At 44.0% G+C, this 72,089-nt stretch overlaps 2 protein-coding genes and 2 long non-coding RNA genes across 4 annotated transcripts; all 4 read left to right on the top strand.

The window, feature by feature from the left end:
* The first annotated feature begins 33,915 nt into the window (after positions 1-33,915).
* Positions 33,916-34,647, top strand: LOC127307333 (uncharacterized). The gene is made up of 2 exons (XR_007855422.1): positions 33,916-34,192; positions 34,273-34,647. It is a non-coding gene; the product is annotated as an uncharacterized lncRNA (long non-coding RNA).
* A 4,297-nt stretch (positions 34,648-38,944) lies between these two features.
* On the top strand, positions 38,945-39,731 carry LOC127307334 (uncharacterized). Its single transcript, XR_007855423.2, has 2 exons — positions 38,945-39,276; positions 39,357-39,731. It is a non-coding gene; the product is annotated as an uncharacterized lncRNA (long non-coding RNA).
* A 5,024-nt stretch (positions 39,732-44,755) lies between these two features.
* Positions 44,756-45,244, top strand: LOC139832520 (protein ALP1-like). Its single transcript, XM_071822295.1, has 2 exons — positions 44,756-44,827; positions 44,909-45,244. Exons 1-2 carry the CDS (start codon positions 44,756-44,758, stop codon positions 45,242-45,244), a joined length of 408 nt encoding a protein of 135 aa, XP_071678396.1.
* Positions 45,245-49,208: 3,964 nt separating this feature from the next.
* On the top strand, positions 49,209-50,849 carry LOC139832065 (uncharacterized). Its single transcript, XM_071821494.1, has 4 exons — positions 49,209-49,610; positions 50,257-50,340; positions 50,432-50,690; positions 50,780-50,849. Exons 1-4 carry the CDS (start codon positions 49,215-49,217, stop codon positions 50,830-50,832), a joined length of 792 nt encoding a protein of 263 aa, XP_071677595.1. The 5' UTR covers positions 49,209-49,214; the 3' UTR covers positions 50,833-50,849.
* The last annotated feature ends 21,240 nt before the right edge of the window (positions 50,850-72,089 follow it).

Here is a 72,089-nt window from a genome sequence, read left to right as displayed (position 1 = left end):
CTCTAGGGGCTACTGTTGTGGGTATACTTCATGGGTGTACCATCGACAATGGGTAGATCTCGCAAGCCCGGGTGGCCCATAGGTGATGGTGGCATATGGCCCATCGGTCGGCCCAGTTTCTGATGATCAAGATGGAGGAAGTCCAACCTAGGAACAAGGAGCCGGATATACCGACCTACTCTGCAAGTCGGATCCGGCCTGGCCAAGCATGGGTAGCCAGATCCAGTACAACGTATAAGGAAGGTGGATCCTTGATGTGCACGGAAATGTAATATTCCGTAGTTAGGTAACTTGTATTCCGGCTAGGACTCTCCATGTAAACCCTAGATCCTGGCACCTTTATAAGCCGGATCCCGGGAGTCCTAGTGAGACAACCACAACTCATTGTAATAACGCAAAAATGCCCAGATAATTCCACACAAGCAGCAATAGGCCCTGTCATTGTGCAGGTGTTCCAAAGCTGGGTGAATCGCGTACCATCGTCCCGAGGACTCTCCACCCGATGGCCCCTACATCTTCTTCCCTCCATGAGGATCCCCCCTCAGGTGTACCATCGGATAGGTAACGACATGCGGGGTCACGGAGAAGGCAGTGATTGGCTTGTTTCTTATACTCGGCCTCACACCAAGGAAGTGTGTACGGGAAAGTACGCCCGGTTGGCAACAAGGATAAGTTCTCTTATGGGAAAACTAACGCACCTCTGCAGAGTGTAGCAAATTGTGGCTTGTCACTCCCAGTCCGTGAAGGGAACTACAAACGTGGTAGGAAAGGAACTCCATGAAGTTCTGGTCAACCTGTGAAGACTGGCGGACATAGTTTTCAAAATAAAATAAACCTTTTGAAGAAATGTTTGCAAAACATGCATTGACATGAGATTTTATGATCAACGGTCGTAGCTAGTGCATCAAACACCTTTTCCCTTTTGAACTTGCTGAGTGCCTCTGTACTCACTTTCTTTCGAAACCCTTGCTAGACTGTGATAATGAAGAGGAGGCCTGCACCAGAGCATACGAATGCGACTACGAGGTGGTCCATGAAGAGCCAAACCTTTCAGGAGGAGTTGAAGGCGTGGACTATAGGATAGTCTACGGAGTTGGTGACGCAGAGGCGGAGGATTAGAGTCTTACCCTAGACATCTCGGAGCCGAGCAGCGTAGTGACTTACCTAAATAAGTTGTTGAGCTCGTCATGTCTATTTAGTCTGAGTTGTAATGGTCCTTAAGTAATATCGTAGGGTGTTCTCATCGGACCTGTGAGAATACCAACTTGTTAAGACCCATGCTTGTAATATAATCTGGAGTGTTATGACCTGCAATGTTTCTGTTGTACCATTCTGAGGGATGTGATATTTGTGAAGGAGTCCCTTCATGAATGTCATATCAACGACTTGTATACTACAACATGCACTGGTATGCTGGGTCACCGCAGCTGGTATCAGAGCAAATGTTGCGACCTTAGGTTGGAAAAACCTAGTAAAGGGAAAAACATGTAGGAGTCAAGTAGGAATAGTAAAGATTTCTGTAGAAATATGATGTTTATTCACTTGAGGATAACATAATCATATCTTTTAGTGCGATAATTCTTCATTATAACTATTATGATGCATCATCACTACTAATATTTTACTCATGTATACAACTGGAATGTGATACGTCTCCAACGTATCTATAATTTCTGATGTTCCATGCTTGTTATATGACAATACCAACATGTTTTGTTCACACTTTATATCATTTTTATGCGTTTTCCGGAACTAACCTATTGACGAGATGCCGAAAGGCCGATTCTTTTTCTGCTGTTTTTGGTTTCAGAAATCCTAGTAAGGAAATATTTTCGGAATCGGACGAAATCAACTACGGAGATCTTATAATTTCAGGAAGCTTCCGGAACACCGAAGGAGAGTCGGAGGCGGGCAGCAGGGGGCCCACACCATAAGGCGGCGCGGGTGGCCCCCTGGCCGCGCCAGCCTATGGTGTGGGGGCCCCAGCCGCCTCCTTGCGCCGCCTCTCCGCCTATATATTCGTCCCTGACCTAAAGACATCGGGGAGTTCGACGGAAACATAGAAAACCATCCAGAGCCGCCGCCATCGTGAAAGTCCAATTCGGGGGACAGAAGTCACTGTTCCGGCACCCTGCCGGGACGGGGAATTGCCCCCGGAGCCATCTCCACCGCCGTCTTCACCGCCATCTTCACCGCCATCGCTGCCTCCATGATGAGGAGGGAGTAATCCACCCCTGAGGCTGAGGGCTCCGCTGTAGCTAGGTGGTTCATCTCTCTCCCATGTACCTCAATACAATAATCTCATGAGCTGCTTTACATGATTGAGATTCATATGAGTTTTGTATCACTATTCATCTATGTGCTACTCTAGTGATGTTATTAAAGTAGTTTTATTCCTCCTGCACGGTGTAATGGTGACAGTGTGTGCATCCGTGTTAGTACTTGGCGTAAGCTATGATTATGATCTCTTGTAGATTATGAAGTTAACTATTGCTATGATAGTATTGATATGATCTATGCCTCCTTTCTTAGCATGAAGGTGACAGTGTGCATGCTATGTTAGTACTTGGTTTAGTCGTATTGATCTTTCATGCACTCTAAGGTTATTTAAATGTGAACATTGAATTGTGGAGCTTGTTAACTCCGGCATTGAGGGTTCGTGTAATCCTACGCAATGTGTTCATCATCCAACAAGAGAGTGTAGAGTATGCATTTATCTATTCTGTTATGTGATCAATGTTGAGAGTGTCCACTAGTGAAAGTCTGATCCCTAGGCCTTGTTCCTAAATACTGCTATCGCTGCTTGTTTACTGTTTTACTGCGTTACTACTGCTGCGTTACTACTGCTTGTTTACTGTCCTGGGCAAAGCACTTTTCGGGTGCCGTTGCTACTACTTATTCATATCACCTGTATTTCACTATCTCTTCGCCGAACTAGTGCACCTATTAGGTGTATTGGGGACACAAGAGACTTCTTGCTTTGTGGTTGCAGGGTTGCATGAGAGGGATATCTTTGACCTCTTCCTCCCTGAGTTCGATAAACCTTGGGTGATCCACTTAAGGGAAAACTTGCTGCTGTTCTACAAACCTCTGCTCTTGGAGGCCCAACACTGTCTACAGGAAAAGGAGGGGGCGTAGACATCAAGCTATTTTCTGGCGCCGTTGCCGGGGAGGAAAGGTAAAAGGTACTCACACTCCGGATCTCGTCTACTAAGCTATCTTCCGGCGCATTGTAAGTACTCGAAGCTATTTCCTTTAGATCCTGCAATTGCATCTTTTTGTTTCTTGTTTTACACTAGTTAGGCATAATGGACAACAATAAGCTTCTTAGTTTATTTCCTAAGCTAAGACATGAATTGTGTGATGCGAAAATTAAAGAACCTATGGAACCTCAATTGCATGCTAGTAACAATGTTATTGGTATGAACACAATCACTGCTAATACTATGGATAAGTCTAAGCTTGGGGAAGCTAGTTTATATAAAAATAATATTTTTTGCTCCTCAGCTTTGGAAGAAATATTTTGCTCTGATAATGCTTTATCTCCCATATGCGATAACTCTAATGATGCTTCTGATATTTTGAATCCACCTGCTGAAAGTATTCCGTATAAAATACCTATGAAAATTATTGAACGTGTTATGGACAACCACTATAAAGGGGATGGAACTGTCCATCCTAGAGATCATTTACTGTTTTTGCACGAATTATGCGGGTTATTCAAGTGTGCAGGTATCTCTATGGATGAAGTGAGGAAGAAGCTATTCTATGTTTCGCTGTCTGGTAAAGCGGCGCATTGGTATAAATTGTTGGAGAATAGACATTCTCTTGGTTGGGAGGAAATTGCATCTCTCTTTTATTCTAAATTTTATCCTCCTCATGAAGTGCATATTGATAGGAATTATATTTATAACTTTTATCCTCGTGATGGAGAGAGTATTTCTCAAGCGTGGGGGAGACTGAAGTCACTAATGCTCAAATGTCCCATTCATGAGCTCCCCCGTAATGTTATTGTTAATAATTTTTATGCGAGGCTTTCAGGACAACACAAGGACTATCTGGATGCCTGTTCGGAGGGATCTTTCACAAGCAAGGAGGTTGAAGCTAGGTGGGATCTTCTCGATCGGATTGAGGAGAACGCTGAAGGATGGGAGAACGACAAAGGTAAAGAGTCAGGTATAAATTATGATTATGAATGCATTGAAGCTTTTATGGATACCGATAAATTTCGAAATATGAGTGCTACTTATGGTCTTGACTCTCAAGTTGCTGCAAATCTTTATAAAGCCTTTGCTTCTCATTTTGAATTGCCTAAAAAGAATTTTGATAAGTATCATGAACCTTTTAAAGAGGCTTGCATGAAGAATGAAATTGTTGTTAATTATTGCAATAAGCATGCTCAAACTCCTAAGAATGCTATTTCCTATAAGCGTGTTAATTTTTGTGGAATACATAGACCTTGTGGAATTAATCAAATCAAAGATGAATATTGTATCCATCATGCTAATGAAAAAACTAGAAAGTGGCTTAGGGCTCTAGATGATCTTGGTAAAAAAGTTTGTGCCCTCTATCCTTTTATTTGTGAAGTTTGCCATGAAGTGGGTCATTTTAATTTTCAATGCTCCCCCAATGATAATTTGAACCCAATGAGTGCTGCAAATTTGTATTGTGATGGTGAAATTACTCCTAATCAGCATGATGAACTTACTTTATTTTTGGGGTGTGAAGAACTGTCGAGAAAAATCTCCTTGTTACATATGAGTGATCTTGATATTGATGATGTCCTGCATGGGTGTTTTTCTTATTGCATTGATAATAGCCATACAAATACTTACATACAAAATATTTTAGAAGATGACACCTTGCCAAAATATGATAGGACCGCTGTGTGTTTTCAACTAATTAATGAAAAGGAGGGATCCTCCCAAGTTTCTTCTATTGTTTCTGAAAGTAAATCAGGTTATGCGGACAAGCCACCCTTCAAGCCTCTTCCTCCTAAAGAAGGGAACGAGGAGAAGGAAGAGGAGAAGAAGAAGAAGGGAACGAAGAAGAAGAAGAAGAAGGAGAATAAAAAGAAAGAGGTAACGGCGTATCCCCGCGTGAATGAGGTAACGCTAGGTAACCGTAAGTATGTTGCTCCTAATGATTATTGTGATAATGAATCTGAATACGATGATCTTCCTATGCCCTTTACATACATTAGCAATCATGATTTGAATGAGCATGCTACTTTTGATATTGCAAATCTCTGGGAAACTAATTCTGAAAATGATGATGACAATAATTGCCATAGTGTCAGTGCTATCCATGCTTCCTCCCATAATGATATAGAAAGCTCTAAGCTTGGGGAAGAGGTGTTTGAAAATCCTTTTGCTACTGGTCATTATGTTCTTGATACATCTCCTTCTAATAACAATGATGGTATGGACACAGATAAACCGACTGTGAAAGATAACTATTATATTTCTTATGATGACACTGTGCCTCCGATCTTTGATGATTATTATAAAGAATGCTATGATATAGGTTATAACTATCCTTATGAAACTTGTCATAGTCATGATTGGATTACCAAAAACAATTCCCTCAATATGCAACTTGTTTACCATGTTCAAATTCTTGATAATAATCTTGCTCCAATTACTATTAATGAGAATAACTTTTCTTATGCCAAATTTAATGATACTTCTATGCATATGAACCATGATAAGAATGTTTTAAGTGATGGGTATATTGTGGATTTCATCAATGATGCTACTGAAAGTTATTATGAGAGAGGGAAATATGGTTATATGCATGTTAATAATATTAAGTTTCCCCTCTTTATGTCGAGAATCTTGAAGTTACTCGTGTTTTATCCTGTTATGCTTGTCACTTTGTTCTTCATGAATTCATTTGTGTACAAGATTCCTCTTCATAGGAAGCATGTTAGACTTAAATTTGTTTTGAATTTGCCTCTTGAAGCTCTCTTTTGCTTCGAATACTATTTCCTGCGAGTGGATCATTAAAACTGCTGAGCCCATCTTAATGGCTATAAAGAAAGAACTTCTTGGGAGATAACCCATGTGTTTATTTTGCTACAGTACTTTGTTTTATATTTGTGTCTTGGAAGTTGTTTACTACTGTAGCAACCTCTCCTTATCTTAGTTTAGTGTTTTGTTGTGCCAAGTAAAGTCGTTGATAGTAAAGTTCATACTAGATTTGGATTACTGCGCAGAAACAGATTTCTTTGCTGTCACGAATCTGGGCTGTTTTCTCTGTAGGTAACTCAGAAAATTATGCCAATTTACGTGAGTGATCCTCAGATATGTACGCAACTTTCATTCAATTTGAGAATTTTCATTTGAGCAAGTCTGGTGCCTCGATAAAATTCGTCAATACGAACTGTTCTGTTTTGACAGATTCTGCCTTTTATTTCGCATTGCTTCTTTTGCTATGTGGGATGGATTTCTTTGTTCCATTGACTTCCAGTAGCTTTAGGCAATGTCCAGAAGTGTTAAGAATGATTGTGTCACCTCTGAACATGTGAGTTTTTGATTATGCACTAACCCTCTAATGAGTTTGTTTCGAGTTTGGTGTGGAGGAAGTTTTCAAGGGTCAAGAGAGGAGGATGATATACTATGATCAAGAAGAGTGAAAAGTCTAAGCTTGGGGATGCCCCGGTGGTTCACCCCTGCATATTTCAAGAAGACTCAAGCATCTAAGCTTGGGGATGCCCAAGGCATCCCCTTCTTCATCGACAAATTATCAGGTTCCTTCTCTTGAAACTATATTTTTATTCGGTCACATCTTATGTACTTTACTTGGAGCGTCTGTATGTTTCTTTTTTTTGTTCTTGTTTGAATAAATGCTTGTGTGGGGGAGAGACACGCTCCGCTGGTTCATAGGAACACATGTGTTCTTAGCCTTTAATTTTCATGGCGAAGGTTGAAACTGCTTCGTTAACTGTTATATGGTTGGAAACGGAAAATGCTACATGTAGTAATTGGTATGATGTCTTGAATAACTTGATATTTGGCAATTGTTGTGCTCTTGTTTAAGCTCTTGCATCATATACTTTGCACCTATTAGTGATGAAATACATAGAGCTTGTTAAAATTTGGTTTGCATGAGTGGTTTCTCTAGAGTCTAGATATTTTCTAGTAAGGTGTTTGAACAACAAGGAAGACGATGTATAGTCTTATAATGCTTGTAATATGTCTTTTATGTAAGTTTTGATGTACTAGCTTATGCTTGTGTTTGCTTCAAACAACCTTGCTAGCCTAAAACCTTGTATCGAGAGGGAATACTTCTCATGCATCCAAATCCTTGAGCCAAACAACACTATGCCATTCGAGTCCACCATACCTACCTACTGCATGGTATTTCTCCGCCATTCCAAAGTAAATTGTTTGAAGTGCTACCTTTAAATTTCTATCCTCTACCTTTGCAATATATAGCTCATGGGACAAATAGCTTAAAAACTATTGTGGTATTGAATATGTACTTATGCATTTTATTTCTTATAAGTTGCTTGTTGTGCGATAACCATGTTCCTGGGGACGCCATCAACTACCCTTTGTTGAATATCATGTGAGTTGCTATGCATGTTCGTCTTGTCTGAAGTAAGGGCGATTTACCACCTTATGGTTAGAGCGTGCATATTGTTAGAGAAGAACATTGGGCCGCTAACTAAAGCCATGATCCATGGTGAAAGTTTCAGTTTTGGACATATATCCTCAATCTCATATGAGAAAATTAATTGTTGCTACATGCTTGTGCATAAAAGAGGAGTCCATTATCTGTTGTCTATGTTGTCCCGGTATGGATGTCTAAGTTGAGAATAATCAATAGCGAGAAATCCAATGCGAGCTTTCTCCTTAGACCTTTGTACAGGCGGCATAGAGGTACCCCTTTGTGACACTTGGTTAAAACATGTGCATTGCGATAATCCCGGTAATCCAAGCTAATTAGGACAAGGTGCAGGCACTATTAGTATACTATGCATGAGACTTGCAACTTGTAGGATATAATTTACATGATACATATGCTTTATTACTACCGTTGACAAAATTGTTTCTTGCTTTCAAAACCAAAGCTCTAGCACAAATATAGCAATCAATGCTTCCCTCTGCGAAGGGCCTTTTCTTTTACTTTTATGTTGAGTCAGTTTACCCATTTCTCTCTATCTTAGAAGCAAACACTTGTGTTAACTGTGCATTGATTCTTACATACTTGCTTATTGCACTTGTTATATTGCTTTGCATTGACAACTATCCATAAGATATACATGTTACAAGTTGAAAGCAACCGCTGAAACTTAATCTTCCATTGTGTTGCTTCAATACCTTTTACTAAGAATTTATTGCTTTATGAGTAACTCTTATGCAAGACTTATTGATGCTTGTCTTGAAAGTACTATTCATGAAAAGTCTTTGCTATATGATTCAATTGTTTACTCATTGCATTTACATTGTTTCGAATCGCTGCATTCATCTCATAAGCTTTACAATGGTATGATTAAGATTATGTTGGTAGCATGTCACCTCAGAAATTATCTTTTATCGTTTACCTACTCGAGGACGAGTAGGAACTAAGCTTGGGGATGCTGATACGTCTCCAACGTATCTATAATTTCTGATGTTCCATGCTTGTTTTATGACAATACCAACATGTTTTGTTCACACTTTATATCATTTTTATGCGTTTTCCGGAACTAACCTATTGACGAGATGCCGAAAGGCCAGTTGCTGTTTTCTGCTGTTTTTGGTTTCAGAAATCCTAGTAAGGAAATATTTTCGGAATCGGACGAAATCAACTCCGGAGATCTTATAATTTCAGGAAGCTTCCGGAACACCGAAGGAGAGTCGGAGGCGGGCAGCAGGGGGCCCACACCATAAGGCGGCGCGGGTGGCCCCCTGGCCGCGCCAGCCTATGGTGTGGGGGCCCCAGCCGCCTCCTTGCGCCGCCTCTCCGCCTATATATTCGTCCCTGACCTAAAAACATCGGGGAGTTCGACGGAAACAGAGAAAACCATCCAGAGCCGCCGCCATCGCGAAAGTCCAATTCGGGGGACAGAAGTCGCTGTTCCGGCACCCTGCCGGGACGGGGAATTGCCCCCGGAGCCATCTCCACCGCCGTCTTCACCGCCATCTTCACCGCCATCGCTGCCTCCATGATGAGGAGGGAGTAATCCACCCCTGAGGCTGAGGGCTCCGCTGTAGCTATGTGGTTCATCTCTCTCCCATGTACCTCAATACAATAATCTCATGAGGTGCTTTACATGATTGAGATTCATATGAGTTTTGTATCACTATTCATCTATGTGCTACTCTAGTGATGTTATTAAAGTAGTTTTATTCCTCCTGCACGGTGTAATGGTGACAGTGTGTGCATCCGTGTTAGTACTTGGCGTAAGCTATGATTATGATCTCTTGTAGATTATGAAGTTAACTATTGCTATGATAGTATTGATATGATCTATGCCTCCTTTCTTAGCATGAAGGTGACAGTGTGCATGCTATGTTAGTACTTGGTTTAGTCGTATTGATCTTTCATGCACTCTAAGGTTATTTAAATATGAACATTGAATTGTGGAGCTTGTTAACTCCGGCATTGAGGGTTCGTGTAATCCTACGCAATGTGTTCATCATCCAACAAGAGAGTGTAGAGTATGCATTTATCTATTCTGTTATGTGATCAATGTTGAGAGTGTCCACTAGTGAAAGTCTGATCCCTAGGCCTTGTTCCTAAATACTGCTATCGCTGCTTGTTTACTGTTTTACTGCGTTACTACTGCTTGTTTACTGTCCTGGGCAAAGCACTTTTCTGGTGCTGTTGCTACTACTTATTCATACCACCTGTATTTCACTATCTCTTCGCCGAACTAGTGCACCTATTAGGTGTGTTGGGGACACAAGAGACTTCTTGCTTTGTGGTTGCAGGGTTGCATGAGAGGGATATCTTTGACCTCTTCCTCCCTGAGTTCGATAAACCTTGGGTGATCCACTTAAGGGAAAACTTGCTGCTGTTCTACAAACCTCTGCTCTTGGAGGCCCAACACTGTCTACAGGAAAAGGAGGGGGCGTAGACATCAGAATGCCGAACACTTTTCCAAATAGGACGTTAAGGAAGGTTAACAGCTGGCTTGGTGATTATGAAGGAAGTCTTACAGATCTCTTGCGAGGGATGTTCCATGATCTTGGTTGTGAAACCAAGATTCCTATCATAAAATACATCTACTATGATGGATATGTAGTAGACAAGTGTGGAGTTGCAGTACAACTACCCAGAACTGATTGATGCGGCAATCACTTTCGAAGATGATTACGGGTAGGTACAGGAGGAGAGGAAGAAGAAGGCTCATATCAAGCCAAGGAAGTATCCAGCTGCTAAACCAACACCAGATACAAGTTTCAAGCCAAGGTACAGACCAGTAGGAAACAATTCTAACCGAGGAAACAACAAAAATCCTCGCAAAGACATCATCTGCCACAACTATGGTATGCGTGGGCATTATATGTCGCCCAAGATCATCTGTTATGGATGTGGAAAGGAGGGTCAAATCAAGCCAGAATGTCCAACAAGGCCGCTTGGAGTGGCTAGAACTCTGGAGGAGGATGCCCAGGTGGAGGAAACAACAACAACAACAACAACAACAACAACAACAACAACAGCAACAACCGTAACAACACCAACAATCGTAACAACAACAACAAGAAGGGCAGGCCATATGGAAAGCAAAACTGCACAACTTTGGAGCAAGCCGAAGAATCTGATCAAGCAGTCCTAGGTATGCTCAGTATCCTTACTCATCCTGGCAAAGTATTATTTGATACAGGAGAAACTACTTCATTCCTTGCATGGGAGTATGTTGAAAAATACGGGATTAGATGTTTAAAACTAGAATATCCCATAAATGTCCTATCCGCGAGGGGAACAATTTTAGTAACCCACGTGAAAGAGGCACAAGTCATAACCATATGTGACCGTGTGTATTTCATGAATCTTTTCATCATTCCCATGAAGGACATATCAGTCATCCCATGGATGGACTGGTTAACGGAGACTGGAGCAGTGATAAACTGTGGACACAAAACATTATCACTCTGCAATTCCATTGGAGGTCAGATAGTATTTCAGAGAGATCAATAGACCTATACTTGGAGATAGTATTGGAGTTGAACAGTCTGAAGGAGGTTAAGATTGAGGAGATTCCGGTGGTGAATGAGTTTCAGGATATATTTCCCAAGGAATTACCGAATATGCCACCCTGATAGGGAGATTGAATTCACAATAGATTTGATTCCAGGCAAAGCACCAATAGCTCAACCACCCTATAAGATGGGACCGAAGGAGTTAGTGGAGTTGAAAGCACATATTGATGAACTGGAACAGAAAGGATTCATTCAAGAAAGTGTATCACCATGGGGAACTCCAGTTATGTTCGTAGATAAGAGAGATGGAGGCAAGAGGATGTGTGGAGATTATAGGAATTTCAACAATGTAACCATCAAGAATAAGTATCCCTTACCCATAATTCAAGTGTTGTTTGATCAAGTTCAAGGAGCACGAGTCTTCTCTAAGATAGATTTGAGGTCACGATACCATCAGATCAAGATCTAGAAGGAAGATGTCCCGAAAACAGCTTTTGTTTCGAGGTATGGACACCATGAATACTTGGTTGTACCATTTGGATTAACAAATGCACCAGCTATTTTCATGAATTTAATGAACAAGATATTCATGAAGTACTTGGACAAGTTTGTGATAGTGTTCATTGATGATATTTTGATATATTCCAAACACAAAGAAGAACATGCCAAGCATTTGAAGATAGTTTTGCAGATCTTAAGAGAACATCAGCTGTATGCTAAGTTTAGCAAGTGCAAATTTTTCTTGAACGGTGTAGAATTTCTCGGACATGTCATAACCAAAGAGGGTATAGTGGTGAATCAAAATAAAGTTCTACCAGTTTTGGAGTGGAATTCACCCAAGAATGCTAAGGAGATAAGAGGATTCCTTGTAATGGCATGTTATTATCGAATATTCATTGAGGGATTTTCAAAGATTGTCGGACCAATGACCAAGTTATTGAAGAAAAACACCCCATTTGTTTGGACTGATGAGTGTGAAGCAAGTTTTAAGAAGCTCAAAGAGAAGCTAACTACAACACCAGTGTTAGGAGTTCCGGAACCAAGAAAGGATTACACAGTATATTGTGACGCTTCCAAGAATGGACTTGGATGTGTTCTAATGCAAGACCGTAAAGTGATAGCTTATGGATCAAGACGACTGAAGCGACATGAACACAACTACCCAGTACATGACTTGGAGTTGGCAGCAGTCATCTATGCTTTGAAGAGGTGGAGGCAATTTCTTAAGGGATCCAAGTATGAGCTGTATATAGATCATAAAACCTTTGAAGAGTTGGAGGCAATTTATTTACTCAAAAGGAACTGAACATGAGACAGAAGAGATGGTTAGAGTTGATCAAGGATTATGAACTAGCAATCAACTATACACTAGGCAAAACCAATGTAGTAGCAGATGCTTTGAGTAGAAAAAGTACATAGAATCAACCTATGGAATGGGAAACTCCGAAGAAACTCTGGAAATAATTATAAGAAGCTCAAATTTTGCTCATTCAAGGTGATGCAGTAGGAAGTGTTGCAACCTTGAGAATCATGGATGAGATGTATTCTGATTTGAAGTATGAGATCATCGAAAATAAGTAGATGATCCATTTATCCAAGAAGAACTTAAGAGGACAAAGGAAGGAAAACCATCTGAATTCCAAGTAGGAGACTTCGACTCATTGTATTTCCAGAAGAGGATGTGTGCACCTGATGATCCAGAAGTTAAGACAATCATACTCAAGGAAGCTCATGAGACACCTTACTCGATACATCCGGGAAGTACCAAGATGTATATGGATTTGAAAGAAATGTTCTGGTGCAACAACATGAAAAGAGAGATAGCCAAGTATGTTTCGGAATGCCACACATCTCAAAGAGTGAAGGCAGAACATCAGAGTTATGCTGGACTACTTAAACCCTAGGATATTCCAGAATGGAAATGGGATGAGATTGGGATGGATTTTGTTACCGGTTTACCAATTACCAGTAAAAGAAAGGATATGATATGGGAGATCATTGATAGACTCACCAAGAGTGCACATTTCTTTGAAGTGAATCAGAAGGATACTCCAGAAAAGCTTGTGGATATCTATATTCAGGAGATAGTGAGCAAACATGGAGTACCAAAGAAGATCATCCCAGATAGAAGTTCAATCTTTACATCAGCATTTTGGAAACAACTCCAAGAAGCACTAGGGTCCAAGTTGGGTTTTAGTATGGCATATCATTCATAAACCGGAGGACAGACGGAAAGAACGAATAAAATACTTGAAGATATGCTTAGAGCTTGTGCTCTAGACTTTGGAGGTTCATGGGAAGACCATTTACCACTTGCAGAGTTTTCATACAATAACAGTTATCAAAGTAGTATTCAAATGGCACCATATGAAGCACTCTATGGAAGAAAATGCAGATCCCAAATTTGTTGGTTTGAAACAGGAGACAACAAAGAGTTTGCACCGGATTATATCAAGGAAAGACAAGGAGTCGTTGAGATTATCAGGGATAGACTGGAAATAGCTCAGAGTTGACAGAAGAGTTATGACGACCAGAAAATAAGGTTGTGGGAACCTAAGGTTGGAGACATGGTTTACTTGAATGTTAGTCCGATGAAAGGACTAAAGAGGTTCGGAGTTAAAGGAAAGTTAAGTCCCCGGTATATAGTACCATTCAAGATACTCAGTCAGAACAGAGAGACAACTTTTGAGTTAGAGTTACCAGAGAAGTTGAGCTTGATTCAAATTGTATTCCATGTACATCAACTCAGGAAGTGTTTAAAAGCACCAGATGGCCCAGTTTCACATGAAGGTTTAGAGCTGCAGTCGGATTTTACTTATGTTGAAAGACCAGCTAAGATACTAGAGCAAAATTGGAAGAAGCTAAGGAATAGGGCAATCAAATATTGTAAAGTGCAATGGAAGCATCACCCCGAGCAAGGGAAAAGGAAGATGATCTCAGAAAATCCTACCCGAGGTGTTCAGGTTCCTCAACCACAACTTCGAGAGGAAGTTTCTGTTAAGGAGGAGAGGCTGTAATATCCCAGAACATAGGGCAAACGGGGGAAATTTCCGCACATAACTACATAAAACCTAAGAGTGATCGAGGTTTCTCTCGTTGCTATTAGGGTTAGAGTAATGTGAGTGATATAAACTTCGACATGACCTCTTTTGAAAGTTAGGGTTTTGGAGGAGAATTTGAATTGGCATTTCTTTGAATTTCAAACATAGAAGTATATAAGTAATCAATATACAAATGAATTATAATTCAAAATTCAAATCCATACAACACTTACAAAAAATATTTCATAAATGGATTACAAATAATAAACAAGAAGCTCTTAAGGAAAACCTTGAGCTTAATTTATTGATCATATTCAACACACATACATTGTCTTTACAATATCATTTATATGCAAGAATTGGCAATATAATAAAGTGATTTCTATTTTCGTGCCCCGGGTCCTTAGTTCTGCTCAGTTTTCCCCAACCGCTTAGTTTTTCCTCAGTTTTACCCAAGCCCTTGTCTGAAACCCTCACAAGGAGCTCGGACAGGGTGGAATCCCGTTTAATTGACCGTTGGTTGGTGCTGGAAAGTGGGGCCGATGTTGGTGCCCCGCAGTGGACACATCTCCACTTATCCAGATCACCGTGGGACCCACAACTTGTCCACGATAGTGCGCCGGACCCACAACTTGCCCAGGTGACCGTTGCAAAATGGGAGCCCGAGCCAGCCTCGCGCCCGTGCCCGTTCCATTGCTTCCCCTTTCTTTCCCCGCGCCCCATTGTTCTTCTTCTCTGCCAGCGGCAACCCTTCTCTGGCAGGCGGGTGATTTCTACTTTTTCTTCGACCTCCCGTTCTTCATGGCCGCAGTATGGACCCGTGCCTTTGACAAGATGCCCTGACTGCCCACACCAGGAGCCTCTGAAGCGGTCGATCTGTAAGACAGACGACAACGGCAACCGTGGACGTGAGTTCCTTGCATGCAAGAACATGCCATATAGATAGGGGATAAGGTTAGATCTCGCTCCAATTGCTCTGTTTTCTCTCGATTTTCTTGTTATTCCCTCGAATTTGGGATTTAGTGTTCACGATGCTGTTTTCAAATCCGGAAGAAATGCAGGTATTTCGAGTGAATCGATGTGCACATTCAAAGGCTTCAATTGCAGGAATCAATTAGCGCTATTGGGGAGCGCAATTTGGGAGGGGGGTTTGCTGTAGAGAATGCGGCGGAGATAGAAGTCGTTCCGATTATGCCTAATGCTCCCAATGCAGAACTGGTGGAAGTGAAGGGAGAACTGAAAAAAATGAACAAGCAGTTAAGGCAGCTGATCGAGTTGAAGAAGTAAGCTAATCTGATGGCTGTTTTTGTTGTTGTATAGTTGCGATCAGATTCTTATCATTGCTCACCAGGCGCTAGAAGTTGTTACAAGGGATCCCTTGTTACGAATCCATTATTCAGTTACATGTACTTGTAGTTGTTTTCAAAGTTAGTGTGTGCATTCACCGAAATTACAAGAAAAAATAATAATAAGTGTTGGGGAATATAGGAATGCTAAAGGTAGTTGATAATTGTTAGAGGGGTGACAAATAATGCATTCACTGAAATCCCACAAATATGTATGTCTCATGTTCATACAAATTATACCACTTTTGGGACGTTTCAAATAACCAAAACTATATCCCAAACTATTTCCCTACAAGAAAAGGAATGCTAAAGAAAGTTGATAATTGTTAGAGGGGTGATAAATAATCCATTGACCAAAATCCCCCAAATATGCCAAATATGTATGTCTCATGTTTCTACCAAAATTATACCACTTTTGGGTCGTTTCAAATTACCAAAACTATATTCCCTAAAAGAAAAGGAATGCTAAAGATAGTTGATAATTGTTAGAGGGGTGACAAATAATGCATTCACCGAAATCCCACAAATATGTATGCCTCATGTTTATACCAAAATTATACCACTTTTGGGATATTTCAAATAACCAAAACTATATCCCAAACTATATTCCCTAAAAGAAAAGGAATGCTAAAGAAAGTTGATAATTGTTAGAGGGGTGATAAATAATCCATTCACCGAAATCCCCCAAATATGCCAAATATGTATGTCTCATGTTTCTACCAAAATTATACCACTTTTGGGCCATTTCAAATTACCAAAACTATATTCCCTAAAAGAAAAGGAATGCTAAAGATAGTTGATAATTGTTAGAGGGGTGACAAATAATCCATTCACCGAAATCCCTCAAATATGTATGCCTCATGTTTATACCAAAATTATACCACTTTTGGACCATTTCAAATTACCAAAACTATATCTTAAACTATATCCCCTAAAAGAAAAGGAATGCTAAAGAGAGTTGATAATTGTTAGAGGGGTGATAAATAATCCATTCACCGAAATCCCCCAAATATGCCAAATATGTATGTCTCATGTTTCTACCAAGATTATACCACTTTTGGGCCGTTTCAAATTACCAAAACTATATTCCCTAAAAGAAAATAAATGCTAAAGATAGTTGATAATTGTTAGAGGGGTGATAAATAATCAATTCACCGAAAAGTAATGGCTACAAGAAGTCGGTGATGGTTTATCATTTTTTGCGTGAAAAGTAATGCCTTAAAGAGTTTATAATTTTTAGCGCATGAAAAATAATACAGAAAACCAAACTTGTGGGTATTTAGCATACATAGTGGATGGAAGCTAACCACGGACACAGAGAGAGAGAGATGGTGGTGGCCCCAATCAGAGAGAGAGAGAGAGGGGTTATCCTTCCCGTTAGATCATACGATCAACGATCGGCAGGCACGATCCGCGTGACAAGGGCTAGACCAATAAGGGCAAGGTTGGGCGTATGTGAGAATTTGTGAAGGGAGAGGGAAAAAAACTGAGTAGTATCAAGAAACCATGGGCACGTGAGTAGTAAACAGACTAAGGGATTCAAATATGGGATTTAAAAAAATGGAAAATCATGTTTTGTACAATGAAACCCATCTTGGCCTACCTCAAACTATTTGCAATACAAATATACATGAGTGTGAAAATCGTGGCCTCATTCAGACAAAGTATGTTTTGGGGAAAGCTGTTTTGGGAAGGGCTTATTGTGGAAAGCCATGCACCTTCATAGCTACTAGGTGATTTGAGAAGTGGCAATTTGTGGTAAAACTTGATTTATCTATGATTATTATGGTTCCCAACGTGGCAGGTCACGTAAGAAGACTCCATGAGTAAGTGCCACTATGGTTTTATCTTTTTGGAATTTTTTGCACATTAAATGACTCATTTAACTAGCTTAATCCCATTTGTTGACTCTCTAGTGACCAACCACTTGAGGCTAAAACTGAGTATATTGCACTAGCCAGTATTAGCACTCAGGGGGAAAACTGATCACACAAAAAATGCTAGTATAAGACTCGAGGGTATACCTGGGTATATCTAAACTCCAGGGTTAGACTCGAGGACGCGTGTTGCGGTGCAGAAGTGGAAGACGTGCAATTGTTGACGCGTAGGACGCAGGTCGCGGTGCAGAAGTTGAAGACGTGCAATCGTGGACGCGTGTCGCGGTGCAGAAGTCGAAGACGTGCAGACGTGCAATCGTGGACGCGGGTCGCATTTAGGACCCCTCGCCTTTATAGATGCCTCTCCGTGTTCGCCTCCTCGCACTATCACTCTCACTCCCTCACGCAACACCGCCTCTCACGTCCCATCATCTTCTCCAAAGCAAAAAATCCCTCTCCCTCTCCTCTGTCGGCGATGGACAAGGAGAATGCGAATCCGTCCTCCGTCCTCGATGCCGTCCCCTGTAAGCGCGACGCCTCCGTCCTCGATGATGTCCCCTCTACGGCCGTCGCCACCGTCGGTGCATTGGCGGCTCCCGCCGGTGCATCAGAGGCTGCCGTCGGTGGCGGTCAGATCCCGCGGGAATGGGACCCCTACGAGAAGGCGCCGTACATCTGTCCGTCTAACTCCTACGACACCTGCATGGACGACCCTTGGAACAAGGTAACTACGGTTTGCTCCCTTGTTGTTCCCCTTTCCTTTTTGAACCCTATTTTTGTTGGTTCCCTAGTAACTATTAGTGCCAATCTGTAGGTAGGATGAGTATTGGGTTAATATTTGCGCCAATTTTATTCCATTTTGATTTGATCCCTTCTTGATTTATGCAAGTAATCATGGGATCTCAATCAGTTAAGATTTGGGGTTCGGCCGTTTGGTTAATTTATTCAGATCTGGGATTTGTTTCTTTGCCTATGATGAATCATTGGGCACAAATTTGTACAGGGCGGGTTCAGCGAACCATTGCTGTGTACAAATGTGTTGTGCATGAGCTTTGGTTCGCTAACCCCATCCCTATAAATATATAATCATGTTCAATCTAACTGAGGCTGCCTCTGTTTTTCCTAACTTTGTTATCATGCACGTTACGTCATCGTTGCAACTCATTCACTCATAGTTTTCGTTTGATATGGATCAGGTGTCTGGCAGCGACGAGGAGGATGAGCACACCAAGGCTCGGCAGGTGCTACGGAGGCTGCAGGTCGGCCAGTTCGCCTCCTACTTCGCCAAAGGTGTCTACAAGTGCCCCTTCTGCACTAGGAGACTCGGCGACACCGACTTCAACTGCCTCCTCACGCATGCCGAGGACATCGGAAGGACCTTCCCCAACGTTGGCGCGATAGTGAACGTCCACGCCTTCTGCGCCAAGCACAAGGCGCTCGACATTCACCTCCGCAATTTCCAGCGGGTGGAGATCGCCGGCAGGCGCATGCCTCCGATCAAGCCCAAGGTGCTCAAGATCAATGGACAGGGGAGCAAGAACTGGCGGAGGAGCCAGATGGGAATGGAGTAGGCGGAGTCCAGGACGTGTGCTGCTGCTGCAAAGCAGCTTTTTATTTTGTTGTTGTTACTATGTTGGTGTTGTGAAGAACCTTGTTAAGAACCTGTTATTATGTTGGCTGTTGTATGCAGCTTATTATCCATCCCTATTCTACTATACTTTGTTGGCCCTACTTTTTTTCTCGATTTATTATGACGGTGTGAATTTATGGTACATTAGCACCGAGATTTGCTTCTAGATTTAACTAGATACTCCCTCCGTTTAGAAATATAATTTTGTTTAGATGTTTTTAGAGTGGACTGCATTCAAACTAAAAGGAGTGAATATACACACTAAAACTAGACTAGATACAAACTACAGTAGATGAATCAAAGAAAAAACCAAAACGTCTTATATATATGCACGGAGGGAGTACATATGAACCAAGATAGGTGAGATCATTAATATGGACTAGAGGGAGTACTAGATTTGCTGCCATATTGGGGCAAAAACAAGGGCAAAAAGGCACAAATATTGAAGAAAGATAGAAATGGAAGCTTCTCTAGATTTGATAATAATTTGGTGAAAAAAGATAGAGAGAGAAAGAGTGAAAAATGTGCTCTTAAAAATGCCAATTTGGGCCGAGAGAGACATAACCCAGCTCCTGCTCACGTACAACCAAACGCAGTCTCGTCCTGTCCCATGCGGTCCCTTTCTACCAGCCCCACACGACGCGGCCCCACATGATGCATGCGGCCCCACACATCAGCACGGAACGGTCAACTAAACGGGAATCCTCCTGTCCGAGCTCCTTCTACGAGTTTCAAACAAGGGCTTGGGGAAAACTGAGGAAAAACTAAGGAGCTGGGGAAAACTGAGTACAACTAAGGACCCGAGGGCACGAAAATAGAAATCCCTATAATAAAAGAAGTAAAAGAAGATTCTAATTTTGATCTATAACTAAAAACCTAAACTACAAGTCTTAGATCTTCTTGTCCCTGGAACATTTGAAGCCTTGAACCTGCATACATCAAAGAAACAAACCAGAAATTGGATAAAAAAAGTGGCAATGACACTTGACAGTTTCCAAATCCATGCCAAAGGGAGATAAGCATCAACCAGACCATGGTGAAGCCAATGATGGGCTCAAGTTTCAACCCAAGCACACACATAACTCACAAGGAGCTCTGCATGCTCAACAGCCAGACACCCTGGCTTAGTCGCCAAAATGGCATAGGCTTGTGTGTCAAGCATTGGCAGCAGCACAAGCTGCTACAAATAGGCAGAGCCAGCTGGAGAGGCCACACAAATCGACCAGACCACATTCAGCAAGAAGCAAAGGAGTAACGGTAGCTGTTCATAGTTGTTCTTCATCAAGAACACAACCAAATCACTGAAACCATCCACTTTATCCAACCAAACCAACCAGTGACCATGGTAACATATGTAATAATCTCCACGAGCTAGGAGGAGAAGGGCAAGGCAATCAAATCCATCAACCAAAGCTCAACAAAAACCAAAAATGACCAACTAGGAGCTGGAGCAAGGTATAACTTGTACCTGGAGTGGATCCAGAGGATCCAATCCATCTTTAAGCATGCTCACACAACATATTCATGAGAAGATGCTCATGACAGGGTTAACATCAGTTGGTTTTGACCAAGAGGTGCGGGAAGTAAGAGAGCAACTAGAACAATATACTATCCAAAGGCTATTCTTATGCAAATAGAAGATTATAGATGCACACATAGCAAACCAATAGATTAGTACATAGTCACTAGGAGCTACAGAGACCACCTAGCTATCCTAGCCAATTAAACCATCAGTAAGTATGGATTTTCTTCACAAAACAAGTCACAGTGACATTCATATATATATATGATACCCTACTGTGCATGATATATTGAGATTAGCCAACAAATCTTGATCCAACAGTGAGAGCAACCTAAGCAGTAGCAAGTGCTACTGTGGTCACATAAACCACAAGCCATCCAGCATCAATAAATCATAAGTCATCATTACCCAGGAGGGGTTCAGACTATTTGTATCTCCCAATTGATCTTGGAGATATCATACAACACAAATCAATGCATATAATCAATACTGCATAAGCAGTTCATATACATAAAAGTAACCAGTGCATGAATTCAAGTTAATTCATTGCTCAATAAGCAACAGAAACACAGTAAAGCAATTAGTAGGATACCCAAGGGCACCCTAGCCATTGATTCATGATCAATGTGCTATGAGAGGCAACAAAAGCTCACCAGTACATGGTAAAGCAGCTATATCAAGCTAAGATAATTGCAGTAGCTTAGGACAAGCAACAAGATCATCTAAGCAAGGATCCAGTAATCCAGCCACTAGCATAGAGTGATCCAAATGGTGTGTATGGAGCAGATACAAACCATAGGAGAGCACCACAGTCACCACTAGCATCAGACAGTTAGCCATTGCTAACAGAAATGCAACAAATAAGCATTTGATCAAGCACAGGAGTATCACCAAGTAGAACAAGGCTAGCACATCAATCCAGTGAGCTTAAATAAGCAATGAGCATAGCAACAGTAGGCTTAGGAGGAGCATCAGCACAGCATAACATGCACAATAGGAAGCAACAGTTTAAGCCATAGATGGACTAGTAGCCAGAGCTCAGGATATATGGAGTAGAGAGGAGAGAAGAGAGGGATAGCGGTGAGTACCTGGTGGATTTCATGGTGGGTCCATGGTGGCATGGTGGCACAAGCCAGCCACGGTGGTGCCAAACTGCGGCCAGGCCGGTTCCAGCAACGCACCACCACTAGAGAGGGCGGCGAGAAGCACCACTACGTCCGGGGAGTCCAGATCAACGGAGATCGACGCTGAACCCGCAAACCCTGGGAACTGTCGGGCTTGCACGTGAGCAGGAGAGGCGAGGAGCTTCAAATCAACGTGAACATATCGACAAACCATCGAGTTCCGCTTTGAACGCGACCTACAGCGAGCTCCAGGACCGCCGTAGTTAGCCGGAGCGTGGCGGCGACCGTGGCGGAGAGGCCATCGCCACGGGAATTGCCAGAGAGTTATGGTTAGGGTTCAGAGCGGGTGAGAGAGAGGAAGTGAGGCCGGTGGGCCGACCGACATGGGCCGGTCTGGTTCAACCCGTGGGTTGACGTGGCAGGTGGGCCTAGGGGCAATTGTGTCTTTCCACAAATTCAAATAACCCTTCCACTTTAAAAATTCCAAATAAATTAGGAACAACTCCAAAAATTCAAGAAAATTGGAATAATACATTAAAAAAATTCTCAACCAGAATAAAATAAGAAATGAAATAAACAATCCAATTTTAAATTTTGGAAATTTTGAAATGAATTCCAAACTTGGAATTTAAGATGTGAAATTTTCCTTAGATATAAAAATCAAGGAAAATTCCAAATGATTTTAAATATTTGTTAATCAAATATTTTCAAAATAAAATTATATTGTTCCAAATCTTTTCCTTTAAAACAAATATTTTTCCAAAAGGAAATATTCGAATATTCCAAATCCTTTCGTTTGAGGTAAATATTTCCAAAAAAAGAGAATTCTATTATTTAAAATCCTTTTATTTGAAATAAATATTTTCCAAAGGAAAATTCTATTATTCCTCAATCTTTTCCTTTTTAAGGAAAACCATATTAAAATAATATTTAGAGATTATAAATTACTGCCTAAGGCATAAATATTCAAATAAAGATGAATGGATCGTAGCGAACAAGAGGGGGGGTGAATGGCGCTACGACAAGTTTTAGTCTTTTTCAATTTTTATGCAACAGAAGGTAAAGGTGTGAACTTTAGCAATAGGGGTGATCCTACAATGAATATCGGACAAGTGCAACAAGTAAAGGAATCAACAAGATAACAAGAGTAAGGAGCGAGACAACCGGGGGGGCGCGAGGCGAGTCGAGGTTTGTTTCCCGCAGTTCCTTCCACTAAAGGAAGTACGTCTGCGTTGAGGAGGTGCTAGTCTCACACAAGAGACTAGGCGGCCACACCACGAAGGAAGGCCTCACCTTCTTCCTCGTGAGAGCTCCACGGAGGTGCTCTCCCTCTTCCACTAAGGCACCGGTCGAGGCGGTGATTCCTTCACAAGGTTGGGGCGAGCTCCACACACAAGGATGCTCCCAACACCCTATGGATCTAGTACATCACCAAGCTAGACTCCATAGCTGCACATCTCCAATGCTCCACCATAGGAACCCATCACCAATGCTCCACCAAAGGAACTCTCCAATGCTCCACCAAAGGAACTCTTCCAATGCTCCACAAAAGGAACTCTTCTCCAAGATCCACTAAAGGAACCCTACCACCAAGATCCACTAAGGAATAGCTAGTATTGGTGAAATATCTCTTGGTAGAACTATAGATCAGGGTCTCCTCCACCTATCCTCAAAGTTTGGGCAAGATTGGTTGGATGGGGAAGGAGATCCTCAAGGATTAAGCTCAGCAACAATGGAGGAGAGAGAGGGGGAAGAGATAAAATCGTGTTGGGGAAGAAGGGGCCCTTAAATAGGCTCCTCCAAATCCAACCGTTATGTCCAGATTTAGCCTAAGCGGTACTACCACTTCATGGAAGCGGTACTACCGCTCTGAGTTCGAAATCTTTCCAGATCTGGTCAAAGGACGCAGAGCGGTACTACCGCACGAGGTACCGCTTGAGGTACCGCAATAGGGTCCAGACCATACTGGATCCAAAGCGGTACCGGAGCGGTACCAGGGTGGTACGACCGTAACTCAGTTACGGTACCTAAGCGGTACATTGAGCGGTACTACCGCTCGTGGGCGGTACTACCGCCCCAGGTACTGCAGGGGTACCGCAACGTGTTTCTGGGGGACGAAATCAGCGCAGACTCAGAGCGGTACCGAGGGCGGTACCTATAGGTGTAGCGGTACTACCGCTACAGGTACCGGTAGTACCGGCCTGGCTAAATCTGGTTTTCTTCCCTTTTTCTCTCCAACCTTGTTACCTCGCTAAACACACACAAAACCAGAAAACCTATCAACTACGCTTCAGTCTTCCGATCTTGACGCGTCCGGCGAGGTCACCGTGCTCTTGCAAATCTAACAATGATACTCAAGGCACACGGTGAGATTACTCTTGTGTTGTCATCAAACACACAAAACTTGGGGTGTGAATTTTGCTCTTACAATCTCCCCCTTTTTGGTGTTTGATGACAACACAAGAGTTGACAATAACATATGATATTATGATGAGATCATTAGATTTGCAAAAACTCGACGGAGCTCCCCCTACACATGTGCATATCATGAATACATATTTGAATACAAATACACATGTTATAGATACATCACTCCCCCTAGTTTTTACAAACCAAGCACATATGCAACATAGATAAATGACAAGTTCAAGAGCATATGCACAATATGGAGGCAACATAAGATCATGCACGGAGATTTGGGTGAAGTTATCATACCATTGCCTTGAGAATACCCAAACTCACAATAAGATGCCTCCATAGGGTTGTTGATGTAGCCATGAGACAAGATAAGCAACTAGAACCAAACGACTACAAACAACAAAAGGTCCCCATCCACCTAGGAACTTCTCCCCCTTTGGCATCGGAACACCAAAAAGGAGGGTAACAAAACTAGAGGGATGGAGAAAAAAGAACATACGACCAAGCTTGCAAAAATCACGAGAAAACAAGCTTGAAGGAGGTTCTCAAAAACAAGAAGAAGAAAGCAAAGAAGAAAGACAAAACAAGGTCACGAAGAACCGAAAAACCCTCAAAGAGGAGGTGTTGGTGGCCGAAGCCACCGTGTAAGAGTATAGTAGTTGTGAGGTCGCGTAGATGTATCTAGGACTCACGGACTACAACTCAACATGAAGCTCATAAGTCACTTAATTGACAAATAGCAAATGTTTTGGATTTCTTTATGCATTATGGGAGGAGTTATAGCTCAATGGATTTAAACCGCACTCCCCCTATGTCCATGCGTGCCTTTCATCGAGATACAACGGTAGGAGTGGTATGTGCGCACGACGGTCAATCAAAGTTCGATGGATCAATGATATTTAGCTCATGCCTCAACTCAATAAAGCGCTTCGCATCCAAGGGCTTCGTGAAGATGTCCGCCAATTGCTCCTTGGTGCCAATATAGGATAGTACAATATCTCCGCGAGCAATGTGGTCCCGGATGAAGTGGTTCCGTATCTCAATGTGCTTCGTCTTGCCATGAAGAACCGGATTGTAGGCGATCTTGATTGCGCTCTCATTGTCACACAAAAGAGGCACCTTGCTATACTCGAGTCCATAATCTCGCAAGGTTTGCCTCATCCATAAGATTTGAGCACAACTACTTGCCGCGGCAATATATTCGGCTTCCGCGGTGGAGACGGAGACACAATTTTGCTTCTTCGAGGACCAACACACCAAAGATCTTCCAAGAAAGTGACATGCTCCGGAGGTAGACTTCCAATCAATCTTGTCGCCCGCCCAATCGGAGTCGGTGAAACCAACCAAAGCAAAGTCCGTGTCCCTTGGGTACCATAATCCGAAGTGTGGGGTATCAACTAAATATCGAAAGATCCTCTTCACCGCCACAAGGTGGCTTTCCTTCGGACTTGCTTGAAACCGTGCACACATACCAACGCTTAACATTATATCTGGACGAGAGGCACAAAGGTAGAGAAGCGAACCTATCATCGAACGGTAGAGCTTGGTATCCACCGCCTTGCCGGCCTCGTCAAGAGTGAGTTGACACTTGAGTTGCATCGGAGTTCCAATCCCCTTGGCATCCTTCATATCAAAGCGCTTGAGCATATCTTGGAGGTACTTTGCTTGATTGATGAAGGTGTCGTGTTGCATTTGTTTGATCTCGAACCCAAGAAAGTACTTGAGTTCACCCATCATTGACATTTCAAACCTATTTGTCATCAACATAGCAAACTCATCATTGAATTTTGTGTTAGTAGAGCCAAATATGATGTCATCTACATAGAGTTGGCATACGAAAAGCTCCCCATTGACCTTCTTAGTAAAACGAGTGGGATCGATTTTCCCCACTTCGAAACCACGGTCTTCAAGCAACTCCTTGAGATGCTCATACCAAGCTCTAGGAGCTTGTTTGAGACCATATAGGGCCTTTTTGAGCTTGAAGACATGGTCCGGGAAATGGGGGTCCTCGAACCCCGGGGGTTGCTTCACATATACTTCATCATGTAGAGGACCATTAAGAAAAGCACTCTTAACATCCATTTGTTGCAACTTAAAGCCATGATGTGAGGCAAAGGCCAAAAGGATACGGATGGACTCAAGCCTTGCAACGGGTGCAAAGGTTTCACCAAAGTCCACGCCTTCGACTTGAGAATAGCCTTGTGCCACCAATCTTGCTTTGTTGCGGATGACCGTGCCACTTTCATCTTGCTTGTTCTTGAAGATCCACTTGGTGCCGATAACATTGCGGCAATGATCGGGTCGCTTCATGAGAGTCCATACATCATTCCTCTTGAATTTGTTGAGTTCCTCTTGCATTGCATTCAACCAATCGGGATCTTTGAGAGCATCATCAACTTTGAGTGGTTCCTCCTTGGAGACAAAGATATAGTGTGCACAAAAGTTTGCAAGTTGCCTCCGAGTGGTAACATTTCTCTTTATATCACCATTGATGTTATGCAAGGAATGAGACTTGAGACGCAAGTGTCTTGTAGTAGGATCTTCACGGAGAGTGTCAGCTTGAGGAGATGGTTCTTGTGAGTCCTCTTGGCCTTCATCACGGTTTAGGTCCTCGCCATGACCTCCATTGTCGTTGAAAGAGGCAACTTTGTCATGAGATCCGGACGGCTCGGGGGTATAGGGAATATTATTGTCCATGAAGATTATCCCCAAACCACTCGGAGAAGAACTTGAAGCTTGACCTTGGTCACTTGATGATGGGTGTTGAGGTAGACGAGCTTGCGGTGTATGTTGTTCTTGAGCTTGTTGAGGTGAACTTGGACTTGATTGTCGTTGTAGATGTCGAGGTTGATCTTGAGGTTGAGGTTGAACTTGAGGTTGTTGTAGAGGTTGACTTGCATTTGTTAGATCAACGGAAGAAGCTTGGCCTTGTGGTGTAGATGGCTCCACTTGGGTGGAACTTGGTACTTCCCCGGTACTCATAGAAGGTAGCTCTTGAGGTAGGCGAATGCCAACACCCATCCTTCCTATGGTATCCGGGGGAATTGCATCTCCTTTCTCACAAGAAGCACTTTGCTCCTCCAAAGATCTATCATCTTCATCGAACGTCACATCACAAGACTCTACAACACGTCCACTTGACTTGTTGAAGACTCTATAGGCGTGAGAATCCGTAGCATATCCAATGAAAATTCCTTCTTGAGCTCTTGAATCAAACTTGGATAGGCGCGTGTCCTTGACAAGTATGTAGCATTTGCATCCGAAGACCTTGAAGTATGACACATTAGGCTTGTTACCGGTGAGGATCTCATATGGTGTCTTCTCAAGACCTTTGCGAAAGTAGAGGCGATTAGTAGCATGGCATGCGGTAGAGATAGCTTCCATCCAAAAATTGTAGTTGGACTTGTATTCCATCATCATGGTTCGAGCGGCTTCGATCAAGGTTCGATTCTTCCTTTCGGCGACCCCATTTTGTTGGGGAGTATATGGCGTGGAGTATTGGTGTTCGATTCCTTCTTCGCCGAGGAAGTCATCCAATGTGTAGTTCTTGAACTCCGTTCCATTGTCGCTCCTTATTGCGAGGATCTTGTTGTCGTACTTGCGTTGAACTTGGTTGGCAAACTCCATCATGGTCCGTTGAGTCTCACTCTTGTACTTGAAGAAGAATACCCAACAATAGCGTGAATAGTCATCAACGATGACGAGGCAATACTTCTTTCCTCCAAGACTTTCATGAGATGGTGGACCAAAGAGATCAACATGTAGGAGCTCCAAGCATCTTGTGGTAGAGATGATAGTCTTGGCCTTATGAGGAGCTCCATGCATTTTTCCTTGTACGCAAGCCCTACAAACACGATCCTTGCAAAAAGAGACATCTTCTTTTAGTCCGAGAATGTGGCCACCCTTGTGGAGACTTTGCAAAGTCCTCATGTTGACATGGTCTAGTCGGCGATGCCATAACCAACCCTTGTCACCTTTGGCGAATAGGCAAAGAGCGGAAGACGTTGTCTTTCCGGAGAAATCGACAACATACAAACCGTTCTCTACATATCCAACAAAAGCTACATTGAGTGTCTTGCTCCACAAGAGGACCACCATATGTTCATCAAAGAATGTGCATAGACCCATACGAGCAATTTGATGAACGGAGAGTAAGTTGTAACCAAGGGTCTCGACAAGGAGGACAGTCACAAGTGAGATGTCGGGTGTTACCACCACCTTGCCAAGACCCAATACCTTAGAGCACGTATTGTCGCCATATGAAACGGTGGAGAGAGAAGGCACGAGGTCGACAACAATATCCTTGCTTCCAGTCATATGACTTGTGGCTCCACTATCAACCACCCATTTAGCGCCACCGGAAGCATAGTCCTACAAGGAATCAAGTCTTGGATTTAGGTACCCATTTTTCAATGGGTCCTAGCATGTTAGTAACAAGGGGTTTGGGAACCCAAATAGTCCAATCAACATTGTCCTTTTGAGGACCAATAAAGCGAGCACGAATATGTCCATAGTAATCAACAAAAAGAACATGAGAAGGGTTGTTAGAGCCGGCAAAACCCGTCGAGGCGGAGTTGGGTACTCCATCTCTTCTTGAGCTAGCATTGCTCCCTTCAAGGTTGGTCTCCATGTTCTCCTTGTCCTTCTTCTTCTTGGTCCTCCTCTTCCTCTTTCTCTTTGGCTTGGTAGCCACTCCTCCTTCATTACACGAGCCCTCTTTGGCTCCATCTTTAGCTGCAATGATTCCTTCCAAGTACTTGGCTTGAACTTGGAGTCTATCAACCTTGGCCTTCAAGCGATTGACTTCATCTTCATTCTCCGGGTGTGGATGGCAAATATCAAACACTTGGACCTCCTTTGCCTTGTTCACCCGGAAGTGTTCCATCAAAGCTTCTTCTTGGAGAGCGTTCATCTTCATGAGCATGCGCTTGTCATTCTCCATCTTGGCAATGTCACTTTCATGAGTGCAACATGCACGGTCCTTGCTCAAAGGAAAGTACTCCTTCAAGGTTTCTTCTTGCATGGAGTTGACCTCCATGAGCTTGGCTTCCCTTCTCTTCAAGGCGGCTATTTCCTCCTCATGATCACAACACGTATCCTTCTTCTTGCTCATGCGGAGACACTCCACCAACGACTCTTCTTGCTTGCTACTCAAACTCAATAGCTTGGCCTTGGTGATCTCAAGAGCGACACTTTCTTCTTCATGGTTGCAACATGAGGTCTTCTCTTTGAACAAGCGGTAATATTCATCCAAGGCTTCTTCTTGAAGAGCATTGACTTCCAAGAGAAGAGCATTGTGCCTCCTCAAGGAAGTAACTTGATCCACAAGCTCATCGTGACAAGGATTGGGGTCTTCATCATCTTTTCCTTTGTTGGCTTCCTCGAGTGAGAGCATCTTCTTTTTGAGGTCACCGACCAACTCAAGGGCATGGTCTCGATCCTTGATGAGTCGTGAAACAATAACCTCGTTCTTGTCTTCAAGGACGATGACACTAGCATCAAGAGACATGCGAAGATTCCTTTCATCATCAAGTTCCTCCTTGAGATTGGCAAGCTCAAAGGCTGCTTCCCTTTCCAACTTCTCCCTCTTCTCAATAAGATCTTGTGCCGCACCAAGTTGGGCTAAGAGAGCCCCAACATGAATCTTGGTGTCCCCCTTCATGTTAGTGAGAAAAGAATCCAAGGAATCCAAACCCATAATCTCACGTTTAACGGTGAGACTAGTGGCATCATCAATATATAAGGCATTAGTCGAAGATGATGGTTTGGAAGGGGATTTTACCTCCGTGGATACCTTTGCCATAAGGCAGCGTGCATTGTTGGTGATGAGGTTCTCATTAGGAGAGTCGAAGAGGGAGATAGAGGGAGTGGAAATGGCGATGGCGGCCACTCCCTCTCCTTCCTTGTTGGAGTGCTTGTCCTCATGCTCTCCATCTTCATCGGAGGAGTACTCTTCTCGAATGATGAAGGATCTAGGCTTCTTGTTGGAGGAGACCTTGTCGTCATCGGACCTTGGGGAGAACTTGGAGAATCCTTTGGAGAGTGGCTTGTACCTATCCTTTGGGATAAGCCTTCCACCATGATCTTCTCTTCTCTCAAACATACAATCCGCGACAAAATGATTCTTGTCACCACAATTGTAGCATGTTCTTCCCTTTGTCCCTTCTCTTGGGCTCTTGGAGAGTCTTCTTGGAGAATCACGTGATCTTCTTGGTCTTGTGTTTCGGGACATGTTTCCATCCCAAAACTTCTTGGCGGCGAGAGCCATGTGCTCATGGTAGTTGACCTTGAGATCATCCGATCCCCACTCAACGGGATCCTCATCGCTTTCACTAGCTTCATGCACCTTCATCTTCAATGCAAGGTTGGGCTTGCGGGAGTTGTGGGCGCGAGCAACAAGATCCTCCGCATTCTTCTTGGAGATGTCCAAAGCAATGACTTCGCTAAGGACTTCATCGGATGTCATAGCACGGAAGGAGGCGTTTTGGCGGATGGCCGTCAACTTCACTTCCTCATAAGGGAGGAGAGCGTTGTAGAACTTGCGCTTGATCCAATGGTCATCCACGAACGTTGCTCCAAGATCTTGCATTTGCACGGCAAGAGCGATGAGGCGCCGATACATTTCTTCGGCGGACTCTCCTTCAATCATGAAGAAATTGTCGGCCATGTTGTTCACTTCATCAAAACGAGAGCTTTGGATGCTTGCATTGCCGAGGAAGAGCTTCTCAAGTTTGTCCCATGCTTCCTTGGCGGTCTTGAGCGAGCGGATATGAGCGCGGTCCTTGGGGGTGATGGCCATATGAATCATGTTGATGGCGGTGGCGTTGAGTTGGTCATCCACCACATCTCTTCTTGTCAAGCTCTTTGGATCTCGTGGTGAATAGCCCTCCTCAATGATACGCCAAAGCTCGGTAGAGGCGCTGCGCACATGAGAACGCATTAAGAATTGCCAATTCTCAAAGTTGTTTGACTCGAGTAACGGTGGTGAACCATGCGACAAGATATGCGGCATCGGTATTGGAACGTTTATGGTGTAATCATTTGGTGGTGGCACCGCATGATAACCCCCTAGACGTTCTGCAACCGGTGTGTCATCATCCTTCCCTTTTGTTGAAGTGCCGGTATCCCCAAGCCCTTCCTTTTGTGGATCTTTTGACGCTTGCGCGACAAAATCAACAAGAGGAAGGGTGTTAGTTTTTTGGTGGCGGATCCTCGGCACTTGCTTTTGGTGGAGGGTTTGGTTTTTTTACAACCAACTCCATCATCATCGCCTTCATTTGGGCAACGATGGATGACTCCAATTTCTTGAGGTCATCCAACGTAGCCGTCGTGGAATCGATGGGCGATGATGGAGCGGGTGGCACAAGGGAAGGTGACCCATTCTTGTCCGCCTCTTGTTCGGCCATTTCTTAGGCGGTAAAGCCCGAGCAAGAAAACCTTGCTCTGATACCACTTGAATGGATCGTAGCGAACAAGAGGGGGGGGGGGTGAATGGCGCTACGACAAGTTTTAGTCTTTTTCAATTTTTATGCAACAGAAGGTAAAGGTGTGAACTTTAGCAATAGGGGTGATCCTACAATGAATATCGGACAAGTGCAACAAGTAAAGGAATCAACAAGATAACGAGAGTAAGGAGCGAGACAACGGGGGGGGGGGGCGCGAGGCGAGTCGAGGTTTGTTTCCCGCAGTTCCTTCCACTAAAGGAAGTACGTCTGCGTTGAGGAGGTGCTAGTCTCACACAAGAGACTAGGCGGCCACACCACGAAGGAAGGCCTCACCTTCTTCCTCGAGAGAGCTCCACGAAGGTGCTCTCCCTCTTCCACTAAGGCACCGGTCGAGGCGGTGATTCCTTCACAAGGTTGGGGCGAGCTCCACACACAAGGATGTTCCCAACACCCTATGGATCTAGTACATCACCAAGCTAGACTCCATAGCTGCACATCTCCAATGCTCCACCATAGGAACCCATCACCAATGCTCCACCAAAGGAACTCTCCAATGCTCCACCAAAGGAACTCTCCAATGCTCCACCAAAGGAACTCTTCCAATGCTCCACAAAAGGAACTCTTCTCCAAGATCCACTAAAGGAACCCTACCACCAAGATCCACTAAGGAATAGCTAGTATTGGTGAAATCTCTCTTGGTAGAACTATAGATCGGGGTCTCCTCCACCTATCCTCAAAGTTTGGGCAAGATTGGTTGGATGGGGAAGGAGATCCTCAAGGATTAAGCTCAGCAACAATGGAGGAGAGAGAGGGGGAAGAGATAAAATCGTGTTGGGGAAGAAGGGGCCCTTAAATAGGCTCCTCCAAATCCAACCGTTATGTCTAGATTTGGCCTAAGCGGTACTACCGCTTCATGGAAGCGGTACTACCGCTATGAGTTCGAAATCCTTCCAGATCTGGTCAAAGGACGCAGAGCGGTACTATCGCACGAGGTACCGCTTGAGGTACCGCAATAGGGTCCAGACCATACTGGATCCAAAGCGGTACCAGAGCGGTACCAGGGCGGTACGACCGTAACTCGGTTACGGTACCTAAGCGGTACCTTGAGCGGTACTACCGCTCGTGAGCGGTACTACCGCCCCAGGTACTGCAGGGGTACCGCAACGTGTTTCTGGGGGACGAAATCAGCGCAGACTCAGAGCGGTACCGAGGGCGGTACCTATAGAGGTAGCGGTACTACCGCTACAGGTACCGGTAGTACCGGTCTGGCTAAATTTGGTTTTCTTCCCTTTTTCTCTCCAACCTTGTTACCTTGCTAAACACACACAAAACCAGAAAACCTATCAACTACGCTTCAGTCTTCCGATCTTGACGTGTCCGGCGAGGTCACCGTGCTCTTGCAAATCTAACAATGATACTCAAGGCACACAGTGAGATTACTCTTGTGTTGTCATCAAACACACAAAACTTGGGGTGTGAATTTTGCTCTTACAAAAGATTTAATCACACGAGTCTTAATAAATACTCCAGGGAAAGGGATTCAACATAAAAATAAACCACTCATGCATGTATCATTTGGATTTTATAACATTGTCCTTATCACACAATTGTAACATCCCAAAATTTTCTAAATTTTGGAATGTAAAAATAAATAAATTCAGTTGATTGAATTGTTTGTCTTTGTTGAAATTTCACAAGGAATTAAATTTTTTTGAGTTTTATTTAAAAGTCCTTTCCCAAAATAAGTTTTCACAAAGATTTGCTTTCAAAGTATTTCCAAACCAAACCTATTTCTGTTTCATGGTTTTGAAATCATATAAGAATTTATTTAAGACAAAAGCCCAAACCATATTTTGGAATCAATGTCCAAATAGCCCTATAGGGCAACGTACGCATAATAACATTTTTGTAAAAAGAAAATTATAAAGTCAATCTAGTCATTCCGACTCTAATACCAAAATTCATGTTGAAATAAAACCTACGAAAGATTTCACTTCCAGGAAGTATTTGAAGTTCTTGATTTCATAAAATCAAAATTAAGTTTCTAGTGTCACCAAATGGATATTAGGCTAAATGCATAAAAATGTATTCCGTTGTTTTGTTTAGACTGTAACAGTGATCCACATTATCCAGATATATTACTATGTATTTTACCCCAAAAAAATACAATCTATGTGAGGCTTATTTGGAGACCTAAATCTATTGCTAGGAATAATAAGGCAGAAAAAAGGAAAAGGAAAAATAGAAAAAACCAAAATGGCCAGGCCAGAACGAACCAGCAAACCAGCTATGCACCCAGGCTCGCGCGCGCGTGAGCAACTTAGTCTAGCGTGGCAAAGCGCGTCCCGGCAGCACCAGCAAACAGCAACCAGTCCGCGTTCCTTTTTTTTTTCTGACCGTGGGTCCCACCCAAAGCATCTTCAACCTCCAGCCAGGAGTCCACCGCGAGCACGGGATCGATCTTGATCCAAATCCCCGGAAAAACTCGCGGAATTTGTTATCCCTAACCACGATTTCTTCCCCTATAAATACACATCTCTCTCCTCCGTTTTTCCCCTTTAAAGCCTTAAAATTTGAGCCGTCAGGGCTGCCAAAATTTTCTTGCCAGAGTTCATCTCGGCCGCCTTCGACACTCGTCGATTCCGACGAAAATCGTAAGCCCCACTGCATCCTTTTGTTACATTCGTCTACACTCGTCCTTACGCATCTTCCCGACCTTTTTATTCGATTTTAGCGCAACCAATCGACGAACTGGTCTTCAACCTCACCTCACCGATGGCTGTGTCGCCTCCGGCCGCCTCCACTCGAAGTTCGAGGAAGCGCCTAAGCACGTTGTTGTTACCATCAGGTTCCCTGCGTCGTGCTGAACCTCGTCGACGTCTTCACATCGCGGCGGCAGAAACCCGAGGATGCCGAGAACCATCGGGTCCATGACGTCCGGCCGCCACCTCGCGACATCTCTGCCACTGTAAGCCAATGTACAGTTTAGAGTAGATTTTGCAGATCCGTCCTAGATCGTTTGATCTAGATCTAAGGGTTCTGCTAGGCCAGCTATCTGTACTATGTGAATCTGTTTTGCTCAGACCAATCGATCGGTTCGTGACTACTAGCTAGCTGATGTTAAACTTTAAAATTTCATATCAAATGATCTATAGTTCGGTTTTAGGTAATATTTTTTGCGTTAAGTTTGTAATTAAATTATCTACCACTTTCATGTAGAAAGTTTTTCCATCCGATAAACTTTTCCGGACAACTTTCCGTACAACATCAAAATTTAACCGCGACATGTTTAATCTTGTAAAATTCATAACTAATGTTTGGAAACTCGGGTTCTAACAAATAATATGTCATTGAACTCACAAAAATGAGGAGAACACAGTGGTGCAATAAAATTTGACTTTTTAACTGTTCTAGAATATTCAAATTTAAATATGTAAGTTTGAGTATTTTCTGCATGGTTCAAATTCTACAAATTTAAATCAAATGATTCCTCTTGCAAATGGAACTTATTGATGTCCCATGTCCATTAACATCAGTGCCTAAAACTTATAAAATAATTTGCAAGTATTCAAGTTTAAATATGAGAACTTGAGTAGTTTCGACATAACTTAAATTCTATAAATCCCTTTAAGTTGATTCCAATTGTAAATGCAAATAAATGGAATTGTCTATCCAGTCGTATGTCTACAAATGAATTATTTAATTATAATATACTGAAAGGTGCTGTTGTGTCAAAAGCCTATTTAAAATCCTAATTGAATGTAGAAAATGTTTATAAAGTTTTTTTTATTTAATTTTCGTTTTCAGAACATGTACACACTATGTTTGCTCTGTTTGTATTGCGCTGATTATTGATTGTGAATTGTTTGCCATCGTTATAGTGTCCAGATTGTTATTCGTGTGATTGCGAAGAGTGCGAGCTACAACAACAAATAAGGCAAGTTGAACTTTTGATCATAACAGATCTATTGTTTTCCTATATGTGCAGTATGATTTTAGTACAAGTACATGTGTAGGATTGTTATTGATGGATTGTGTGCTATTGCTATGAAACCCGCGCAGGATAGCCATATGTTTATTATGATTGGATTCATTGCTCGTCAACCTATGTTTGATTGCTTGGATACGCTTACTTTATAAGTGGGTGGAATATCATGTCATGGGTATGTATTAGTTGAAAGGTTAGTTTTAGTCGACAAAATAACAATTGGATGAATTGGGGCGGATATGAATAGTACTTGAGAAGGTTGTAGGTCGACCGACATGGTAAGGGCTTTGAGCCGGACTTGCGACATGTATAGGTCGAGTGGCATGGTAAGGCGTAAAGCCCGACTTCATCGACATGTACACTAGTTGATGGGAGTGTGGCATGGTAAGGGCGTTGAGCCTGACTTACTGACATGTTCACTGGTGGTGAGTGGCATGGTAAGGGTGTTGAGCCTGACTTACTGACATGTTCACTGGTGGTGAGTGCATGGTAAGGGTGTTGAGCCGGACTTACTGACATGTACACTGGTGATGAGTGACATGGTAAGGGTGTAGAGCCTGACTTACTGACATGTACACTAATGGAGTGAAGATTAGCATGGTAAGGGTATATATTAAACCTGACTTACTGGCATGTGTAATGGAAGAAAGGAGATTAACATGGTAGTGGCCCTGAGCTTGACCTACTCACATGTGCACTAGAGGAGTTCGGAGATTAAAGTTGCTGGGATAAAACTAGGATGATACTATGATTGCTTTGTGCAAAATAAAATAAAAGTTTGAACCCTCACCTTGAAAATGTACTTGATAGATTTGTTATAAGTCTCTAGTGATACTCGCCAATACAATTCCAAATGTATTGACCCTGCGTGGCTGCAACGTTTTATGTTGCAGATATTTTGATGAACGAGTGAGGTTCGATGGTTAGGGTTACGAGTCTATACTCGACATGCTCGCCTGTGGCACATGAAGACGAAGGGCTCCATGCTGATATGTTTTGTTGTAAACTCTGATATTGAGCTAGCCTTGTGCTATGCAGTTTGTAAGTTATTATGTAATTTTGGATCATGCGAAGTAATAAAGACATTTGTTTCTTGGTATTACATCTTAAACTGTGTGTGCTAGCGATTGATCCAGGGACTAGCACTATTAAGCACAGAGATTCAACCCGTACCGGGTCGGATCGCTTCAGATGGTATCAGAGCATTGTGTTGACTGTAGGTTCGTGCCCCTAGGTTTGGATTAGAAATAGGAAGACCCTAGGATGAAAAATTTGTCTAGTCCTATTTCAATCAAAAGATGTTTGGATTTTAAACTTCTGGTATTCTCATCTATTCCATCTTCAAAATTGTTTTCCTCTCACTTTAGATGACCACCTTATCAAAACTATCAACAAGGAGAGATGATAACCTTGTACCTGAAGTGAGGACTGCTGCTTCATGTGACATTCTTCGACTTTGGTAGAAGTGTTGCATGGGAGACAAACGAAGAACTTGCAGAAGACTTCGATGCAGACTGCACAACACCCGAAGATACACCGAAGGACTAGAATAGAAACTTGATGCATCCAATATAGAAATAGAGTAGACCACCATTAGTTATCTTTTAGCGAACAAACGATAAAGTAACAAATATTGATCATACCAAATTGAGGTATGACCATGCTAGTTTGTTTGTGTGAAACATATTGCTTGATGGTTGTTAGATTTTGTTTGTAAGATGATTGCCTTGATCTGATGTGTTTGGGTAGGAATCTTCTGTAGAATCCTTCTACCTATTCTCATCTATACCCAACCCAGAGAATGTTTTCTCGGCAACTCGCCATGAAGACAACAGTAGTGAAAACAACCTTGATATTTCCTATCAAGATGAAGAAGAGTAGAGTAAGAGTTCCGCAAAACCCTAGCTAGGGATCGATAGAGGTGTTTTCAAAACAATCCAATAATGGGGATTGAAACATTGATTCAATTCTCCATAGAAATTTTATCAAACTTGTAAGGTTGACCAAGTGTTAGAATACGAGATTCAATAAATCATATACGGAGTAATGATTTGGGTGAAGGATGGATTGATCACCATTCCTACTACTCTTATTATTCGCTTTTGTAATGTTGACTTTGCAGATCTAGAGAGACATACCTACAAAAGTGATGTTGATGATAAGCCTAAGCCCTAGGGTGGAAAAATATTATACCCTTATAGTAGGCAAGTTCATCCAAGCGTAGGACTACAATGAGAATGAACATCCAACTACAAGATGAAGATAGTGGAAGACTGTCGATGACACTAACAAGTAAGAGGATGAAGGATGTCGTGAAGTCCTCTCATCTTGTTCTTCTGATTGAGTCGAAGAGTGACGCATCAGTGTCAAAAGTAGTTCAACAACCAACCATTTGGACTAGAAGCCTAACCATGAGGAAAAGCCTACTCAAGTCATTTTAAAGAGATATGTTGTTCACTATATGTGAATAAACAACAACCTATTGGATATTAACTTAGAAGCCTCCCAAAAATGACCTGGTGTCAAGTCATATCCTTGGATGTGTCAAGTCATACCCAAGATAAGCTTAGCTGAACCTAAGACATAAGACTGCCCACAAAAGTTCCTTTTAAGGGTGGTAGCCACCCCAACATATCCCAAACCCATCTTTCTTGCTAGCTTTTCTCGAATCTCGAGGACGAGATTCCTTTTAAGGGTGGTAGTCTGTAACATCCCAAAATTTTCTAAATTTTGGAATGTAAAAATAAATAAATTCAGTTGATTGAATTGTTTGTCTTTGTTGAAATTTCACAAGGAATTAAATTTTTTTGAGTTTTATTTAAAAGTCCTTTCCCAAAATAAGTTTTCACAAAGATTTGCTTTCAAAGTATTTCCAAACCAAACCTATTTCTGTTTCATGGTTTTGAAATCATATAAGAATTTATTTAAGACAAAAGCCCAAACCATATTTTGGAATCAATGTCCAAATAGCCCTATAGGGCAACGTACGCATAATAACATTTTTGTAAAAAGAAAATTATAAAGTCAATCTAGTCATTCCGACTCTAATACCAAAATTCATGTTGAAATAAAACCTACGAAAGATTTCACTTCCAGGAAGTATTTGAAGTTCTTGATTTCATAAAATCAAAATTAAGTTTCTAGTGTCACCAAATGGATATTAGGCTAAATGCATAAAAATGTATTCCGTTGTTTTGTTTAGACTGTAACAGTGATCCACATTATCCAGATATATTACTATGTATTTTACCCAAAAAAAAATACAATCTATGTGAGGCTTATTTGGAGACCTAAATCTATTGCTAGGAATAATAAGGCAGAAAAAAGGAAAAGGAAAAATAGAAAAAACCAAAATGGCCAGGCCAGAACGAACCAGCAAACCAGCTATGCGCCCAGGCTCGCGCGCGCGTGAGCAACTTAGTCTAGCGTGGCAAAGCGCGTCCCGGCAGCACCAGCAAACAGCAACCAGTCCGCGTTCCTTTTTTTTTCTGACCGTGGGTCCCACCCAAAGCATCTTCAACCTCCAGCCAGGAGTCCACCGCGAGCACGGGATCGATCTTGATCCAAATCCCCGGAAAAACTCGCGGAATTTGTTATCCCTAACCACGATTTCTTCCCCTATAAATACACATCTCTCTCCTCCGTTTTTCCCCTTTAAAGCCTTAAAATTTGAGCCGTCAGGGCTGCCAAAATTTTCTTGCCAGAGTTCATCTCGGCCGCCTTCGACACTCGTCGATTCCGACGAAAATCGTAAGCCCCACTGCATCCTTTTGTTACATTCGTCTACACTCGTCCTTACGCATCTTCCCGACCTTTTTATTCGATTTTAGCGCAACCAATCGACGAACTGGTCTTCAACCTCACCTCACCGATGGCTGTGTCGCCTCCGGCCGCCTCCACTCGAAGTTCGAGGAAGCGCCTAAGCACGTTGTTGTTACCATCAGGTTCCCTGCGTCGTGCTGAACCTCGTCGACGTCTTCACATCGCGGCGGCAGAAACCCGAGGATGCCGAGAACCATCGGGTCCATGACGTCCGGCCGCCACCTCGCGACATCTCTGCCACTGTAAGCCAATGTACAGTTTAGAGTAGATTTTGCAGATCCGTCCTAGATCGTTTGATCTAGATCTAAGGGTTCTGCTAGGCCAGCTATCTGTACTATGTGAATCTGTTTTGCTCAGACCAATCGATCGGTTCGTGACTACTAGCTAGCTGATGTTAAACTTTAAAATTTCATATCAAATGATCTATAGTTCGGTTTTAGGTAATATTTTTTGCGTTAAGTTTGTAATTAAATTATCTACCACTTTCATGTAGAAAGTTTTTCCATCCGATAAACTTTTCCGGACAACTTTCCGTACAACATCAAAATTTAACCGCGACATATTTAATCTTGTAAAATTCATAACTAATGTTTGGAAACTCGGGTTCTAACAAATAATATGTCATTGAACTCACAAAAATGAGGAGAACACAGTGGTGCAATAAAATTTGACTTTTTAACTGTTCTAGAATATTCAAATTTAAATATGTAAGTTTGAGTATTTTCTGCATGGTTCAAATTCTACAAATTTAAATCAAATGATTCCTCTTGCAAATGGAACTTATTGATGTCCCATGTCCATTAACATCAGTGCCTAAAACTTATAAAATAATTTGCAAGTATTCAAGTCTAAATATGAGAACTTGAGTAGTTTCGACATAACTTAAATTCTATAAATCCCTTTAAGTTGATTCCAATTGTAAATGCAAATAAATGGAATTGTCTATCCAGTCGTATGTCTACAAATGAATTATTTAATTATAATATACTGAAAGGTGCTGTTGTGTCAAAAGCCTATTTAAAATCCTAATTGAATGTAGAAAATGTTTATAAAGTTTTTTTTTATTTAATTTTCGTTTTCAGAACATGTACACACTATGTTTGCTCTGTTTGTATTGCGTTGATTATTGATTGTGAATTGTTTGCCATCGTTATAGTGTCCAAATTGTTATTCGTGTGATTGCGAAGAGTGCGAGCTACAACAACAAATAAGGCAAGTTGAACTTTTGATCATAACAGATCTATTGTTTTCCTATATGTGCAGTATGATTTTAGTACAAGTACATGTGTAGGATTGTTATTGATGGATTGTGTGCTATTGCTATGAAACCCGCGCAGGATAGCTATATGTTTATTATGATTGGATTCATTGCTCGTCAACCTATGTTTGATTGCTTGGATACGCTTACTTTATAAGTGGGTGGAATATCATGTCATGGGTATGTATTAGTTGAAAGGTTAGTTTTAGTCGACAAAATAACAATTGGATGAATTGGGGCGGATATGAATAGTACTTGAGAAGGTTGTAGGTCGACCGACATGGTAAGGGCTTTGAGCCGGACTTACTGACATGTATAGGTCGAGTGGCATGGTAAGGGCAGAAAGCCTGACTTACTGACATGTACACTAGTTGATGGGAGTGTGGCATGGTAAGGGCGTTGAGCCTGACTTACTGACATGTTCACTGGTGGTGAGTGGCATGGTAAGGGTGTTGAGCCTGACTTACTGACATGTTCACTGGTGGTGAGTGCATGGTAAGGGTGTTGAGCCGGACTTACTGACATGTACACTGGTGATGAGTGACATGGTAAGGGTGTAGAGCCTGACTTACTGACATGTACACTAATGGAGTGAAGATTAGCATGGTAAGGGTATATATTAAACCTGACTTACTGGCATGTGTAATGGAAGAAAGGAGATTAACATGGTAGTGGCCCTGAGCTTGACCTACTCACATGTGCACTAGAGGAGTTCGGAGATTAAATTTGCTGGGATAAAACTAGGATGATACTATGATTGCTTTGTGCAAAATAAAATAAAAGTTTGAACCCTCACCTTGAAAATGTACTTGATAGATTTGTTATAAGTCTCTAGTGATACTCGCCAATACAATTCCAAATGTATTGACCCTGTGTGGCTGCAACGTTTTATGTTGCAGATATTTTGATGAACGAGTGAGGTTCGATGGTTAGGGTTACGAGTCTATACTCGACATGCTCGCCTGTGGCACATGAAGACGAAGGGCTCCATGCTGATATGTTTTGTTGTAAACTCTGATATTGAGCTAGCCTTGTGCTATGCAGTTTGTAAGTTATTATGTAATTTTGGATCATGCGAAGTAATAAAGACATTTGTTTCTTGGTATTACATCTTAAACTGTGTGTGCTAGCGATTGATCCAGGGACTAGCACTATTAAGCACAGAGATTCAACCCGTACCGGGTCGGATCGCTTCAACAATGATGCTTCTTTTTGGAACCCGAGGTCCAGGTTCCATCCAAACCTTCGCACTGCACTTTCGCAGTCTCCATGCAAGTTCACTCTTGCTCATGCCATATTGATTATTTTCTATGAATTTACTCGCAAAGCAATATACTTATCACTCCAGCATTAAAAATAAAATGTTACTTTTCCAATTATGAATACGACTATGTGGTTGGCAATGAAACCATGGTATGTGTTGATGGTGGAGGTTCCATTGCAAGAGATCTACTCATCTAGGACTAATCACCAATGTCGTCTAGTGATTCTAGTGCCGTACATATCGCGTTAACCGACCATGAGATCTATAATGGCTATGGGGAAGTCAGTTGTATCTTCTTCCTTTTGCATATCAACGGATGCCTATCTGTCGGCGTTGTGGTGTGCTGATAGCCCCACATAGTACGGTTGAGAGGCCATAAAGCTCTCTGGTCCCAGGTGGACGTCATTGTGCAATAGGGTCTATGATGGATTGTATCATGGCTGAGGATCGAGCGCTCTAGATAAGTAAGCGATCGAGGTCCCTCTGAATACAAAAGGGTGGGTATGCGGTGTCGTGGAGAAGGCAGCGATTGGCTTGGTTCTTATACTGGGCCTCACACCAAGGAAGTGTGGACGGGAAAGTACGACCAGTTCGGCAGTTTTTCTAGGGACAAGCTCTCGGGAGAAGAAAAACGACAACGATGTTCGCGCGGGCGCTCCGCCTCGCTATGGCGGGAAGATGGCGAAATCCGAGCAGCGTTGCGCGGCAAAGGTAGGGGTAACCTACATCTTCAGTTATCCTCTCCATTAGCCCCCTCTGAAATTTTCCCTTTCCCCAATTTTCGCACCGGGGGCAGCTGCGGCGACCCAGATCTGACGGCGCGCATCTCTCTTGGGTCTCCGACGCCAGAGCAGGGTCATCGTTTCCAGCCGCGGTGGAGCCTGCGCACATCTGCGGTGGCTGAGGTTGTGCAGTTGGGAAACGCCAAGAGGAATGTATGATGAGCAAAGTAGCAAGTTTTCCCTCAGTAAGAAACCAAGGTTTAATCGACCAATATGAGAAAGAAATCACTTATGAAGGTGTTGCTAGCTGACTTTTGGTAGGGCGCACTATCGGCATCAGCAACAACGTGGAACCTGGACACAACACAGCCAAAATACTTTGCCCCAACTTATAGTGAGGTTGTCAATCTCACCGGTTTTGCTGAAAACAAAGAATAATTGTATAGTGTGGGAAGAGATATTTGTTTGCAGTGGAATTAAAGAGAACAGTGCTTGCAGTAAGTAAATAGAACATGTGTTTGCAGTAGATGATTTATCAGTGTAAAAGAAAGGACCGGGGTCCACAGTTCACTAGTGGTGTCTCTCTATAAAGATAAATAACATGATAGGTGAACAAATTATAGCTGGGAAATTTACAGAATAAAGACCATACATGACAAGATGATTACTATAAGATTCATTTGAGCATTACAACATAATACATAGATCTTAATCCAACTGCGTCTATGACTAATAATCCACCTTCCAATTAGCGTCTGCACCCCTTTCAGTATTAAGTTCCAAGCAGAAGATTATCGCATTAAGCAAAGTGTGTAAAGTAAACAATAGAATTATCGTTAGACAAAGCATTGTTGTTTTCTCCCTAGTAGCAACAGCACATCTACAATCTTAGAAGTTATTGTCACTCTCCGAGATTACTAGAGGCATGAACCCACTATCGAGCATAAATACTCCCCTTGGTGTCACAAGCATATACTTGGCCAGAGCATCTACTAGCAACGGAGAGCATGCAAGATCACAAATAACATATGGCAAGTATATAACCAATCTCAACCATAGTATTCAATATTCATCGGATCCCAGCAAACACAACATGTAGCATTACATAAAGATGATCTTGATCATGATAGGCAGCTCACAAGATCTAAACATGAAGCATAAATTGGAGAAGAGGTGATGGAAGCTCGGGTATTAAGGTTTTTCCCGAACAGGTGAATAAATAGGCGGAAGGGAGAGGTCCGTGGGTGCCCGAGGGGCCCACACCACCCCTAGGCGCGGCTTGGGCCTGGGCCGCACCTAGGCCAGATGTGGCCTCCTCGTGGAACTTCTTCGTCTCTCCTCTGGACTCCATCTTCATTACAGTAAAATAGGAACTTCAACTTTGTTTCGTCCAATTCCGAGAATATTTCCTATACAGCTTTTTCTGAAATAGAAAACAACAGAAAACAGGGAATTGACACTGTAACATCTAGTCAATAGGTTAGTTCCAGAAAAGGCATAAAAGTGCAACGAAGTGTAAACAAAACATATAGACATTGGTGTAAAACAAGCATGGAGCATCAAAAATTATAGATATGTTTGCAACGTACCAGCGGCTTTCGGTCGTGTCCATTGTATGCCATGACGGAGGTAAGGGGAAACTCCCTGCTCTAATGTAGTGTTAGATTCATGTTGTTAGAACTAGTTGGGTTTGATAAGACCGTTCGTAATGCATAGATCTTGTTTGAGTAGACCGACCGGCTCCGGCTTGTGCATCACGTCGTAACACTCACCATTTGCATACAAGCATGGATCCTGATGGTGCGCAAGAGAGCAGTTAGGCATGTTGCTTTTCCTCGTGTCAATTACGGTCCTATGTTACAACGAGATCAGGAGAGGACTTCCAAACTAAACTACATCCACAACTGCAACGATGTAGAGGCTATATATCCAGATTGTTCGGATGAGAAGAGCCCCTTTCTATGCATTTGTGAATACGTTTAGGTCTAGAGGACTGCTGGTTGATAGCATCCACACCTCTGTGGAAGAACAATTTGCAATGTTTCTTCGTGTCGTAAGTCATAACCAGAGGTTCAGAGTCATCCATAGCACATTCAGGCGATCCACGGAGACTATTTGTCGGTACTTCCAGCAGAAGTTGTACACAATTGGGGAGGAGGTGACATGATCAAGCCAACATCATCGAACACACCATCCAAGATCAAGAACAGCTACAGGTGGTTCCCGTATTTCAGGGTGAGTACAAGATCATGTTTGTTCTACTTATCAGATATGTGATATTGTCAGAAACATGACTGTGTGCTAATTTTTTGACAGGATTGCATTGGGGCTATTGATGGTACTCATGTGACTTCCAAGGTACGAAGATCAATGTCTGCAGCATTCCGCGGAAGGAAGCACCACACCAGGCAGAATGTGCTAGCATCTGTGGATTTCGATACGAGGTTCACATACGTGCTTGCTGGGTGGGAGGGCTCAGCTCATGATGCGAGCATCCTGTCCGACAACTTAACTAGGCCTGATCGGTTGCAAATCCCTGAGGGTAAGTTCTACCTTGGAGATGCTGGATATGCATGTCGACCAGGTATTCTACCTCCTTTCAGGAAACCAAGGTACCACCTCAACGAGTTCTCTCCCAGGAATCGACCTTAGAATGTGAAAGAGTTGTTCAATCTGAGACACTCAAGCCTTAGAGTCACCATTGAGAGGGCCTTTGATGCATTGAAAAACAGGTTCCAGGTCCTTCACCAGAAACCGTTCCACACTTTTCACACACAAGTAAAGTTGGTCCTTGCTTCCTGCATTGTACACAACCGAATCCTAGCTTGGGGCGAGGATGACTTCTTCCAAGAGGTTGTCACTTTTGATGAAGTTGAGACCGACCATGGCGTGGAGGCAGGCGACAATGAAACCTGGAACGAGAAGAGGCAAGTGTGGGCAGACACAATGTGGGAAGCCAGAGGCCAGACCACCATTTCAGAAGGAGAAAAACAAGTGAAGAGGTGAAGAAGAAGTGAAGAACAAGAATAACCCCCCTTTGATCCCCTGTTTATCGAACCCCAATTTGATCCCCATATGTTGAACTACCCCGTGATGATAAACTGCCATTCATAATAGCTAGGGAGCATCGTTTTGAACTACCATTCGTACTAGCTAGAGTTGATTTCATGAGCTGCTACCTTCGTTAGTCTGCAACTGTCATAAACTGAGATTTCTGTGTGATGAGTGGTGATAGCATGGTAAGGCTACGCGTTGTAGAGAAGAGGTGGCCTTAGGCATGCTGGATGGTACCAAACTGGCGTAATCTCATCTCCATCGAGATTTGGGGTTGGCTGCAGGCAAACAAACAAACTTTTTTGGCCCAGACCATGCAGCCCGACCTACCAAACAATCGGTAAATTCTGGCCCGTGGCTCATTCCAAACACGCAGGTGCCATTGCACCACTGCGCCAGTGAGCCCCCAATCGGGCCCAGGCTACCAAACGCGCCCTAAGAGAATTCCAGGTTGTGTCCCTGAGAACCGTCCTTCAAAGGAATTTTGGGGACCTCCATACCCAGCCGCACATCCTAAAAAGGCTTTTTAGTTAGGCACGGTCCAATAGGATGTCTAAAGTTCCCATGTCGTGCACGAGCCATTGACGATGCGTCTGTTGACGGGTCTCGCTTGCCATAGACAAAACCACATGTGTGCATCTTTTCAGGATGGCCATAGTAGTTTCATCGGTGGAAGTAGGTAGATTTATCGTTGGCACTACACCTTCCCCACGTATCACCGTCGGGCCTTCCCCACCCGGCGCCGATTTTAATGCAAATAGCTCTTTCATGTCCTTTCTCCTTCCCACATCCTCGTTTCCTGCTTTGTCTTTGGCTATAAAAGACCAACCACCACGCGAGTTCTCTTCACACTCGCCTCCCTCGCCCCCTCTCCGCCTCCTAGCCGCAACCTTCTAGCCAAAATGCCTGCACCACCCCATCACCATGTACTCTATGTTGGGCCCCAACAGCGACACTCCGTCGGCTGAACCTATGTCGTCCTAGCCCGAGGCTGAGTTGTTCCCTTTGGACGACTTCTCCAATAAGTTTGTCGAGTTCAACGAGTCATTCAAGACGGACCCGGAGTGCGAGGCGAATGAGGAGGGCGTGCGGTAGGACGACGGGTCGGACTCGGCAGACACGGAACATGCAGCTATCCTTGCATCGTCCCATACTGCGTGGTAGTAGAGGGACGCCACCTTTAAACCAGAGGAGGTCAACATGGCCATCTTGGAGCGCATGACCAACATCTCATCCGAGCAGGCACTAGTGGAGGAGGGTGGTCGCCTCCCCATGGAGGCCGAACAGAAGAGGATCCGCGAGCTCGACGCTCAGACCCGCCTCGGGGCTGATGTATGCGAAGCAGCGCGGGTCACCTAGAGGAGTGTCGCGTGAGGCTGCTGTTGCTCAAGTGCCCTCGTTGCAAGGAAGCTCCGCCCTCACTGGTGGCGGTCGAGCACCGGCAGATGCACAAAGCAAGGGACGTGTGTGTGTGTTTGTCCGCGGACTGAGTAGAGAGACGGGCGTGGGTGCGGTAGTGTGCCTAGGATTGTCGGCGAGTAGGCTAAGTTCAAGTTTCAGTTCAGTCATTCCTCATTTAAAATTGTAATATATAACATAATTTGAATTAAAATTTTAATTTCAAGAGACTTTTAGTGTTTTTTTTTCTAGTTGTTTGAGGGACGCTGCTGGACAGAGTCGCCCTTCAAAAGCGGCAACTAGAACCGGTGCCATAGATCTGTTTGTGCAACGCGTGTGTCGTACGTTCGTTTGAGGGATGCGGCTCACAGAATTCAAGCCGTTTTAGGGCATCTCCAACAGACCGACTTAAATCGGACGTTAAAAACGATCAACGCTTCCATTTATGTTGGCCCAAATGATCGAAAGCGACGACACGTCCGTTTGAATCTAGGGGTGTCTCCATCGGCCTGAGTCATAAAAAACAAGAATTTTTTCATTCATTAAAAGCCCATAATTTAAATAATTAGAAAAATGCAGAAAAAACTCAAAAAATAAACAAGGCCTGCTAAAACCTAGCCATGGACTACTACTCATCGTCGCTGACGAGGTCGATGATCTCCGACGTCTGACATGGTAGTTGGTAGAACGGTTGTCGAGGAAGGAGAGCCGGAGGTGGAGGAGGAAGAGGAGCATGCGGTGATGGCGGCCACAAATCCCAGGCTCGAAGAAGGAGATGACGCACGCTCGTGGGTTCGTGTCGGCGTGGCCGGAGGAGTCGCCGATGTCCCCTGAACCAGCGAGGATTCACAACGCTGGACGCCGAGTTCAGGTACCAGCCTCCTTCTGATAGGCCCGCATCTGACCATGGTACCGGCCGGTTCTTCTCCAGAGCCGGTTGATGGTGCTCGTAGTGTAGACTTCACATGGTTGAGGAACCCCAAGAGGAAGGTATGATGAGCATAGCAGCAAGTTTTCCCTTAGTAAGAAACCAATGTTTAATCGACCAGTAGGAGAAAGGCGTGATTTCTGAAGGTGTTGTTAGCTAACTTGTGGCAGTGCGCATTACCGACGTTAGCAACAACATAGAATCTGCACACAACACAACCAAAGTACTTTGCCCCAACTTACAGTGAGGTTGTCAATCTCACCTATTTTATTAAACACAAATGATTAGACGTAGCGAGTGGAAAGAGATGTTTGAAGTGGAATTAAAGAGAATGATGCTTGCAGAAAGTAAATATAACAGGATGATTGTATCAGTGTAAAAGAAAGGACTAGGGTCCACAGTTCACTAGAGGTGTCTCTCCATAAAGATAAATAACATGTTGAGTGAATAAATTAAAGCTGGGCAATTGATAGAATAAATACCATACATGATAATACGATTACTATGAGATTCGTTGGGCATTACAACATAATATATAGACCGTAATCCAACTGCGTCTATGACTAATAATCCACCTTCCGGTTATTATCCGAACCCCTTCCAGTATTAAGTAGCAAGCAACACATTATCGTACTAAGCAATGTGTATAAAGTAAACAATAAAATTACCCTTAGATAAAACATTGTTGTTTTCTTCCTAGTAGCAACATCACGTCTACAATCTCAAAAGTTATTGTCACTCTTCCAGAAAACTAGAGGCATGAACTCACCATCGAGCATAAATACTCTCTCTTGGAGTCACAAGCATTTACTTGGCCAGAGTATCTCCTAGCAATGGAGAGCATGCAAGATCACAAATAACATATGACATGTATATATAATCGGTCTCAACATAGTATTCAATATTCATCGGATCCCAGCAAACATAATATGTAACATTACATAAAGATGATCTTATTGATCATGATAGGCAGCTCACAAGATCTAAACATGGGGCATAAATTGGAGAAGACAACCATCTAGCTACTGCTATTCAAGCTGCAAACGGCAGCGGGCCGTCTGCGGCGCCACGGAGTAGGCACAGTTAAATGCATCTGCGGGCTCCCACAGAAAGTTAAGGAAAAAGAACGGCATATGCGGGCCGGCCCGCAGTTGCCGCGGTGCTGCGATTTTAGGTCTTCCTCTCGAGCGATGCGGCGAGCCAGAGCGACCCGATAGGTTCCCCCGCGACCGGAGCGCCGCCATGGACGCCCTTCCTCCTTCGGTTCCGACGGAACCGGCCTTTCCTTCTCCCTCTACTACTTCCCCACCTCCAGCGCTCCCCTTCTTGGTCGGTTCGTCGGCTCCTCCCTCGATTCCCATCTTGGTCGGCGACGGGCAGCCGGAGGCTAGGCCGAAGGCTAGGCCGGAAATGAAGGCAAGCAAGATAGGGTTCGATGGCGGAGAGCCACATCCTGGCATGGACGGCGTGGGGAGGGTGGGCGGCCAAGAGATCGATGGCGGTGATCCACAACCTGGCACGGACGACGGTGCTGATCCACAGTTGTGCATCGACGCCGGCGGCAAGAAGCGGTCGCAGTGCAATAACAATGAGCGCAGTAAGCCCAACAAAAGCTCCATCATCCCCACCATCAACAAGGTAGCGAAATCAACTCACTTGTGTATCTGACTGTTAGTACGACTTACTCCTCCTCCTCTGTGCTGGCCATGACTGTAAAAATTCTTCCGAATGCTTTCTTCTATTTCGACTCTAAAACGAAGCTTAATCATCAAATTGCACACGGTTTCGGATTACATGGGAGATGCCCTGAATCGATTAATCAGTATTAGTAGGTTTCTTGGATGAATTACATGGTGGAGATGCCGCTATTCTGCTTTGAGCCGAGGAATCCACCTGGTATTTCCGGACTATCAAGGGCTCCCTGCATATGGCCAGATAATATCAGGTATTCAGGTGGAACTAGTATTGTGTAGTGACCAGATTTATAAATCTTGTCTATTTAACTGATATTCCATATCTATCCATGTGAGTACCTGCGCCTCTTGTGTTCATCTGAATAGTATGCTATGGTGTACTAGTAATTTTTCCAGTGGAAACTGCTAGTATCGTTCTACCCCATGCAATGGACAGATCCAGGTGCAATCATATGATGAATCACGATTTTCTTGATTGTTTCTATGCGCTGCAGACCTTTTATGAATAATGATTTCTCTTTATTTCAAACATATGTTTAATAGGAATTATTGGACAGAGCCTAAAATATATAGTTCTCTTTGTTTAATAGGCATCTCAGATTCAATTGGGAGAGGGCAAGCTTCACACAGGGAAAACCCGAAAGCCAAGATCAGAGAAAATAAGAAATAGCAAGGTTCCTTTTTTGGATAATTTGGTTTTACTTAGTTCATGATCATTTCATACACATGTTAATCCCTAGTTTAATTGCTTGTCTTAATTTTTAGGGAGACCTTCCAATGGGTTCAAAGTCAGCCAGTCCATTACTTCGATCTCCAATCCAATTAACAAGTTCACCAGGGGTTAATATGCTTGCCCGTTCTATAGCAGTGAAAAGAGCATCAGTAATAGAAAGGGTTGCTTCCATAAAAAGAGCAAAGATGACAGGTTCACCTAAGACATCACAGCACCCACCAAGTTTTACTCAATTAAGTTCCCCTTCTCTTGAAGATCTTTCACCTGGTACAAGAACTACCAATTCGCATGGTATGATCTGCTTCCATGTATTCGTATATTACTCACTTAGTTTTTGTTTACTTTTGATGTGCTAACTAAACTTTTTCCCATGCATGTAGCATCAAAACGAAGACGCCGCAAGTTGATATCAGCCATATGGGCAGAAGCTTAACCTATCTATAAGGACGGGAAGTTTATGGAAGGCAAGTGCATTCACTGTCATCGGATATTTGCAGCCAGCGGAGATTCTGTGACCAGCCACATCAAACGGCATTTGAAGATATGCGATGCAAAAACTGCAATGACTGAAATGGTTGATAGGATGGGTCGTTCTGATTCAAAGGACCCCAATTGGAAGTACGATCCCAAGGTCGCGAGAAGGAAATTGGTAAAACTAATTGTACGTTGTCAATGAAATGCCATTTTCATTGGTTGAGTATGCACCATTTAGGGAGTTCACGGCTTCATTGAATCCTTGGTTCGAAAATGTTTCTAGAACAACTATAAAAAATGAGTGTATGGATGCATTTAACGATCACGGAAATGCACTGAGAGATTATTTTGAAAATTGTGCCTCTCGCATATCTCTCACAGGAGATATGTGGACCTCTAACCAGAAGCTGGGATACTTCTGCATGACCTGTCATTGGATTTCTAATGATTGGATTCTTCATAAACATATTATAAGGTTTGCTATGCTAGAGACTCCGCACAACTCTGTTAACATTTTCAATATAGTTCTAGACAGCCTTCGTGAATGGAACTTAGAGGACAAAGTGTTTAGCTTTACATTGGATAATGCATCAGTAAACACTGCCATGGTCAACTTATTGAGGACAAACTTGAAGACGAAAGGTTTTCTGCTTTTAGAGGGGAAGTTACTTCATTTCCGCTGTGCTACACATGTGCTTAATACAATTGTTCAAGATGGTCTTCGAGTGCTAAAAAGTGTTATCAATAACATTAGAGAGAGTGTGAAGTATGTGCGAAGCTCACAACAAAGATACGAGAAGTTCCTTGGGATAATTATACAAGAAGGATTGTGTGCAACATATAGTCGTCCTTGTGGTGATGTGACCACCCGTTGGAACTCAACATATTTGATGCTTCAATCTGCTTTACCCCTTCGAAGTGCATTTGTTTCCCTAGAGAATCAAGATAAGGAGTACACATTTGCTCCTTCGAACCCTGAATGGACATTGTCTGAAGCTGTATTGAATTTATTGGAGACCTTCTACACAGCAACAGAAACTCTGTCAGGCTCAAAATATCCAACCTCCCATCTTTACTTCTACCAGTTTTGGAACATCAAAAAAGTGTTGAATACAGAAGAATCAATTTTGAACAGAAAAATATTGAATGAGGAAGCATCAAGTCAGGACACAACAATTGCACGCATGGTCGAACAGATGCAAACAAAGTTCAACCTATATTGGAAGGAGATATACATGTCTGCTTGCATTCCTGTTATTCTTGATCCGAGGTACAAGTACGACTTCCTTGAGTATCACTTGAGTGATTTTGGAAGTGAAAAGGAGGCAGACACATGGATGAGTGAAGTGAAGAATACCACGCAGAAGCTCTTCAATGAATACAATCAACTTATTTCTGGAGAGATGCAAGATTGTGATATTCAGGAGGTGCAAGATGTTAACGACCCACTTGCAGAGTGGGATCAGTACATGAAGTCAAAAAGGCGACAGTCAAGCAATGAGCTAGATCAATATTTGAAGGAAAAGTTGACACCTCGAAGGGACGAGATTGATATTCTAAAATGGTGGAAAGGAAAATCTGAGATATATCCAGTGCTCTCTGTAATGGCTCGTGACGTATTGGCCATCCCTGCTTCAACAGTGCCTTCCGAGTCGGCTTTTAGCACCGGAGGACGCATCATCAGTGATTACAGGAGTAGCCTCGCACCTACTACCATTGAGGCTTTGATATGTCTACAGGATTGGTTTAAGGCAGCCGGTATGTATTTTTTCGCTTAAGTGCTTTCCTTTGGCTCATATAATATTTTCGTGTGGCAAATAAAATTTCTCTTGTACTTTCAGACGCTATGGAAAATGACGACTAGGAATTTGTTTTGGAGCTTTCCTTGCATCATAACAGGTACATATTCTGTACCCATGATATCTAAGTTCCTATTATTAGCACATGTTCTGCTACATGGTCATATAATATCCCATTTTAGTTTGCTTAATGGTTTGTATATTGTGTATCCTGGCACTTAATGACTGAGTTTTGGCTTGTGACCTGACCTCCGGTAGGAAGGAGATGATGTGTACATGACATTTGGTATATTTGTTTACTCCTCTGTAGTGAATCCTGGAGTACATTTTGTGTACATGACATTCATGGACTGAATCCTGGTGTATATTTGTTTTTTCCTCTCTAGTGCATGATATATAAATAGTTGAAGTTTACTATTCTGTCCAATGTGTATGATACTCAAAATTTTCCTTCTAGGGCTTAAATGAATCTGGGTGACATCTGAATGCTTATTTATGTTCTCATTTGTGCTATTAGTTTAGTCCCAGTTGAGTTGGAGATCTTGAAGAAACAAGGATGCCTGATCGTATGTTGCGGTTTTCTGTTGGCAATCGAAGCGGAGGACATGGGATTCGATTCGATCTGATGTTGAGAGGAGGCAGGCTTGACTTCTTTTGTTTCCTTGCTATATATTGGAGGAGGCGGCAGTTGTGATCCGTCAGTTTCTGTGACTTGTGTTGTGTCGGTTTGTTTATGGCTAGCCATTTTCCTGCTTGAAGTGTGGCTGATTGAACAATGTACATGAGACATGTGGTGCACTGGAACAACAGTTTGTTAATTGCAGACATCTGAGACTTGCTAGCTTTGTTCTTACCTTTTTATTTTATTTTGAAAGCTTCACTATCATCTGAATCGACCCAGAATTAGTTGTGCTATTAAATAATATACTGTACTTTCGTCACAAGTTCTGCAATGCTATGAATCGACCCAAAAACTAAGTCATTTGGAGAGCTAGCTAACAGCGAAGGAATTGCTCCTTTGCTCAACAGAGCTAGCGAACAGGGAACTGCTGGCAAAGGCAGGGAGGAAACAAGCGGCCCAAGCGGTCTCCGCGTAGGCTCGCCAGAAATATGGGCCTGCCGCAGGTGGCCCACTAATTAGCTGCGGGCTCATGCGGAAATATGCGGGCCTCCGCATCAGGTCCCGCTTGCACCCTGAACTGCTATGGACCCGTAGTCCAGGGATGAACTACTCACGCATCACTTCGGAGGCGGGCATGGCGATGTAGAGGCCTCCGGTGGTGATCTCCCCCTCCGGCAGGGTGCCGGGAAGAGCTTCAGAACCCTCCCGAGCTAGGGTCTGCGATGACGGCCGCGACAAAACTTTTCGTGGATGGAGGCTCGGGTGTTTAGCGTTTTCCCGAGATCGTGAATAAATAGGCGGAAGGGCGAGGTCGGTGGAGGCCAGGGGGGCGACACCACCCCTTTATGTGGCCAAAGGCCAGGCCGTGCCTAGGGTTGGTTTGGCCACCCTGTTGCCTCTCTTCGTCTCCCCTCTGGACTTCGTCTTCGTTACAGTAAAATATTGACTTCGGCTTTTGTGTCATCCAATTCCGAGAATATTTCCTATAAAATTTTCTGAAATACAAAACAATAGAAAACTGGGAACTGGCACTGTGGCCACTTGTTAATAGTTCAGTGCCGGAAAATGTATAAAAGTGCAACGAAGTGTGAGCAAAACATATATAAATTGGTGTAAAACAAGCATGGATCATCAAAAATTATAGATACGTTTGCAACATATCACCGGTGCACGAAGTCGACGAGGACGTACCGCCTGTGCCACGGCTTCTTGCCGGAACCCGAGCCACCGGCCTCGTGGTCGTTCTTCCCCTTGAGGAAATGCCAACCCTTCCCAATGGCATCGGTTGGGTGGGTGTGTGACGAGGTGGAGAGCTCTGAGAATGGCGTGGGCTAGAAAATGGGCGCCGCTAATGGCCCTTAAAAAGGCTCGGATGCCACCTTGCATTCAATGTCCTGCCATTGAAGGCTCTGCGGTACCGCCCACCAGCGCAAACGCGCGGTAAGCGAGGCGCTCCATTAGCGCAGTGCAGAAATCTGCGACGCGCCGCCCATCAATTCTGCAATGCTTAAGGCGAAGCATCAGGAGCGTTACCAGTGCGCCCGTGCGAGAAGGACGCTTATCGTCTGTATGTGTCGGCCCTAAGAGCATCTCTAGTCGCGTCCCCCAAAGCTTCGTCGGATATTTCGGCCCTAGTCACGCGTCCCAAAGGCCCCTTCCGCCCGATGTGGCCCAATACGTTGTTCGGCGCCCTGAGCCCATCCCCGCTCCATAGGGGACGGTTCGGGCAGGCCAGACAGAGCACGAAGAAAGGCTGCGACTAGTGGGCCCGACGCGTCATTGACGTACAAACGACGACCAACCGTCGCCTACCTCGCGACAGAATTATTATTGGCACGCAGCAACGATGCAGTTGCCAGAAAGAGGAACCACCGGAGTGGCAACCGTGTCGATCGACGGCGAACCGCCAGAATGGAGCGCGGCCGCCTCGGAAGAGCAACTGCAACCCTCTTCGATATTTGTGCCGCCATTCATCCCCGCTCAATAGGACCCCTACGTCTGCGCATTCGGATCTCCAACCGGCCGGCACCCATCATCTCTACGACTGAGCAACCTCTCCTCTCTGACCATGAGCAACCTCTCTTTGCCATCGGACTCCGATAGTGAGGGGAAGCCGCCGGGATGGTGCCATTGGTGGGAAAGAACTGCCACGCCTAGCATCTCGCTCCCCGCCGATGGATGGCTGGGAGGAGGAGTGGGAGGCCGTCGCCGAGGACGGCCATGAGGAGGAGGAGGAAGAGGATGAAGATGCCAGGTGGAGACGGCTGGAGGCGGAGGAGGCAGTTGAGGAGGCGGCGGCGGAAAAGAAGGAGACAAGGGCCCGGGCGAAGGCGAAGAGGGAGGTGCAGCAGGCGTGCACCGACGACGACGAAGACACCAAGGACTACTCGTCGGAGGGGGACACAAGCTACTCGGACGCGTCGAACGCCACTACCTCTGTGGAAGAGGTGATGAGTAGAAAGCGCCTCCGTGAGGACGACGAGGCGAGACCATAAAAGGAGAAGTAGCTTAGTTTAAAAATTAGTTTAAACATATTTTTTCGTAGTTTTTATGTTTAATTTATATCAACATATTGCACTACTTTCAAAATCTTGATTCTACCTACAAATTTCTTCTCTCTATTGAAATGAAAATACAAAAAAAATAAAAAAATATTTTAATATTTGGCGATGTGTTTGGAGACCACGGCTGAGCAGCGACACGCTTCCAAACGTGACACGAGGCGGATGTGTTTCTCAAACATTTGATTCGGCGCCGTTTGGAAGCTCCTTTTGAGGACGCGAGTGAAGATGCTTCAGTAGATGCTTTTACCTAACTCCGGCCATACCAGTTACTCCCCCTTGCTTTGCTTTCCATGCAACGCAGAGCAAACACACAACAGAACGCATCACCGCTTTTCCCGCCGAGACCATACATGAACTGGCTCGGCCATGAAGAAAACACGAACACACACACATGCTGTTTGCGACAGGCAAGGGAATGGCTTCTTTAACTCTGCCACACACTGGCGTCGGGAAGATTTGGCTGCTGGGCTCGTTTCCGGCGAAGCACCAACCCTGGAATCTGTGCCGGCCGGGTGAGGGAACAAGAGATTTAACACCATGCATGCATGCTCTGCGCTGCGACACTGCAGGCTGGGCAGCAACGTACTGCTGCATCCTTGCTCTGTCTCTGCGCGCACGCGCATGGAATGAACTGGAACCTCTGCTCATCGATCGACCTTTTCAGCAGCGCATGTCCAGGGCTCGGCATCGCAATTCTGGGTGAAATTTCGGTAATTGCATCTCCAGCGGCGGCGCAACGCATTTTTATATCCGGTATCGTCCGTTTGCGTCGCGCTACGGACGCTAAAATAACCATTTTTTCCGCACATTTCGTTTGCGTCTGGTCTGCTCCAGCATGGCGACGCATTTTTTTCTCCTTTTTCCCCTCTTCTCCATTAATTACACATAGTTTCAAATATTACATTTTGAAACATGATTTTACACAGACTAACACATAGTTTGGAACATTGTTTACACAAACTAACACATAGTTTGAACCATGGCCGACACAAATATAAATTTTTTTTAAAAAGAATCCAGTTATGTTGATTTCCGTATGTTCGCTACCAAGAAAGAACATTCGAGGGCACACCCAATCACCGAAACTGGAAAATCCAGCGGGGGGAGATGATGCCCATGTTGGTTCTACCGATGAGACGAACATCCAGAAACCTCGACTATTGGCTTCGTCTGGCCCGTAGCCAGATTCGCTGCAAAGAAAGAACTCTCGACGTTCTAACTATCGGTGTCGGAGCCGGAGTCGCTGGTGTGGTAGTGCCTGCGGCAGGCCGTGTCGTCAAACACCTTGACGATCATCTCGCCGTCCCCCTCGTAGAGGAAGGTGAGCTGGCAGCCGGGCTCGTGGTCGAGGTCACGGGCGAACTTGTCCCACCCCGTGTGCAGGTACATCTTGCCATGTCCGTCGAACAGGACCTCCACGGTCCAGCGGCAGAAGTTGCAGCTTGCCTCCCGTAGCTGCAACTGCGCCGGCTCGACGCCGTCGACGAACTCGGTGAACTTGTCCGGTAGCCGCTTGATGGCGAGTGGGTCATCGTCGATGCGGAGGAGGAACTCGAAGCAGCGCTCCTCCTGCGAGGACGAGGAGGGCGCAGGCGACGGCGAGCGTGGGGCCGTAGCTGCTCCACCACGGCGGCCCCTGCCCTGGCCACGGGGGCGCCCAGGGCCGTAGCCTCGACCGCCTCGCCGGCCACCATGACCGACCATGGACTTCCTCGCGGGCTTGGCTGCGTCGCAGGAACACCTAGGCGGCGCTATGGTCGAGCTTTGTGGCGGCTAGGGTTTCTTTTGGAGGAGTGGATGAGGAAGAAGAACGAGCGCCCCTTCATATAGGCCGGCGGCATGAGGTGGCCGCGGGATGCGTGGCGTCGCCATTAACGTGGTTGGCGGAGGTGGGTGGCCGCTCGGCAGCCGAGGCATCGTCGCCATTAACGTAGCGCAGAGTGCCGAAGCAACGCAGCGGCGCAGTCACTGGCGCATTTGAGAAGACGCATTGACGCAGGGTCGCTGCCAGGCGGGCCCAACGAAACGTCCGCCAGACGCGAGTGGACGTTTCCGGACGTCCGCAAAGACGCATCCGAGGCGCATATTTGGGTCAGGTTTGCGTCTCCGCGGATGGCCCGGTCACTTTGCGTCGCCCCGCTGGAAATGGTGCCAGACGCATTTCCGGTCACGGTGGACGAAAATGGTCGCTGAGCGTTCGTTTGCGTCACGTCGCTGGAGATGCCATAAATATCACAAATTGCGTTGGTAACTTGTTTACTGGTTGATTAAGCTTCTATCTCACATTGTGATAGTTGACTTGTCATTGCATAAAGAAAGTTGTTTAGCATTGCCATAAAAATGATTGGGTAAAGTGCACATTTTAGTTTGTCCTGGACAAAATGTTGTCCATGCCTTGTATGGTCTGAGATCCCCTCAAATAAATAACCATACGGTTTCTAAAGATGGACCAATTGTACAGAGTGCATTGGGGGCTCGCCCAGAGTCTGCTAAGGGCATCTCCACCGGGGCGACGCAAACAGATATTTTTCGTCCGTTTGCGTCTGCGTGGATGTGGTGACCCTGCATACCACTGCATGTTGTAGTATGCCAGTCGTTGATATAACATTCACGAAGTACCATTCCGCAAATATTACATCCCTCAGAGTAGTACAATAGAACATAGTAGGTTCATAACTCATTCAGTTATTATTACAACTATCATACACATGTCATCTCGGAGCTCCTCTTGGGTCCTAAGAGGATTACTCCCGGGTTCGAGGCGAACCCAACATAGCTTACAATATAAGAGTCTCATTAAGTTATACATTTATTTTCTCGAGCAGCTAAATACTAAGAGTTCGGGCTGCTCGGTTACTACTCCTACTGGATATCTCTAGGCTTGATCTCCTCCGGAAGCCTCCCCGGATCCGTAGACGATGAGGTAGTCTACGCCTTCTATACCTCCAGAGAGGTCTGGTTCTTCATAGCCGATGATCTCGGCTCCTTCATTGTGGTCGTAGTCCTCCTCCAGACGATTCAGACAATCTAAGCATGGGATTTAAGAGTGGTATGAGTACGAGCGTACTCAACAAGTTCATTATAGATAAGAGGTGTTTAATGCTCTAGCTACAATATTAGACCAGAAAGTCTAATACCAATGCAAGTTTTGATAAACATTTCTTCAAGAGATTGCTTTTATTCCAAAGAGCTATGTCCGTCAGCCTTCACCGGTTTACTAGAACTTCATGGAGCTCCTTTCCGGCCGTGTTCGCAGTTCCTCATCCCGTAACAGGGAGTGACAGGTCACAGTTCTTTACACTCTGCAGAGGTGTGTTGCTTTACCCATAAGAGATCTTAACCTTGGTGCCAACCGGGCAGCTTTCCCGTCCACACTTCCTTCGGTGTGAGGCCCGGTATAAGGTCTAGCCAATCATGTTCCTCCGCTACCTCGAACACCCACCCTTTGTTGCATGCCCCGACCCTGGGTCCTCGCCGGTCCCATTATTCCCACTCACGGGTGGACCCCGACCACGACGACAGTTTGGGATCGAACCAAACTCCTTCGCCGGTAGCTGCAACCCATCATAGACCACAATACCGTGGGGACTTAAGGCTTCCCCAGCCAACCGCTTGCACTTCGAGCGACAAGTGTCTACGGACTATGCCGTGGGGACTTAAGGCTTCCCCAGCCAACCGCTTGCCCTGACAGATACAAGTGTCTACGGTAAAGCGCATCCGTTGATGAACGAGAGGTGGAAACACTTTTGACTACTCCGTCCCACTCCGGATCTTATGGTTAACACGGGTATTACGGCACAAGAATCACTGGCGACATTTGTTGTTTAATCCTAGATGGATATAAGCCCGTGCAATGGAACCTCCACCATATCAACACAATCCATGGTTCCATTGCCCACCACATAGTCATATTCATAGTTATGAAAGTAGTGGTTTTGATTTTTATGCAATAGTGATAACCATAATACTTTGCAAGTAATTTGATAGAAATACTCAAATGACATGAGCAAGTGATGAACTTGCCTGAACACTGCAAAGTTTTGCAGTTGGAAGGTGTGGACTGACCCTTGTCCTCTGCCTCTGAAAAATAGCATCATTGTCCGATAAGGGCAATGGTTAAAGAAGCAATTATGCATGATTCAGCTTTTAGGGTTGTCCCCCCTTTTCTGGTGTTTTATTATTTTATGTGGAAGGTTAATACTAAGAACAATTTAGGGATACTCTGTTTAGGGTAAAATACAACCTTGAAATGTTGTCAAGGTGTTTTTATAGTCCAAAGGCATTATTGAACTAATTTTCATTAAAAATAATATGAGTGATTTAAATGATTATTTAAATCATCAAATTAAGACTTATTCTTAGTTGTTTTCAAAAATTCCCTTTGATATTTTATTCAGGTAGAGAATTTTATGCTGATTAATTTTCATATTTTTAATTATTTTTTTAGAGTTATTTAAATATTTATTGTGATTTACCAAAGTTTATGTAATTTAATTGAATTGTGAAATGGCAAAAATGCCCCTGGGCCCACCTGTCGGTGCAACCCAGTGGGTTAGGTCGAACCGACCGGCCTGGTCCGGCTCGACCAGCCTCACTTCTCTCTCTCCCTCTCACGCGCGACCGAACCCTAACCCTAGCCCGCTCTGGCGACTCGCGTCCCCTCCGCCGTCGCCGCTCGATTCCGGCGAGATTCGCCGGACCTGGCCCCCGCCATGGTGCGCAATCGACGCGCCCCACGACGACGGTCAATCCTATCCACGTCGATCTGACGCGGGCGACCTGCTGCTTTCGGCCTCGACCCCTTCTGGTGCTAGGGTTACGGGATCCGCTCGATCCCGCCGTTCCTGGCGCTCCTGGTGCTTGGACTCCGCCCTGGCTTCGCCGCCGTGGTGCGGGTGGTGCCGTGGTGCCGCCATGGCCTGGCTTGGCTTGGCGCCGCCGCGCTCTGGCATGTGCCGCCGTGGCCGCCATGGTCGTGCCTATCTGCTCGACCACGGTAAGTGCGCCACTCCTTCTTCTCCTTTGTGTTCTATTTCTTCTCCTCCTAGCTTGAGATGCGGCTACTCCTCTTCATGGAGAGACCATCTCGTGCTGCTGCTATTGCTCTACTAGCTGTTGTTGCTGTGTTTGCTGTTGCGATGCTTCTTGTTCTTTGTGCGCATCTTTGCTAGGCTTCTACATTGCTATCTGGATGCTAGCTACTGCTGTATCCACACTTGTGCTTGTGCTTGTGCTTCTCTGTGCCTCTGTTCTTGATGCTATTCTTGTCAATTACTCAAGTGTATTCATATGTATTGCCCTGACTTGATTGCAGTATGCAATCCTTGCAAGTTTGCAAGAGCCAGTGCCTTTTGGTGCTATTCAGTGTGCTACAATTCATAGACATGCTCCCTTGAGCATGCCTGTGGGCTAAACAACACCATCCCTTGATGGTGTGCTTCTGCATATAATTATATGTCACATTTATGATTATCTGCTTTGCCATTGTTCCTGTTCTGTGGCCAATTCACTTGTCTGACATGTGTTGGTGCTATAATTGATGTTTAGCATACTGTAGCATGCTCTTGCATGCTTCTGGTGGTCATATGATTACCAGTTGCTTGTAGAAAGTGCTCTATGTTGTCTGTGCCTCACTGTGGTTCACTCTGGTGCTCATCCAGTGCTGTTTGTGCTACATACATGCTTAGCCTGTGTGTGCTGTTGCTGGCTCAAGCATCATCTGATGCTTGCAATGATCCTCTGGATCATTTGCCAAGCTCTGGTGTATTGACTTCTTGTATATTCATTTATCTGTGTTGTTTTGCTTGACCAAGTGGATAAATGATGTGAACTGCTTGGCGATTGTGATCATCTTACAGTTAAATTGATTGAGCTAGAGGGATGCCAACATCATTGGGTACCCTAGCTCATTGAACCCCCTTGGGTGATGATGTCTTTGGCTGGAAGTGTGGGCTGTGGGTTGAGGTGGCCTTGACGACCACTTGGTGCTGTCATGGTAGCTCCCCTTCTCGAGGGACTTCTTGTGGTGGATTGTTGCTTCTTTGGCACGACCATATTTGGTTGCCAGATTCTTTTGATGTTGACAAACCTAGATAGACACATGATAGTCTATCATGTCTGATGGCTTAACTAGCTCTAGGTTGTCAAGTGAACCTGGTAGCTAGCCAGGGTTTTGAATCCGTGTTGGATTTCTCTGGTTGTGTCCCTGTGTGGACACAACCAATGTTCTCTGGATGATCTCTACTGGCTGTTCTCTATGTTTGCTTGATCCAAATGACTAGATAGCCATATGATGACACAAACATAGGGTATCTACCCTTTTGGTGTGCTGGAGATCATGCTTGTGCAATATATGAACAGAACCATTTGGTCTGTTCATGATCATATGTATACCTCACTCCAGCTCCTAGAAATAGTGTGTTGGTGTAGAGGATTGCTTCAGCAATGAATTGATGCTTGCCCTGCTCCTCCTTGTGCTTGTGATCTTGGTTTGATTCTGTGGTGAATTTGGACAGATAGAACAGCAGTGTTGCTCTTCCTGTTCTAGTGCTTTTGATTTCTAGTGACTTACCCGGTGAAGATGCTTGGTCGATGACTGAGCTAGGTTTACTGTTGGAGAGGGTTTTATATGGTTGGCCTTTGTTTCCCTGGTCGACAGCTCCACCTTTCCCTTTGGTGACTCACTGTGTGTGTGTGCTGCATGCACACAGCCTTGTGTGCTGCCTGGTTGTGTGTGTGTGTAAGTCCAGCTTGGGACTTGTGCTGGTGAAGAGATCAGCTCGGCAGCTTGATCATATCCCCTCCATTTTATTTGTTTGCTAACCTGCCAAGTGGCTTTGCCACTTGGCTTAATGATCTGGTTGTTGTGTTGTTTGCAGGGATCAACCTGATGCTCCAAGGATCATGGAGATCATCAAGTACAAGGCTAAATGAAGACTAGATTGTAGTGTTAGGATAGATTATGAAATTGTAATTTCCTTTTCCTTTCATTTTCTATTTTGTCCAATTCTTGTAATATGTTGTAATTCCATAATTCAAATCTGAATATTGTAAAGACAATGTATTATGTGTGTGATGATCAATAAAGCTCAAGTTTTCCTTATTGAGCTTGGTGCAATTGTTGTATTACTTATATTCTTGCTTATTGATCATTGTTTGTGTAATTCTTTCAAGTTTGAATTATGTGATTATTATTTAATGTTTGAATTTGAAATTCAAATTCAATTTTTGGTTTGAATTCAATCAAACAACTTAACTTGTAATTCAATCATGCAACTTAAGATTTCGATGTAATATCCCTTCTCTCTTCTCGAAACCCTAATTTAGATAAGTAGCAACAAGTTCATCGCACTCTCGAAACCCTAACCCTGTAAGGTGTCGAGAGAGAAACCTGTCCCCCTTCGATGCAGTTTTGTTTTAAAAGCGCGAAATTTCCCCGTAATTTACAATGCAATGCACATCCCTTTCTAAAATCTACCCCTCGATCGTCTCTAAACCTGGGACATTACAGCCTTTCCCCCTTAAAGAAAACTTCGTCCCGAAGTTGTGGTTGTAATACCTGAAGAGTTCGGGGTATGTTTTCCTCAGGTCTTCCTCCTTTTCCCAGGTAGCTTCCCTCTCGGGATGGTGCTTCCATTGTATCTTGCAATATTTTATGGCTCGATTCTTGAGTTGTTTCCAGTTCTCCTCGAGAATCCTTGCTGGCTTCTCGATGTAAGTCAAGTCTGGTTGTAACTCGAGCTCTTCATGTGATACTGGTTCATCGGGGGTCTTCAGACACTTTCGGAGTTGCGACACATGGAATACATTGTGAACCTGAGATAACCTTCCCGGTAATTCCAATTCAAAGGCTAATCCTCGGTTTTGACTCAAAATCTTGAAAGGTCCTATGTATCTAGGACTGAGCTTTCCTTTTACTCCAAACCTCTGGAGTCCTTTCATCAGGCTTACCTTAAGATATACCATGTCTCCAACTCGTGGCTCCCATGTTCTCCTCTTCTGATCGGTATAACTCTTTTGCCGACTTTGGGCTATCTTGAGCCTATCTGTTATAATGTCAATGATGTATTGCTTTTCCTTGACATAATCAGGGTTGAACTCCTTGCTTGATCCAGCTTCATACCAACATATCGGTGATCTACACTTTCTTCCGTAGAGAGCTTCGAATGGTGCCATCTTGATACTACTTTGATAGCTATTGTTGTATGAGAACTCTGCTAATGGTAAGTGTTCTTCCCATGATCCTCCGAAGTCTAGGGCACAAGCCCTAAGCATATCCTCTAGGATCTGATTAGTTCTCTCCGTTTGTCCACCTGTCTGGGGATGATAGGCGGTACTATAATCCAACTTGGATCCTAAAGCTTCATGTAATTGCTTCCAGAATGCTGACGTGAACACGGACCCTCGATCCGACACAATCTTCTTGGGCACTCCATGTTTACTCACAATCTCTTTGATGTAAAGATCGATGAGTTTCTCTCCTTTATCCTGCTGGTTTACCGCTAAGAAGTGTGCACTTTTCGTCAACCGGTCCACGATTACCCATATCATGTCCTTCTTTTTATTGGTCATGGGTAGTCCGGTGATGAAATCCATTCCTATCTCCTCCCATTTCCATTCTGGAATGGGTAAAGGTTGTAACTTTCCTGCTGGACTCTGGTGTTCAGCCTTCACCCTTTGGCAGGTATGGCATTCCGCCACATATTGTGCTATTTCTCTCTTCATGTTGTTTCACCAGAATAGCTCCTTTAAATCCATGTACATCTTTGTACTACCCGGATGAATGGAGTATGGTGTTTGATGGGCTTCCCGGAGTATTACTTCCTTAATTTCAGCAATATCCGGAACACAAATTCTTTTCTGGAACCATAATGATCCAGATTCTCCTCGGTGAAATTCTGATGGTCTTCCCTCATCTATTCTTCTCATCTCCTCCACGATGAATGGATCGTCCAGCTGACCCATCATGATCTCATTCTTCAGGTTAACATTTAACTCATCGGCTACTTGCAACGCCGATAATCCTTCATGGGCTTCCTTCTCCCAAAGTTGTATTTGGGCTTGACTTATTTCCTTTCTCAACTCCGGTGATATTCCTTGTTCCACTCCTCCGGTGCTCTTCCTACTCAAGGCATCTGCTACAACATTGGCCTTTCCTGGAGTATAATTGATGGTCAAATCATAGTCCTTGATCAGTTCAAGCCATCTTTTCTGTCTCATATTGAGTTCCTTCTGAGTGAAGAAATATTTGAGACTCTTGTGATCTGTATAGAGCTCACACTTGGCTCCATAGAGAAAATGTCTCCATGTTTTGAGTGCAAATACAACTGCTGCTAATTCTAGATCATGCGTGGGATAATTCACTTCATGAGGTCTGAGTTGCCTCGATCCATAGGATATGACCTTCCGATCTTGCATGATTACGCAACCCAATCCATGCTTGGATGCGTCACAGTACACGGTATAATCCTTACCAACTTCCGGAACTGCTAACACCGGTGCCGTGGTGAGTTTCTCCTTCAGAGTTTGAAAACTCTTCTCACACTCCTCTGACCACACGAATGGTGTGTTCTTTCTTAACAGCTTGGTCATGGGTCCTGCTATCTTGGAGAATCCTTCAATGAATCTCCGATAATATCCTGCCATTCCTAGGAATCCTCGGATCTCCTTGACAGTCTTGGGTGCTTCCCATTCTAGAACTGCTGCTACCTTACTCGGGTTAACAGCTATTCCATCTTTACTAATAACATGACCAAGGAATTCCACTTGATCTAGCCAAAATTCACACTTGCTAAATTTGGCATAGAGTTGATGTTCCCTTAGTGTTTGCAACACTAGCCTCAGATGTTCAGCATGTTCGGCCTTGTTCTTGGAATATATCAAGATATCATCGATGAATACGATGACAAACTTGTCTAGATATGGCATGAAAATCTTATTCATGAGATTCATGAATATTGCTGGGGCATTGGTTAATCCAAAAGGCACTACAAGGTATTCATGATGTCCATACCTTGAGACAAAAGCAGTTTTCGGAACGTCCTCCTTCTTGATCTTTATCTGGTGATAACCGGATCTTAGATCAATCTTGGAAAAGACTCCTGCGCCTCTAACTTGATCGAATAGATCTTGTATTCTTGGAAGTGGATACTTGTTCTTGATTGTAACGTTGTTCAGATTCCTATAGTCTCCGCACATCCTTCTTCCTCCATCTCTTTTATCCACGAAGATCACGGGTGATCCCCATGGTGAAACACTTTCTTGTATAAATCCTTTCTGTTCCAAGTCATCCAATTGTTCCTTAAGTTCTTTCAACTCCTTAGGCCCCATCTTGTATGGTGCCTTAGCAATCGGAGCTGTTCCTGGAATTAGGTCGATAGTGAATTCTATCTCCCTATCTGGTGGCATACCAGGTAATTCCGCAGGAAATACATCCTGGAATTCATTCACTACAGGTATATCCTCTAATTTCACTTCCTTCATGCTGTTCAGCTGTAGCTCCACTTCAATGTGTGTATGTTTGTCACCTTGGTAGATCATTCTACTTCCATCGGGGCTTTTCAATGATACTGTCTTGTTCACACAGTCGATCAATGCTCCATTAGCTTCTAACCAGTTCATACCAAGAATGACATCAATGTCCTTCATCGGTAGAATGAACAGGTCCGCGTCAAACGCGCACTTATTGATCATGATGACTTGTTTTTGTTTAGTATGAGTTACTACTATCGTTCCCCCCGCAGAAAGTATGGTTATGGGTGTGTCTAACTTAGTGCAACTAATCCCATGTTTGATGATGAATTGTTGAGAAATGAATGATGTAGTTGCACCAGTATCAAAAAGTACTTTGCCAGGATGAGTGAGTATCTGGAGCGTACCTATCACCGCCTGATCGGAGTTGACCACCTCCTCCAGACTAGTGCAGTTCAGCTTGCCGAAAGGCTTCTTATTCTTCCAGTTCCCTCCGGTGTTTCCTCCTCGATTTCCTCCTCCTCCTGACTGACCTCCTCCACTATTTTTCTTGGGGCAGTCCTTCAGCATGTGCCCCTCCTGACGACAACCAAAGCATATTATCCTTGGCTTTCTACAGTCCTTGGCAAAATGCCCTGGAAGTCCATAGCTTCGACAGACCATTGGATTGGCAGTCTGGAAAGCTTGGTTCCTCCTACTACCGTAGTAGTTACTGTTGTTGTTGTTGTTGTTGTTGTTGTTGTTGTTGTTGTATCTGGGCTTGAAACTCAGGCTGGTATTAGGCTTGTTACTAACAAACCTCTTAGGCTCAAACTTGGCCTTTTTTCCTTTTCTCCTCCTGCAGTTGTTTGAAATCATCTTCCAGAGTGATGGCAGCATCCACCAACTCTTGAAACTCCGTTGCTCTCATGATACGGAGCTGTACCTTGAACTGGGGACTTAACCCCCTCAGAAACCTCTTCTTTTTCTTGTCCTCGGTGTTGACTTCTTCAACCGCATACCGGGACAGCTTTGAGAATTCCCTGACATAAGTCAGGATTGCCTTGTCCTTCTGCTCGAGACTTTCAAATTCTCGACGCTTCAGCTCCGCAATACTTTCAGGGACATTGGATTCCCTGAACTTCCTTGCGAATTCCTCCCAGGTAAATACCTTTCCAGCCGGATAAACGGCTACTATATTGTCCCACCATGATGCGGCAGGTCCACACAGCAGATGGGTAGCATAACGAACCTTCTCTTGGTCGTTACATCCAACGGTATTGAGCTTTCGCTCAGTATCCATAAGCCAATCTTCCGCGTCCATTGGCTCGGGCGCGTATGCGAAAGATATAGGCTTGGTGTTCTGGAAGTCTGCTAAGGTGACTCCCGGATTCTCAGGTCTTTCCACCTTGTTCTGTTGCAGCAATTCTTGGAAGAATTTGTTTTGCTGCTCCAACGTTACACGTTGTCTTTCCTCCACTAGCTGCATGTACTGGACGAAATTCTACTGCGTCATGGGTGGTGGTGGTGGTGGAAACTGATCTCTGACTGCTCCCTCAGCCTCTTCCTTTTGTTTTGCTTCGCGCTCCATGCGCTGCGCTTCGGTCTCCTCACCTATCGCTCCCGACATAACCCCCTAGTTCTGCAACACAAGATGATACTCATAATTACTCCATGCGCAAGTTTTCTGAGCTCAACTTTGTGCATAGAACTAGTCACGCAATGGAAATCAAGAAGCAAATCCAAATCATACAAAACATATACCATGTATATACATACTTAAGTGGTCTTATTACAATACTCAAGTCGATGTGAGTATGCAAACTCACTTATTAAAGTATATGTACAAATTTATACAAATTATTACATACTATAATACACGTGGTACTTGTGTATTATAGCCTCGCCTCCCTTGGTGGACTCTAGTCGATCTTCACTCCCGGTACATCCCAGGCTTCCATCCGGTCGAACGTGTCGTCCTCCTGATAGACCCTGGAACATAAGGTCTCCCCGTCGGCTGGTAGTCCGAATCAGATGATGATCCTAGGGAGAAATCAGTGTTCACAAACTGATCGTTAAGTGCATCATAGTCCACCCATCGGGTGTACTCCCCTGTAGCTCCACCATAGGTGTTTCCAACACTCGTACCCGACTCAACCTGTGTCGGATACCCTCCATCAACTCCTTCATTACTAGGATAACTCTGGTTCTGGGTTGTGGCGTCATCATTCATCTCCCCATCATAATACACAGAAGTACTATGAGTTCCAGTATCAGATCCCCAACGCCAACCCGTGGAATTTTCTATAGGAGTCTCGGAACGCTGATTGTTTCCGGATTCCTCTCCGCCCTCATATCCCCCATAGGAACTTCCCAGATAGTTCCCAGGTGTAACAGGTGTTGTTTCACGCTCAAGAGGATCAATACTAATGTAGTCACCAGCGGAGTAAACTGGTGTGTGCACCACATTCTCCATAGGTTCTTTTCCCCTAATCTCCTCCTTGGGTTCAGTAAACTCCTCTAGCATCGTGTCAATTGCTCCCGTCAGATGATGGTTCAACTGAAAGAGTAATGATATGAAGTTGCGGCTATTATCCATGTATTTTGCAGCTGCTATGGGTTTGCGTTTTGCATATTTGTAGTGGTTAAGCATGGGATCTTCTTCCTCCTGATTATGAGGATTATGGGAGAATTCGGAACCCATAAGCTCTTTCGTCTTATGTTCCCGAATGTCGGTTATGGCTCTCATAACAGCTATATGGTAGGCTGTGTTGATAGTCCTGGCTTCCCCTGCTGGCATGACTACGCTCATTCCCAGAGATTCGGGAAGTCGCAGTCCTACCCTACACTTGGCCAATACAGTACCATCATAGTACATGTATTTCTTTACTTGGATCTGGGGATCACACCCAAATTCAAGTAACATGGCTCGTAGAATATCTGCAAGTCCTCCTTCGTATTCACTCAGTGTGGAATCCATCACTTTCACGTTTCGTCCGGGACGTGAACTTGCCATGTTGGCTGTAGAAATAGAAAGATTATAAGATTAGTAATAATGCATCATAATAGAGATAATAAAGAATTATCGCACTAAAAGATATGATTGTTGTATTCTCAATTGAATATACACCATATTTTTAGAGAATTCTTTACTAATCCTATTTGACTCCTAACGTTTGGTCCCATTTACTAGGTTCCAACCTAAGGTCAAAGCTTTTGCTCTGATACCAACTGTGGTGACCCTGCATACCACTGCATGTTGTAGTATGCCAGTCGTTGATATAACATTCACGAAGTACCATTCCGCAAATATTACATCCCTCAGAGTAGTACAACAGAACATAGCAGGTCCATAACTCATTCAGTTATTATTACAACTATCATACACATGTCATCTCGGAGCTCCTCTTGGGTCCTAAGAGGATTACTCCCGGGTTCGAGGCGAACCCAACATAGCTTACAATATAAGAGTCTCATTAAGTTATACATTTATTTCCTCGAGCAGCTAAATACTAAGAGTTCGGGCTGCTCGGTTACTACTCCTTTGGATATCTCTAGGCTTGATCTCCTCCGGAAGCCTCCCCGGATCCGTAGACGATGAGGTAGTCTACGCCTTCTATACCTCCAGAGAGGTCTGGTTCTTCATAGCCGATGATCTCGGCTCCTTCATTTTGGTCGTAGTCCTCCTCCAGACGATTCAGACAATCTAAGCATGGGATTTAAGAGTGGTATGAGTACGAGCGTACTCAACAAGTTCATTATAGATAAGAGGTGTTTAATGCTCTAGCTACAATATTAGACCAGAAAGTCTAATACCAATGCAAGTTTTGATAAACATTTCTTCAAGAGATTGCTTTTATTCCAAAGAGCTATGTCCGTCAGCCTTCACCGGTTTACTAGAACTTCATGGAGCTCCTTTCCGGCCGCGTTCGCAGTTCCTCATCCCGAACGAGGGAGTGACAGTCACAGTTCTTTACACTCTGCAGAGGTGTGTTGCTTTACCCATAAGAGATCTTAACCTTGGTGCCAACCGGGCAGCTTTCCCGTCCACACTTCCTTCGGTGTGAGGCCCGGTATAAGGTCTAGCCAATCATGTTCCTCCGCTACCTCGAACACCCACCCTTTGTTGCATGCCCCGACCCTGGGTCCTCGCCGGTCCCATTATTCCCACTCACGGGTGGACCCCGACCACGATGACAGTTTGGGATCGAACCAAACTCCTTCGCCGGTAGCTGCAACCCATCATAGACCACAATACCGTGGGGACTTAAGGCTTCCCCAGCCAACCGCTTGCACTTCGAGCGACAAGTGTCTACGGACTATGCCGTGGGGACTTAAGGCTTCCCAGCCAACCGCTTGCCCTGAGATACAAGTGTCTACGGTAAAGCGCATCCGTTGATGAACGAGAGGTGGAAACACTTTTGACTACTCCGTCCCACTCGGATCTTATGGTTAACACGGGTATTACGGCACAAGAATCACTGGCGACATTTGTTGTTTAATCCTAGATGGATATAAGCCCGTGCAATGGAACCTCCACCATATCAACACAATCCATGGTTCCATTGCCCACCACATAGTCATATTCATAGTTATGAAAGTAGTGGTTTTGATTTTTATGCAATAGTGATAACCATAATACTTTTCAAGTAATTTGATAGAAATACTCAAATGACATGAGCAAGTGATGAACTTGCCTGAACACTGCAAAGTTTTGCAGTTGGAAGGTGTGGACTGACCCTTGTCCTCTGCCTCTGAAAAATAGCATCATTGTCCGATAAGGGCAATGGTTAAAGAAGCAATTATGCATGATTCAGCTTTTAGGGTTGTCCCCCCCTTTCTGGTGTTTTATTATTTTATGTGGAAGGTTAATACTAAGAACAATTTAGGGATACTCTGTTTAGGGTAAAATACAACCTTGAAATGTTGTCAAGGTGTTTTTATAGTCCAAAGGCATTATTGAACTAATTTTCATTAAAAATAATATGAGTGATTTAAATGATTATTTAAATCATCAAATTAAGACTTATTCTTAGTTGTCTTCAAAAATTCCCTTTGATATTTTATTCAGGTAGAGAATTTTATGCTGATTAATTTTCATATTTTTAATTATTTTTTTAGAGTTATTTAAATATTTATTGTGATTTACCAAAGTTTATGTAATTTAATTGAATTGTGAAATGGCAAAAATGCCCCTGGGCCCACCTTTCGGTGCAACCCAGTGGGTTAGGTCGAACCGACCGGCCTGGTCCGGCTCGACCAGCCTCACTTCTCTCTCTCCCTCTCACGCGCGACCGAACCCTAACCCTAGCCCGCTCTGGCGACTCGCGTCGCCTCCGCCGTCGCCGCTCGATTCCGGCGAGATGCGCCGGACCTGGCCCCCGCCATGGTGCGCAATCGACGCGCCCCACGATGGCGATCAATCCTATCCGTGTCGATCTGACGCGGGCGACCTGCTGCTTTCGGCCTCGACCCCTTCTGGTGCTAGGGTTACGGGATCCGCTCGATCCCGCCGTTCCTGGCGCTCCTGGTGCTTGGACTCCGCCCTGGCTTCGCCGCCGTGGTGCGGGTGGTGCCGTGGTGCCGCCATGGCCTGGCTTGGCTTGGCGCCGCCGCGCTCTGGCATGTGCCGCCGTGGCCGCCATGGTCGTGCCTATCTGCTCGACCACGGTAAGTGCGCCACTCCTTCTTCTCCTTTGTGTTCTATTTCTTCTCCTCCTAGCTTGAGATGCGGCTACTCCTCTTCATGGAGAGACCATCTCGTCTTCTGCTATTGCTCTAC

This window comes from Lolium perenne, chromosome 6 (genome assembly GCF_019359855.2).
Source record: "Lolium perenne isolate Kyuss_39 chromosome 6, Kyuss_2.0, whole genome shotgun sequence".
Taxonomy (NCBI): Eukaryota; Viridiplantae; Streptophyta; class Magnoliopsida; order Poales; family Poaceae; genus Lolium; species Lolium perenne.
The sequence above is the reverse complement of the archived record's forward strand: the minus strand, read 5'-3'. Positions and strand labels throughout refer to the sequence as shown.

What these genes read in the sequence shown, in the direction of transcription:
- LOC139832520 (XM_071822295.1), top strand. Translation starts at nt 44,756, where the DNA reads ATGATCAAGCCAACATCATCGAACACACCATCCAAGATCAAGAACAGC. An exon ending in GGTGGTTCCCGTATTTCAGG is followed by an intron (nt 44,828 to 44,908) that starts GTGAGTACAAGA and finishes ATTTTTTGACAG; the next exon opens with GATTGCATTGGGGCTATTGA.
- LOC139832065 (XM_071821494.1), top strand. Translation starts at nt 49,215, where the DNA reads ATGGACGCCCTTCCTCCTTCGGTTCCGACGGAACCGGCCTTTCCTTCT. An exon ending in TCATCCCCACCATCAACAAG is followed by an intron (nt 49,611 to 50,256) that starts GTAGCGAAATCA and finishes TTTGTTTAATAG; the next exon opens with GCATCTCAGATTCAATTGGG. An exon ending in AGAAAATAAGAAATAGCAAG is followed by an intron (nt 50,341 to 50,431) that starts GTTCCTTTTTTG and finishes CTTAATTTTTAG; the next exon opens with GGAGACCTTCCAATGGGTTC.